Source organism: Jaculus jaculus, chromosome 15 (assembly GCF_020740685.1).
Source record: "Jaculus jaculus isolate mJacJac1 chromosome 15, mJacJac1.mat.Y.cur, whole genome shotgun sequence".
Lineage (NCBI taxonomy): Eukaryota > Metazoa > Chordata > Mammalia > Rodentia > Dipodidae > Jaculus > Jaculus jaculus.
In genome coordinates, this window is record NC_059116.1 from 8,432,427 (window position 1) to 8,493,374 (window position 60,948).

The window sequence follows — 60,948 nt, forward strand, 5'->3', positions numbered from 1 at the left end:
TTTTCATTGTTCATTCGTTCATTTATTTATTTATGTAATTTTTTATTGACAACTTCTATACATACAGACAATAAACCAAGATATTTCCCTCCCCTCCCCCACTCTCCCTTCACAACGCCAGCCTCCATCATATCCCCTCCCTCTCTCCATTAGTCTCTCTTTTATTTTGATGTCATCGCCTTTTCCTCCTATTATGAGGGTCTTGTGAAGGCAGTGCTAGGCATTGCGAGGTCATGGATATCGAGGTCAATTTCCAACTGGACAGTTGCAGTGTAAGGAGTCCTACCCTTCCTTTGGCTCTTACATTCTTTCCACCACCTCTTCCGCAATGGACCCTGAGCCTTGGAAGGGTGTGATAGAGACGTTTCAGTGCTGGACACTCCTCCGTCCCTTCTTCTCAGCACTATGTTGACTTTTGGGTCATCCCAGTGGTCATCGCCATCTGAAAAGAGAAGCTTCTCCAACCAGAAGTGAGAGTAGCATTAATATATGCATATGAACATTAAGTGTAGTGCTTACAGGGCAGTTTGGTGAGAATAATATATGTATTTAGCCAGACAAGAGCAGGCTTTATACCCCTAAGGCTCATGACCTCCCCTGCCATAGGCTTTTGATTAGGTTTTCAGTACCAGGCATGTATTTCCTCCCATAGAGTGGGCCTCCAGTCCAATTAGATAACAGTTGGCTTCCCCCAGAGCAGACATCCACTATTGTATTATATCTATCTGTCAAAATTTGATGCTTCCAGGGTCCACTGTTTTCACCAGTGATGATTTTTGTCTCCCATAGGGCTGCATACAATGCAGCTTTTTCCAGCTTTCAGTTGGCTGGTCTACAGGGAGGAGGTTTTCTGCTCAGCACCAGCTTGATTTTTCAGTGGCCTTGCCGCCCAGGCATGCGAAGTCTTCAGCAATAGGGTCTTACCATCGGTTACTCCTGGGAAACCAAGGGCCTTGTCAGTAGCCTGTAATGTTTTAGAGGCAACAGGGACCGCATCCCCTCCCCACCCAGCTAGCAACTCACTGGTAGGTATCCCACCCCTAGCAGTGAAAATTTTCTAGTAGCAATCTATGTCTTCTGGATGTGCCATTATCCAAAGAAGTAGGCTTTCATATGTCGTATTCAGAATATTTTGCATTTGGGTTGACCGTCCCCCGCCTCTTACTCAGTCTGGCCTCACAAAGGCCATTGTACTCCCTGTAACCTGTTCTTCCACTTCCATATATACAAGACCATCCCCTGAAGTCCTTCCTCTTCCTCCCTCTCTTATAGTCTCTTTACAGCTTACTGGCCTCTGCTACCAATTTTTTTTTTTGGTTCTAGCTCACATACAAGTCTAAACATTTGTATCTAGGATCCACATATGAGGCACAACATGAGACGTTTGGCTTTCTGGGCCTGGGTTACTTCACTTAGTATAATCCTTTCCAGATCCATCCGTTTCCCAGCAAATTTCATTTTTCTTTGCTGCTGAATAGAACTCCATTGTGTAAATGTACCACATCTTTGTTATCCACTCATCTGTTGAGGGACAGCTAGGCTGGTTCCATTTCCTAGCTACTGTGAATAGAGCATCAGTAAACATGATTGAGCAAGCATCTCTAAGGTAGTGAGAAGAGTCAGTAGGATATATGCATAGGAGTGCTGTAGCTGGATCATATGGTGAATGTGCTTTTAGCTGTCTCAAGAACCTCCACACTGATTTCCACAATGGCTGTACCAGATTACATTCCCATGAACAGTGTAGAAGGGGTCCCTCTTTTTTGCATCCTCGCCAACATTTATTGTCATTTGTTTTCTTGATGGCAGTTCTGACAGGAGTAAAAATCACTTTCTTTTTACTTTTGCAGAACATCTATAACATTTATAGATTACTTTCTGCCCACAACCCACATTCATTTAGGTTTATAACTACACTAGAATATATTCATGTAGTGAAGCTATCAGCTCTGCTGAAGTTTACACAATCCTTTTTTTTTCTTCACTTTTCTCTTCTCTTCTCTCTCTCCCCCATTCCTTCCCCTCTCCTTCCCTCCTTCCCTCCCTTCCTTTCTTTCTTCCCTCTTTCCCTTTCTTCTTTCCTTCTTCCTTTCTTTTCTTTCTTTCTCTCTGTTCATCCTTTGGGTAATTTTCCAAGAAGGGCTTAAAAACACAAAGTCTTCTCAATTCCTGACTGAGTGTTCTTTATGGAGTTGATTTTTGAAAGAATACATATTGGGATGTGAAATACTGGTTTAGACAATGCAGTATTTTTTTTTTAAAGCATTGTCCCCCAGATTTATCTGTTGCTGAATTCTAAAGTCACTTTCTTGTTCTTAAACTTTATTTCATTGGTTTTTCATTTTATAAGCTCCTTTTTTAATCTGCTCTCTCTGTCTCAGTTAGTACATGTATCTGCAGGCACCTTGTGATTTAGTCTCATTGGTGGATGGTTTCCATATTTCTATAATTTTTAAATTTAGATAAATATAATTACATATATTTATGCTCCTGTGGTTATTCTTGTGTCTATTTCACAACTATGATTGGGAGCATTCTTCATGATCACGATTCCTTTCCAGATGATGTTGAGTCCTCAAGGTAGTGTTACAGCTTTGCCCCCTGAAGGTTGATTTTCTGGGCAGTGTTCTTAGCTGAGTTTTGGTCTCACTGCCTTCTTCTTACAGTAGACTTGCATAAAGTATAGGCAAAATTTCCTGTGCCTCTGAAACTGAAAGTTTCAGACTGAAATGACTGACAAGTTCATGAAAGAAATTGGGGGCAGTATTCTGCGTTCCTTGGTTTAAGAGCGCCCTCTTCTGTTCGTATAGTAAGGTGTAATGTAAAGAAACGCTTCGGGGCTGGTTCCTTCAGAGATTCCGTGATGAAAAAAAGTGAGGCTGGGAGATGGCTCAGCAGTTAAAGGCACTGGCTTGATGAGAAAAAATGTACCTTTTATGTTCTATTCCCTCATATACACTAGCACTTAATCTGGATCTCATACAGAGTATATGCTCAAAAATTTCTTGAATAAATGCATGAGAAAAACCCTCAAACTTGATTTATATGAACATCAAAACTATTAACTGTTTATGAGTAAGTCTAAAAAATGACATATAGGGAAATAATAAAATATAAACACATCACTGGGCAAGGTGGTGTATGACTATCATCTAGTTACTCAGAAAGCTGTGGTAGGCATATTGCAAGTTCGAGGCTATACTGAACTAAAAAACCAAACCAAACAAAACCCCCAAAATTTCAAATATAAAGCTCAAACCGTTCCACAAAATAAACACCACTCACCTGTCAGCCAGGAAAAGAAGCAGAACATTGCCCTTGCTCCAAAGTCTCCACTCTGTGTCCTTTTCAATTTTTACTCTCTTCCTCTGCCTCAAAATACAACTATATGCCAACTTGTACCAGCCTGGTTTAGTTTTGCTTACATGGGAATTTGACATGAATACAATAATACATTGCATTTCTTTTACATTTAGCTTCTGTTGCAGTCAGGTTCGCATTGCTGGTAGAAATCAACCAACCAAGAGCAGCTTATGGGAAAAGAGGCTTACTTTGGCCTACAGGCTTGAGGGAAGCTCCATGATGGCAGGGGAAAATGATGGCATGAGCAGAGGGTGGACATCACCCCCTGGCCAACATAAGGTGGACATCAGCAACAGGAGAGTGTGCCAAACACTTGCATGGGGAAACTGGCTATAACACCCATAAGCCTGCCCCCAACTATACACTGCTTCTAGGAGGTGTTAATTCCCAGATTTCCATCAGCTTGGGGACCTAACATTCAGAACACCTAAGTTTATGGGGGCCACCTGAGTTTATCCTGTGCAGATTTAGTTCACACATTGTCATGGCTGCATAGCATTTCATTATCTTAGCCACAGCACATATTATATTATACTGTTGATGTGCCCTTGGCCTTTTTAATATTTAGGTATTATGACTATTATGATATAAGTCTTCATGCCCTCTAAGTGCCCATACACACTTTTATGTTGAGTGCACACTCGAGGTGGAATTTCCATTTCTGGTTGCATATATATGTTAATAATTGTTTAAATGGGCTGGAGAGATGGCTCAGCAGTTAAGGTGCTTGCCTGCAAAGCCTAGGAATGCATGTTCCAATCTCTAGGTCCCGTGCAGCCAGGCACAGTGACACAAGCATGCAGTGTCACACATGCACACAGGGGGCGCATGCGCTTGGAGTTTGTTAACAGCAGCCCAAAGGCCCTGGCATACCCACTCTCTCTCTCAAAATAAATAAATAAGTGTTTGAATTTAGTTAGTATAACTTGATAATCTTTAACATTACCGAGGAGACTTCTGCACAGTTGATTTAGTTCTGCAGTACATTTATAATGGAAACTCGTATGTTTGTGAAGGAGCAATCTAGATTTACTTTTGCCGCATGTAGATATCTGATAGGTTCTGTGTCGTTTATTGGGATGGTCACTCTTTCCTCACTGCTCTGTAGAAACACTTAAAACCTACTTATGCCCTATCTATGTTCTGGTCCATTTTTGCCCAAACCAGACTAATTTAATTATTTAATAATGTCTTACTATCTGATGGAATAGCTCGAACGTTCTCTTGACTCTTCACAAAGCTACAACTGACTCCTTTCTATTTCCCATAAATTTGTTATGAGATGTCTAGTTTGTTTTTAAGTGAAACCTGGGATTTTGACTGAGATTGCAGATTAATTTTGAGAAAGCTGATATGTTTACAATATTGAATTTTCCAAACCATAAATAAAATACACACTTCTCAGTTTGCATAATTTCTCTGAGATATTTCTAGTATTTTTCTTTCAGAGGATAGTACAGCTTTTGTATATAATGGGCACAGTTTTTATTCTCCATTACTGTTTGTGTAAATAATATGTCTTGACCAATCAAACAATGTACCAGGATCATATTTCTGTTAATTTTTGTATTCAATATATAGACTTTAAATTATTTGAAGAAAAATAATACAGTAATTAATATTTTCTCATGACCACAATTACATACATGATTGAAATTATGCACATATAATCTTATAGTCTAGAAATTCTTGAAGTCATATATCATTTTAATTTCCTATGTTTTTATTGTAAAGGGAAACCTTTTCTCTTTCTCTCTGTTTCTGCCTACCTACAAAATCTAATCAAGGATGTGTAAGGTGATCTACGCCTTATGCAGTATGAAAAAAAAGACAACTTTCCTATTCAAAATATTCGTTTTAGAGAGTCCCAATCCAAATTCAAAGAGAATTTTTCATAGGACTTGATAAATTAACTAAAATTTTACATGACATAAAATATATGCAAGAATGGCCAAAGGATTTTATTCACATAAAACTATTAGATATTTGGATTAGACAGTAAAACGTGTGTGTTTAAGGTCTGATGCCTTAGCAAGCCCAAAGACAATAGCTTTTAAAAATATTTATTTATTTTTATTTATGAGTGTGTGTGTGAGAGAGAGGGAGGCAGAGAGAGAAAGAGAGAGAGAGAGAGAGAGAGAGAGAGAGAGAGAGAGACAGAGTGAGAGAGAGAGAGAGAAGTGGTATGCCAGGGCCTCCAGCTGCTGCAGATGAACTCCAGACACATGTACCACCTTGTGCATGTGGCTTACATGAGTCCTGGGGAATTGAACCTGTGTCCTTTGGCTTTGCAGGCAAGTGTCTTAACCACTAAGGCATCTCTCCAGCCCCAAAGACAATATTTTTTGCTGTGGTGGTCATGGGAGGGAGGAGATGCTGCTCTGAGAAAGGAAGGCAAAGGAATGGTGAAAACTTTAACCAGTTATGTGTAGTTTCAGCCAGGGAATGACTTCTGAGGTTGGTGCCACCTTGATCTGCTTAGGAATCCACAGATATTCCTCTTGGGTGGGTCTTTGTGGTTGCTTCCAGGAAGGATTAACTGAGGGAGGAAGGCCTTCCTCCAGAGTGGGCGGCCTTCACGGTGGTGGGCTGTGGGTAAGGAAGCTCTGAGAGGAAACTGTTCCTTTTCCCCACATGGCTGCCCGTGCTGCTGGTAGAGCCCTTCACTTGTACACGTCTGTCCTGTTCAGCATCCTTCGTTGGCATGGGAACCAAGTTTTTAACGTGGGCCAAGGGTCAATAGCTCTCCAGGAATCTGCCAGGCCTTCTGTGCGGGATTGGGACTGCGGAGGCCTCCAGCCACGGGACTGAGCGCTGCTGGGTTCCTTAATGCTCAAGCCTGCAGACTACGGTAAAGCAATGCAAGAAATTCCCACCAACTCATTCTATCAGTTCCTTTGCTCTAGAGAACCCTGGCTGATACACGTGGGGTGAGATATAGAGCCGAAATTGAATCCCAAAGTTAGGCGTGTCTGATACAAGGGGGTTTTTAGACCTGTATTTCACTGAGTCATACCTGGGGTAGGTGGCTTCCAGGCAGGTGGATCTCATGTAACTGAGAGTTACTGATCTCAGCAAAAGGCAGCTGTGAGCTACGGACCCGAATAGCACGTGGTGGCAGGTGTGCAGGCCAGAAGAGGAATATGTTGGAGACACTAGCCACATCCACCATGGACTACAGGCTTCAAGATGAAAACGTTATAAGCAAGTATCAGTAACAGACATGCAGAAATTGTAGCCACCCTGGGCGTGGTGGTGAAAGCTTACAATCCCTGCGTTTGAGAAGTTGAGGAATGAAGATAAAGAGTTCAGGATCATCTTTGGCTTTCTAGTGAGTTGGAGGCCACCCTCGGAGATGCGAGGCCTTATCTCAAGAACAAACACCAAATCAAGACAAAGACCGAACAAGAAAATCAACAAGAAAACGAAGAAGTCTAGCCATGAATTATGGGAGAGGACAGAGACTCCATCAGTGCTCAGTTTCAGGATTTGTCAATTTCCTCACTCTTAAGCATAGTAACCATTTTTTTCCTAAAAAAAAAATAGTTACTAATCAACTCATTTTTCTTAGCTGGCCCACCAGAAAAACAAACAAACAAAAACCCCAAGAAGAATAAAGTAGAAAAGGGAGGGGATCCATGATCTGGGTTGTGAGAACGCTGGAAATCTAGAATGGGAAGGTGCAGTCACACGGAGGTCCTTCAGCATCCCCTGGTCTCCAGTAGGAGCAGTTGCTGGTGGTGACCATTGCCATGGCCACGTGGATGAACGGCAGATGGAGACAGAGACGCAGAAGGTCAGGGATGTGAGGGAGGCTGTCAGGACGGGCGAAGCGGACTACAGAGTGGTGGAAGCTGGTAGAAAGACAGCGAAGGGCACGTGCAGGGCACAGCTTGTTTGGGAAAGGGTAGGACAGCTAGATGGTGCAAGTCTCCCACAGGGGCACATTGGAGGTGACTGGAGGAAGCATGGCTTAAGTGGGGTGGAGAATAGGAATGTGCCATGCCTCCTGACCTCAGCCCATGAGTGCCTGTTCCCAGAGTTGACCCTGTCTCTGGGCAATGTCTGATCCTCAGGGCAGAGCCAGGCTTCTCTGTGCCAGTGGCAGAGGAATGATTGAACTACAAATCCAGGGAATATGGCAATAGCTGCTCAATGGGACAGACAGTCTCAAGACCACAAGATTAGAGGGCATTAAAACATGGAACATTAGTGTAGACTCAAGGATTTTATGCCATTTGCAAAAATCTAACATTTCCATTTCATTGGCACCCAAGGTTACATCTCCTTGGCAGTGTGTGAAACCTTTCTCAACCTTACTCTGTTTGTATACTTTCCAGTGAACATTCAAGAGTAAAGGTCATTAAATACTTTGAATTTGCTTAAAAAGGCACAATATATTCTTTTAAATGAGAAGCAAATAGTGAGTTATAGATACAGGTCCATACAGGAGCCACACCAGTGTTCAGATTGACAGGAGACAAGATTCTCTTCCTGAAAACAGTTGCTTAGCAACCATGACAAATCTTCACACCCTTCCTTGAAGACCGAAGCTGAGACTAATCCCAGCTTCTTTCGATGAGCTAGCAGAACCAGTAGGAATGCTCCAGAGTTGGCAGGAAAAACTGGACTTTGGAGGTACAATTTCCAATCAGGCCTTTCCCCACCTTGTAGTACTGTTTTCCTGAGACCAGCAAGGCTGTTGGGTGTTAAGTACTAGCATTTAGCAGTGTCTGGTACATAGTAAACTCAATAATTATTTATTTTTTAAAAAGTTATTTTTGTTTATTTTCATTTATTTATTTGAGAGTGACAGACAGAGAGAGAAAGAGGCAGATAGAGAGAGAGAGAGAGAGAATGGGAGCGCCAGGGCCTCCAGCCACTGCATACAAACTCCAGACGCGTGCGCCCCCTTCTGTATCTGGCTAACGTGGATCCTGGGAAATCGAGCCTTGAACTGGGGTGCTTAGGCTTCACAGGCAAGCACTTAACTGCTAAGCCCTCTCTTCAGCCCAATATTTACTGAATGAATAACAATGAGAGATGTCTCTGTGTGTGTGTATGCAAGTACATGCATGTGGGTGTGTGCATGTGGAGGACCAAGGGTGACTGGATGTCTTCCTCAGTCACTGTTCATCTGATTTTTTTTTTTTGAATCAGATCTCTCATTGAACTCACATTTCGCTGATTCAGCTATACCAAGTGGCCAGCAAGCTCTGTGCGCCGCTTGTCTCCCCATTCCCAGTGCTGGGGTTGCAGGGATGCATTCTGCACCAGGGCTTTTATGTGGGCACTGAGGGTCTGAATCCAGGTCATTCCACATGCACAGAAAGCATGTCGCCAACTAGGTCTTTCCCTAGCAACGTGAGAGACTTCTTAATGGTAGAAATGCTTGAGAATCAGGGCTAGAGACATGGCTGAATGGTTGAGGTGCTTGCCTGCAAAGCCAAAGGACCCAGGTTCAATTCCTCAGTACCCACATACACCAGATGCACAAAGTGGCACATGCATCTGTTGTTTGTTTGTAGTGGCTGAAGGCCCTGGTGTGCCCATTCTCTCTCTCTCTCCCTCTCTCTCTCTCTCTCTCTCAAATAAATAAATAAACAGTTAAAAAATAAAAAAAAATACTTGAGAATAAGAGTAGTTTGTGTGTGTGTGTGTGTGTGTGTGTGTGTGTGTGTGTGTGTGTGTACATGTGCATGTATGAAACTGCCTGCTCAGACTCGTCTGTTTTCTTGTTTATGTCTAACTCGGCAATACTCTTTATATTTTCCCCTTTACATTTGGCACTGTAAAATAATGCAACTGGTAAATAGACTTTATTACAGAGAATGGCTTGTCAGGGCCCAGCATGTTCATCTGTGCTGAGGGAAGGATGCACTTAACTGACGTCTCCATTGGGCTAAATGAAGCGGGAGTTCCCAACCTTGGCTGCACGTCTAAGCGCTCAGGGTGACAGATATTTGGAAGCTTAGTTCTCACTTCTGGAGCTTAGTTCTCACTTCTGGAGATGGTGACTCTAAGGTAGGGCTTGCACAGATTATTTTAGGGTTTTCATTTGTTCCAGAGGTACAAAACCTTTCCCCTCAGAGCATCCCTGGTATGATCGGGGTTGAAGGCCTGTCATGGCTTGTACCCTCTGCTCCAGGGGCCGTCATTCATTCGACTTGCTGCGGTCATCTTTCCCACAGCCTTGCTCTGAGCTGCTGCTCGATCTCTTGTTTAGTTCTCTGGTTAATTTGCATGTCCTCATGCTTCCTTTCAAAAAGTGTCTTTCTAAGAGATTTTGGAGAAGTTAGAATTTAAGCTCACACCCTTTCTGTCAAAAGATCCTACTAGGTGAGTTATGGTAAAAAATGCTGCTGCTTAAAAAAATGTGGGTGCTGACACCCCTAGGTGTTTCAGTGACTTACACGGCCATAAGGAAAATATAAAAGTTAGGATCTTACCTGCTCTTTTAAACCCTACATGCTATTTTTATTAGGGGAGTTATCATTGAGAAACCAAAGGTTGTTTCACTGGAAACACAAAGTGTAATGACTAGGGAGAGGCAGAGAGCAAGCGAGCTATAAATTAAGGACCTCAGCTTCTTCCTTTGCACAGGCGTCCCAGCTCCTTGCCCAGCCTCTCCTGCCTCTTGAGGAGCCCAGGTAAGCTCTTCCTCCGCTTCCACATAGACTCCTGTAGTTTGAGAGTATCACTGCCTGTGGGTTTGAAATAAACCCATTTTATTGTGCATAGAGATTTCTTGAGATGGTTTTATTTAATTCAGTGCCCACATGTCCATGACAATGTGGCTTGTTCAATCTTGTAGGACAGTAAATTAATTCATATATATTTTTTCTGAACAAACTTGCAAGGAATGCCTGAAGGAAACTGTGGTTGAAATTGAAGGTCTAACAGCAGGTAAAGGATGCCTTAGCCGGGTCGAGTCCTCAAAATATAAAGGCTGTCAGAAACCCCCTTCTGCATTTATCTTATTCTTATTTTAGGATTATATTCTTTAAAAACCTTTATTAAATAACTGTAAAATAGCTGGTGATGAAGAAAATAAAACATCCTAATGCTTTACTTATTTCTAGTCAATATTAGTTGCACTTTTAAAATCAGTTTTGTGAGATAAAAGTAGTATTGTTTCCAGAACTAAGCTGAAACAATGCAAAATAATTATAAAAATAAACCCCTCCCACCTCACCTAATAATCCATGACTGGAGAATTTTCATTTCCTTTTAGGAAAAAAAAAAAAGAACTGAACCAAAACATTGAGCCCAGAGTCAAGTGTTCATGAGACTCGGGATTTTGGGGAATTAAGAGAATTTATCTCTTCTGACACTATGGACCACATGCAGATCTGTTGAGAAGAGGAAAGAACAGGTAAGAACCCAGCTGTTGGCATTAACATTGCTCATCTGGGCGGAGGCAGAGGCGGGTGGGGATTCCAGAGCCCCAGTCCTGCCTTGCCACAGGCTGATGAGCTGGAGAGGTTACAAGTTGCCAGGTTGAGGGCTGGGTCTGCTTGGGGAAGCTTCTCACAAGGGAGGCAGTGGGAGGGAGGGAGGGAGTCAGGCAGAGAACTAATGAGAATATAAGGTCATTAAGGCATCAACCCTGTTTCTCGGGGAAATGAGAACAGGAGAGCACAGCCAGACTCCGCTGACTCATGTCTCCTATCGCCGGACAGGGAGACGCACACAGCAGGCACCTGCCACGGAGACAGTCAAAACCATCGCTATTTTGGGGAGTAAGGCCGGAAGAGGTCCGTGCCGTAAAGCAGACCAGTTCACAGACTCCCCGTGGTTGTTACTGCTTTTCTAGATCTCTCTGAAACCACCATGGACTCGCTCAGAACAGCCACCACTCAATTTGGGTTTGATCTTTTCAAAGAGCTGCAGACATCAAAGGATGGCAATGTCTTCTTTTCCCCCCTGGGCATCTCGACTGCCATTGGCATGCTCCTGTTGGGGTCCCAAGGGGCCACTGCCTCCGAATTACAGAAGGTGTGTGGGGCTTTCTTTGCTATCTACGAGCAGGCTTGTGTCTGGGGCTCCGTCTTCTCACATTACAGGAAAAATATGCTCCCCTTGACTTGTGAGCTAGGAAACCAAGGTTATGAAGACATGGAGAAATTTCGGGGTATGGGGGGAAGTCTTAGCTCACCGGATACCATCATTCCATCTGTTCCTTTGTGCTTAGACTCCTTTCAGTGGGGGATGAGTGAGTGGCCTTGTCCAAAGTCATGACTCTTATGATTAAAGACAGAGCATGGGAGAGGCAAAAATCCTACTGGAAGCAGTGGTGTAATTTCTACTGTGTAAATGATACATCAAAGAGGAAGACCAAATGAATATGTGACCAGGCTCCTCTGAACAAATCGGTGGGCATTCAGCACCTTGTCAGGATTTTGTAAGGAGATAAGGCTACCTGTATGCCGCTGAAATTTCTTTGACAAATAGGAACTTTTCTCTGACCAATTCTCTCTTCTGACCATTGAAACAATGTTTTCGTTCTACCAGATATTTCACTCTGAGCAAGAGACAGAAAGCTCCAGCATAAAGGCTCACGAAAAAGAGGTGTGGCATGTTTTTACAACCTTTCCAGTAGTTTTCTTTTGTTAAGGTGTGGAATCATTGGGAAAAAGGACTAGGAAAGACACGAAAGAGGTAACACAAAACATTTCTTAGGAAATAATAATCACTGCTGTCAAATAATTTTTCTAGGTGTATTGGTCCACTTTCTGCTGCTATAATAAGATACCAGAGGCTGGGAACTTTATAAAGAAAAAAAAACACTGGCTTGTTTAGCTCATAGGTTTGGAGGTTGAAAGTCCTAGATTGGGTGGTTTCCTTTGCTTCTAGCGAGACCCTCTGAGGTTCCTTATGTAGTTCATTAGGGGAAAGAGTTCTTGCCACATGCAGAAGGAGCCAAGCTTGTCTTGGTTTATCAAATGAGGCTCCCAACAAAAACTAATTCACTCCGAGAGGCTAGCATTCATCTCTTCTGAGAGCAGTGCCTCTGGTGACCCAATGCCCATACCCATTACCCGACTAGGTCTCCTGAAATTTTCACCACCTCTTTTTTTTTTAATATATTTTTAAAAATTATTTATTTATTTATTTGAGAGCGACAGACACAGAGAGAAAGATAGATAGAGGGAGAGAGAGAGAATGGGCGCGCCAGGGCTTCCAGCCTCTGCAAACGAACTCCAGACGCGTGTGCCCCCTTGTGCATCTGGCTAACGTGGGACCTGGGGAACCAAGCCTTGAACCGGGGTCCTTAGGCTTCACAGGCAAGCGCTTAACTGCTAAGCCATCTCTCCAGCCCTCCACCACCTCTTAAAGCCACCATATTGGAAACTAAACCTTTAGAATGTGAACTCCTGGGGGAAAAGCCCCCTTCCAACCACAGTGCTAGGGTTGCATATTAGCCATAAGCTCAATATTAAGAGATTATGACATTAATGACCGGTAGAGCCAGTGTGAAAGCCGATAATACAGTGACCAGTCCTGAGAGTGAACGGATGGGGCTTGGGAGTCAAAGAGATTTGGGCTCACATTCTGGCTCAGTGACTTAAGTTAGGAGCTACGAGTCACTCAGCACTCAGCAGGCGCTTACAGGACACATAGGTGACTCACCCAGTGTTGGTGGTAGCTGTAGGGAACATCCCTAAATTCCATCCACATTTCCCCTATCATCTGCTAATATTTCCGAGATAAAATGTTACGATCACTGGTCTCCTGGCATCTCTTCCACCTTTAGTACTGGAGCGTTACTCCCTCATTTGATCTTTCCAAACACAAGAAAGGGGTCAAGCCCATTAGTGCAGGGTGAGCATAAGTGGACAGTCAGATCTTCCAGGAAGGGCTCAATTGCTCTGACAGTAATTGTAACCTAGTTCCATACCCTCGTAAAATCATACCTCCAACCACCCAGAAATGTGAGCTGCTCATTTCATAATCCCAAAAGGTAAGGCTGTCAGGGTGCCTCAGTTAGACTTCCTTCCAGGGTTTGCTCAGCGGACCAGGGTCAGGGAGCTGCTCCCAATTGCATTCGATTGAGGAGGTCCAGTTGTATCCAGAGTGCTTTCACCCCTAAGAATGGCAGGAAGCCTTTGAGGAACACTTTGTGCCTTCGACAGAGCCACCTGACCTTGGAAAGAGGTCCTCCTGGGAGAACGTCTTCATGACTGGGTGGAAATTGAGTTCCGTTTTGGGTGGGCACCACTTGTATCTTCCTGCGAGGCAGTTTCATTTCTCCCCTGGGACTTTTTGGGAGCTGAAGAAGCACAATGAGGAGAATTGCCATCTAAGGAGAGGACACAAGGACCTATTTTTGAAGCGGTGGAGTCCAATCTCCTCATTACTAGATAAAGGATCAGATGAGAAAAGTGATTTGCATAGAGGCAGGCTTGACATGCACCAGTTGTCTGTCACGTGAATCTAGAGTATTCTGAACCTGGCTTTAAAAAACTGAAGAGGTGATCAAAATACTTTTTGTATCTACATCAAAATTGTCAAAAACAGAGGAGGGACTAGCTAGAAAGAAAGGACTCAGTGGAGGGGGCATATGAGAGAGGGAAAAGGGAAGGTGGTGGGAGGGGCCTATGATCCTGATTATTATATATATGCATGGGTGTTGTCAATAAAACGTTTTTAAACATTAAAGATAAAACCTCAAGCTATAGGTAGGAATACCGCTCCTCCTCTTCTGAGAGTGGAGGGTCTTCTGACTGAATTATTGTTCTTACAGGTTTCTTATTGCATGGAAAATAGCATCTTTTTGGCCATTATTGTTTGCAAATTGATTATTTTGTGTTCAATATTGTTTAAAAGATTCAACTGTTTTATGTGGCATGTATAGTAGTTATTGATTGATTTTTAGAGATGTTTATGCATTTATTTTGCTAATGGAGCCTCCGTCTCTCTATCCCTCTCTCCCTTCCTTCCTCTCTCCCTTCCTTTTCTTTCTTCCTCCTTCCCTCCCTTCCTCCTTCCCTCCTTCTCTTTTCTTTCTTCCTCCCTCCCTTCTATTCTTATCTGATTTTAAGTATATATTCTTCAACCAGCATTTCTCCTTCCTTCTTTTCTATCTTCCCTACCTCTGGTAAACAGCATCCTATTCTCTATTTCTGTGAGATCAACAATTTTAGATTCCAGTGAGTGAGGTTGTATGACATTTGATTTTCTTTTCTTGGCTTATTTCGTGAAATACAAAATTCTTCATGTTCTGACATAAATGGCTAGGTTTCATCTTTTTATAGCTGAATAGTGTTCTACTGTGTGTTTACCAAATTTTCTTTCTGTGTATGCATTTATGTATATAAGCATCTGTGCACATATGTATGGATCACATTTGTGGTTTACAATATATTTGCATGGACCAGCCTTAGCCTCTAATGCAAATCTGAAAGGCAGGGTGTGCAAATGTTCAGTTTTATTAAAGATTACCTACCAAATTGTTTGATGAAGAGATTGTACCAATATTTATTGTTCTCAACATTGTTTACCTGTCCATTTTATACAGCTTTACAGGCAGAGTGGGTCTTACCATCCCATTGGCCTAGTAATCCCTGGTTGTCTGTAAATGAATGGATTACACCCATGTTTTCTGTCGATTGCTGATCATGTCACTTTTCTGTGAAATTGAAGTGAGTTTTAGTAATAGAATTTCTAATGGTAAATCTTTTATTTGTGGGGTAATTTAACTTGGCCTTAACTGTTAAGCCATCTTTCCAGCCCAATTCATTTCCTTTTATATCACATGTTCATTAATGTATATTAGTGAATAGATTTTTTAAAAAATATTTTATTTTTATTTATTTATTTATTTGTTTATTTGACAGAGAAAGAGAGAGAGAGAGGGAGAGAACAGGTGTGCCAGGACCTCCAGCCACTGCAAATGAACTCCAGATGTTTGTGTCCCTTTGTGCTTCTGGCTAACGTGGGTTCTGGGGAATCGAACCTGGGTATGTTGGCTTTGCAGGCAAATGCCTTAACTGCTAAGCCATCCTTCTAGCCCCACAGATTTTTTTATGTGTAAAATATTCCCTACCTGATTTAAAAGTGATTTATGCACAACTGTTATATTACTGTAGGAGAACATGTCCTCTCTACATTTACTTCTAAAAGAAAGCTTTAAATAGTTATATGATTTCATACTACTTCCCATTGTTTCAACTTGTAAGACTTCACCTCTTCTTTACAGGCCATTTTGGTGCTGGTAAATTCCTTCAGCTTTTATTTCACTGGGAAAGTCATAATTTCTTCTTTGTTTTTGAAGAATCATTTTACTGGATATGGTATCCTTGATTGATTTGGCACATTGAACATCTCATCCCAACCCCTATCTAGAGTTTTGTTGAGAAATCCTTTCCTAATCTAACAGGCTCTTCCTCCAGATACTCTCCAGACTCTCTTTTTGTGACTTTGGACAGTTTGATTATGATTGTGGAAGTTGAGTTCTTTGTAGCTTATAAACTTGTATGACCATTCAATTATCGTATTTTTTTTTTAAATTTTTTGGTTTATTTATTTGAGTGCGACAGACAGAGAGAGAAAGGGGCAGAGAGACATAGAGAGAGAGAATGGGTGCGCCAGGGCCTCCAACCACTGCAAACGAACTCCAGACGTGTGCGCCCCCTTGTGCATCTGGCTAACGTGGGTCCTGGGGAACTGAGCCTCGAACCAGGGGCCTTAGGCTTCACAGGCAAGCGCTTAACTGCTAAGCCGTCTCCTCAGGCAATTATTGTATTTTTAGTCACTACTTCTTCAAACCGACTTTCTGTAACTTTCTCTGTTTTCCACTTGATGCTTATGTGATGTATATGTTATTCCATTTAATCATGTGCTGTTAAGTCCCTCAGGCTCACTTTATATTTCATTACTTATTTTTTTGTTTCCTTTTTGCTCCTCTGTCTTGGTGATTTTTTAAAAAATATTTATTTTATTTTATTTATTTTTTTATTTGAGAGTGACAGAGAGAGAGAGAGAGAGAGAGAGGGAAAGAGGCAGATAGATAGATAGATAGAGAGAGAATGGGCACACCAGGGCTTTCAGCCTCTGCAAACGCACCCCAGATGTGTGCGCCCCCTTGTGCATCTGGCTAACGTGGGTCCTGGGGAATTGAGCCTCGAACCAGGGTCCTTAGGCTTCACAGGCGAGCGCTTAACTGCTAAGCCTGTCTTGGTGATTTTAAATGCCCTGTTTTTTAGTTCATAGACTCTTTCTTCTAAGCCTGGTAAAGTGTGCTATTACATTTCTTTATCTTTCTATTGAAACTTGTGGTGTACATGTGTGTATATGTTCACATGTGTAAGTGTGTTGAAAGTGTTTTGATTTACTTGTGAGTATTCACGTTCATGGGTTTGGGTATGTGTGTGTGTGTGTGTGTGTGTGTGTGTGTGTGTGCATGAATTTATGTGTGTTTGGTAAATGTGTGTGCACATGTGTGATGTTTTGAATGTAAAATGTGCCCCATAGCCTGCATTTGTGATTAAGCCTCTCATTTTAAGCCCAAGCTGGTGGAGACTCTGAAAGGTGGAGTTTTGTGGAGAAGGTGTCTTACTGGGGCAGGCCTTAAGATTATGTTTGTAGTCTGGCCCCGGCTTGCCAGGGCTGCCAAGATCCCTCTCTCCAAATCCTCTTTTTCTTAGGGAGAGAGAGAAAGAGAGAGAGAGAGAGAGAGAATTGCCAGGGCCTCAGCCCCTGTAATTGAACTCCGGATGCTTGTACCACCTGGTGGGCATGTATGACGTTGCGCTTGACTCACCTTTGTGTGTCTGGTTTATGTGGGATCTGGCGAGTTGAACATGGGTCCTTAGGCTTCACAGGCAAGTGCCTTAACCTGCAGACCATCTCTCCAGCCCTCCAGATCCTTTGTGCTGTGGGGATGTGAAGCCTGGCTGTCTGCTGCTGTCATGCTTTTCCTACCACGATGAAACTTCCCTTCAAAACGATGAGCTGAAAATAAACCGTCTCCTTCCTTATGCTGGCTCCAATTACATGTTTATCCCGCACCCCCCCTCCCCAGTAATAAGCTGGGAAGTGCAACAGAAAATTAGTACCAAAAAGTGGAATTGTTGCTGTGACAAATCTGACCTTGTACTCTTTCTTCTTTTAGAACTGGCTTGTGGGAAGAATATGGAAGGATGTGGGAACTTTGGACTAGAGAAGCCTTACAATTGGATAGGAATAGCTTAATGTACCATTCTGGTGAGAGTTTGAAAGACCAGCATGCATCATGTTATAGTTTCAGGTGGACATGACAGCTTTGCGTCTGTCTATTGGGGTGCTGACCTTGAGGATTTTGTAAGCAGTTAGGCAAGTTCCAAATGATTCTGGCAGATGCCAGAGGGATTGGGCAAGGGAAGAATTCAAAAGCAACAAAAGGGCCATGAAGAGGGTACAGTCTGAACAATGATTACTCAGGCAATATGGAGCTGAAGTAATTAGAATAAAACACAAACTTTAGCAAAATCTTAAGGGCATAGCATTATTCTGAAGAATTTTCAATTTTCTTTTTTCTTTTTTTGCTGAGTTTAGGGTAGCTAAAAGCCACTATCATATTTAGGCCAGGAAGCAATGATCACTGCCAATCAGGAACATGCAAATCAAAGTTGTGAGGTCACACTTCACTTCCATTGTAACAACTACTATTAAAAAGTGAAATAATAAACGTTGATGAAGATATGGAGAACTTGTAACCCCTATACATTGCTATTTAGAACAAAAAAAATCTGCAACCTTTTGTAAAATGGGCTATTAATGATTTAGATATTCTTGGTCTCTAATCAAGAAAACTGAAATCATACCCAGAAGAAATGTGAATATAAATTATTCACGATAGCCTGATAGTGGAATCAAAATACCCATCAACTGGGTGAATAACAAGGGGAAATAAAATGTGGCATATCATAAAATATTTGGCAATAAAATGTAGTGAGAGACTGAGCTTTTGAAAACAATGCTTATTGAATATTCGTTTCTAGTACCTGTAGCTGATTGTTAAGCCAAGCTAAACACTACAGGTAACCCCTCTTCTCTTTTAGCATGTTTTCAAGGGTTGACATTCTCCACATATAGTTTTCCCTACACGTGGCATCTGATAATGCTAACATCTAAATTCTCTGTGGCTCTATTGTGACTGTTTCCTCTTTTTTCCCCTGATTTTTGATTTGAGACTTATTTATTCATGATTTATAACTTTTGAATATGAGTTCACATTTGGCTGACCATCTGAGAGTGTGTAGTGAAGCCTATGATATAATTACCTTTATAATAATTACTTTTATAATAAAGATGGCTTCTTCTGAAAATAAGGTCTTGAAAATTATCAACCCAGTGCCACTTTAAGTTACTTTCTTAGCTGAAGGTTCCCTAGACCACAGATGTAATAGAAGTTAAAATCCCAAACCTATTTTCAGGGTAACTTAGTCACTCCTGGCTCACTGGAAAAATAGTCTTACACTCATCCTATATTCTGCAAAGGCTATAATATGTGGATCTGATCAAGCACATTCCCAATCATGCTGAGCAGCCAGAATGGCTGCCACCCATTAGAGGCTCATTACAGCAAGGAGGTAGCCAAAGGTCAGTTCAGCCCATAGATTTCAAGAGTGAAGTTTACATTTTCAATTTGAACGTTATCAAATGGTTCTTCATTATTCACAAAAGTCATATATTTTGCAGATACTCTAGGCATTGGGAAAACATTGAAGAAGAGAGGACAAAATAAATAAAATAAAAAAAATTCCACATAGGCTTAATATTCTGGAGGAAAACAGATTTCTGTTCTCATGTAGAATCAGGGATATTCACTCCCAAACTAAAATGTCCTGGGACAGCTGACATTCCCATAGCTTCATTCCTGAGTCCTCAGTCCTCAGTCAGGCAATCCTATGGAAAATATCCATAAGGTCTTGATTTTTTTCCCTTAAGAAAAATGATACATTTCATTTCAGTCCAATGTGTAGCTTTGATAAATAGTTACTTATTTCATTGAGAATCTTTTTATAATGTTCTAAACTTGACTTTTGTGGTGTGGAACATAAATAACACAAACTGAGCACTTTAAATATATCATGGTGCACAGTCAGTGTTGATTAAATACATCACGGTGTACAGTCGGCGTCGATTAACTATATCACAGTGTACAGTCGGTGTTGATTAAATACATCACGGTGTATAGTCGGCGTTGATTAAATACTTCATGGTGTACAGTCGGTGCTGATTAAATACATCACAGTGTACAGTCGGCATTGATTAACTATATCACAGTGTACAGTCGGTGTTGATTAAATACATCAAGGTGTACAGTCGGTGTTGATTAGATATATCACAGTGCACAGTCAGTGTTGAGTCCATTCATCTTGTACTTTAAATATACCATGGTGCACAGCCAGTGTTGATTAAATATATCATGGTGTACAGTCGGTGGTGTAAGTATATTACAGTGCACAGTGGGTGTTGAGTCCATTCATCTCATATAGCTATCACCTGTGTGTGTCTCCAGCATTTTCACATCTCACCTGGTTCCTCTGAAACACTGACTCCTCATTCTGCCACCTTGAACCTGGGAAATTCCTCTTCTCCTTTCTCTTTATGAGTTTGTTACTGAAATGGCTCAGTCAAGTATAATCATACAATAACAAGGCCTGTGATGGGTTTATGTACCCTAACATAATGATATAAGATTGCTGTTGATGCATATGTCAGAACACCCTTTTGTTTTGGTTTTCGAGGTAAGGTGTCACTCTAGCCAAGGCTGACCTGGAATTCACTATGTAGTCTCAGGGTGGCCTCAAACTCATGGCGATCCTCCTACCTGTGATTAAAGGCATGCACCATCACACCCGGTTTCACCCTTCCTTTTTAAGGTTGAGTAATCTTTCATTCTACGAATGTGCCACAATTTTTTTAAAAAAATTCAGTGATTCTTGGATGGACAGGAGATTCATTTTTCATATCAATTATTTAGAACAGAAATTTAGTGGGAAATAATAATTTGAGGAATTATCTGCATTCTCATATGCTTAGAGTCTATGGGCAGGTTAAAACAAATGTATGGAATATTTAAGGAGCACTTGAGACCGTATGTGTAACTGAATTGGAAAAGAAATATGGGTGGCATTGGGCTTACAGAGAATGCTTCTCTGTGGAGCTGGGGTGGCTTGGGGCTTGCATAATGGTGATTTGTGTAAAACCAGCTGACCTTACACAGCCAGGGCTGACAAAACACCTACAGCCTCAAGGTTGGCCAATTGAGAGGAAAAACCCAGTGGCCATATGCTTTTACAGAAAATCTAGGCTTGCTTTTGCTAAGATAACCCATTGAGTTTTTGTCTTGGATTTGAAGGTTGAGAAGACAGAAGAGATACATCACCAATTCCAAAAGTTTTTGACTAAAATAAGTCAGCTCCCTAATGATTATGAACTGAATATAGCCAACAGGCTGTTTGGAGAAAAAACATATCTCTTCCTTCAAGTAAGTTTTACTGTGTTTACCACATCTGTGAGTGGTGGTAGCAATTAGCCAAGACCCCAGCCCCCCCCCCGCCCCCGTAGGACTCCTGAGTTTTGGGGACATGCTGCCTAAGTTGTCTATCTGACTTTACCTTTGTCCCTACCACTAGTGATCTTTTTGGCTGGCTCTTTAAATACACAGTAACTTTTCTTTTTTAAACAAGATTTTATTATTTATTTATTTATTTGAGAGACAGAGAGGGAGAGAAAGAAAAAATAGGTATGCCAGGGTGTCCAGCTATTGCAACTACTTCCAGACATATGCACTACCTTGTGCATGTGGCTTTACATGGGTACTGGGGTATTGAACTGGGGTCCTTAGGCTTTGCAGGCAAGAGCCTTAACCTCTGAGCCATCTCTCTAGCCACTGCAATAGCTTAAATCTGGGAAGTCTATGCCTGAGTTTTTGCTTTAGTTCTATTGCACCTGTATCAAAATATGTAGGTAGGTGTTGAAAATCATTTTTCCCATACCTAATGATTCTGGTTTAACATTAGTTTGTCCTAAAGAACAAATAATTTGCTTAGAGATGTTTGCAATTGATAAATCAACCTTTCAATCTCTTTCTATTTCTTTTTCATTTCTTCTAAAGAAATACTTAGATTATGTTGAAAAATATTACCATGCATCTCTGGAACCTGTTGATTTTTTAAATGCAGCAGATGAAAGTCGAAAGAAGATTAATTCCTGGGTTGAAAGCCAAACAAATGGTAGAGTATGGGAGGGTTATTTATCATAAAAATTGTGTGTGTGTGTGTGTGCGTGTGTGTGTGTGTGTGTGTGTGTGCGCGTGCGTGCGTGCGTGCGTGCGCACATCTGTGTTGAGGCCAAAAGACAGCCTTGGGTGTCATTCTTCAAGTGCCACCTGCCATTTTTGAGGCAGCGTCCCTTGATGGCCTTGAGTTTGTCAGTTGGGCTGGACTGGCTGGCCAGCAAGTCCCCGGGGTCTCCCTGTCTCTGCCACCCCAATGCAAGGAGTACAGCGGTTTGACAATAGAGCTGGCTTTTTCTTTCTTTCTTTTTTAAAAAATAATTTATTTTTACTTATTTATTTGACAGAGAAAAAGAGGGAGAGAGAGAGAGAGAGAGAGAGAGAGAGAGAGAGAGAGAGAGAGAGAGAGAATGGGCGTGCCAGAGCCTCTAGCTACTGCAAATGAAGTCCACATGCATGCGGCACCTTGTGCACCTGGCTAACGTGGGTCCTAGGGAATCAAACCTGCGTCCTTTGGCTTTGCAGGCAAATGCCTTAAATGCTAAGCCATCCCTTTAGCCCTCGAGCTGGTTTTTTGTTTTTTCACACATACATGGCTTCTCATGCTTACACAACAAGCAGTTAACTGACTGAGTGAGCCATCTCCCCTGTCCATAAAAACCATTAGACCTCTTGATCAGCTGTGGTGAATGGAGCTGGGCTTGACCCCGCCCACATACCCACTGAGCACACATTAGGAGGGGCCTTGAGGTGGGTTTGTGGGGTTATTAAATCAGGGAGGGGATAATGGGTGAGAGACGGGACTACAGCAGGTGGGATGGTCATAATAAACATGGACAAAACCAGGAAAGTGACCACAAGAAGCCAGTGCGGAAACAGTGGAGAACTACTTACACATGCTGCTGGGACACACTCTCTTTAGAGTTTTGGAAGTCCATGTCCACCTGTTGCTTATTCTTTCCTTTATTTCAGGAACGTTCTTTCTGAGTCTGAGGCCCCTGGTACAAATGACACACAGGCACTTTTGATGATCTTTGTTAATGAGAACCATGAAGTGTTGCATTAGGGACATTTTGCTGTTTAGAGCTGGCCTCTTTCCCACTGGGGCATTTTGGAGAGATGATTCCCTTTTCAGTCCCATCCGCAGATGATCTCCTCCCCTTCTTCTTCCCTTCACTTCTCTTGTACGAGCTGAGCATTCAGGAACCACTCGAGCAGGCGTGGTGGCGCTTGCCTTCAATCCCAAGTGGGAGGACCACAGTGAGCTTGAGGCGACTCTGAGACCTCAAAGTGAATTCCGGGTCAGCCTGGGCTAGAGTGAGACCCTACCATGAAAACCCAAAACAAACAAACGAACAAAACTACCAGAGAGGAGTGTTAACATGGAATCACTCTTTGGGGAGCCATAGGCAATATTTAGTATCTCCTAGCCCAGTTATCAGGACATCTACGTTGTTACAGAAGGCACTGTTTTCTGTGTGCTTTATCTAAAGGAGGAAACAAAAAGAAAATAAGAGTCTATCAGGTTGTCTGAATAATGTTTTTATTTTCAGCTTTAGTGTGAGATAAGATGAACCAAGAATTGAAAATGCAAATTTATTTCCAAAATAAGTCATTGTTCTATCACAGGTGAGAACTATATTGAGTGGTTAAGAATAATGGGTAGTGATTTGAGGCTTCACAACTACTAAATCTCTTATTCCTTTGAACAACGCTATGAGGCAGGTTATGTTTCTATTTTATTGAAGTGGAAACATAGGCACAGAACTAGAATACCTTGCCCATGATGCCTCAGCTGATAAGAGGTAGAATGGGATGGTAGCAGAGGCAATCTGACTCTAGAACCAGTATATTTAACTGCCACTGGATGATCCACTGTGATGATGTAATTAGCCACGTGACAGCCCCAGTGAAGACCTCTCCACTGAGTCAGTGAGCCTGTGGCCAACGGGTCCTTTCAGGTGCTGCACTGGCTGAAGCTTTCATGGTCAGCCAAGTCCATCTAGGCATTTCTGCCACACACTTCATTTGTAATTTGCAAGGTGGGTCAATGTTTCCTTTGTTTCTTTTGTTTTCAGAAAAAATCAAGGACCTCTTTCCAGTTGGCTCCTTTAATGGCTCCACCAAGCTGGTGCTGATTAACACAGTTTATTTCAAAGGGCAGTGGGACAGGGAGTTCCAGAAAGAAAACACGAGGGAGGAAGAGTTCTGGCTGAATAAGGTATGACCTTTCGTGCATGTGTATTTATGCATGGCATGCACCACTGACGGGCATTTGAGACCCCAGTGACTGATCCTTAGCGTGATTTTAGGCTGCATTGGTTATTTCGAAGGGGCACTTGGTAGCCACATGCTTACTTTAATTTATTTATTTATATTATTTATTAAGTAGAAAGTTGTATAGATAACATCGTATGTTAGTCCCATCATTTCCCTCCTACCTGGCCCCATTCTGCTGAGGGTCCTCCTCAGTGAAATTGCTGGTATTCCTCCTAAGTTTGTGGGTTAAGCAATGTGAGAGCATCAGTCAGTCATTATAAGGTGGTCGTGGTGGTGGAGGTGCGGTGCCCCTGATAATTCTCTTCCACTCTGTGGCTCTGCAAAAGTCCCTGCTTTTGGTCTTACGTCACTGACACTGGGTGCCTAGTTGATCAGTTGGTCATATATCACTTACGCCCAGCAGCCTGTTGATCTTTTGCAGAGCACAAGCAAACCCGTGCAGATGATGGCCCAGTGCCACTCCTTTGACTTCAAGCTCCTGGAGGACCTACAGGCCAAAATTGTGGGGATCCCCTATAGCAACAATGACCTCAGCATGTTCGTGCTTCTGCCCAATGACATAGATGGTCTGGACAAGGTAGACCGGCATCTCCCTAGTCTCGTTGTCATTTCCTAAGGCTGTGTCACAGCACTGGTTCCCTGCGAGGCTGGAGGCAGGGCTTCCAGGTCGAAGCTGATGTCTGGTTGTGTCACTGGAGAGTATTTCTCACTCCATGTGGCAGCTATGGATTGATGTCTGCGAGGAGAACTAACGATGTAAGGCCTCTTGGGAATAAGCACAGTGCAAATATTTTTGAATGAGCTAAAATTTAAATATTTAAGACCATATGGAAATTCTAATATTTCTCAGAGATCATTGACATTTATCTATGGACTTCTTTTCTGGAAAAAAAAAAATCACGTGTGCATATATAGAGCAATGCTTTTGCCAACAATTCAGTAAGCCTTTAAGTTCTAATTAATTAATTAATTCATTCATTTTTCTTTACTAATTATGTTCATGCTCAGTGTGTAAACAGCCATGTGGGTACCATCACTAGCCTCATCCCTGTCCTCCCTTCCTCCAAGCCTCTAAGTATTGATTTTTTTCTAGCCTGAATCTTGATTTAGATCAGTGCACTTTGTAGTCAAAAACACTAATGCGAGCAATATTTTGTGTTCTAAAAACCAGGACGGCTTTGTTCCAAATTCCTGTTTCAGTTGCAGTCTAGTCACGAACCTTTGTAGCGTCCTTAGACTTCTGCTCGCCACCAACCCGCCGCGTCCCACGCTGCTTGACACGTAATGCCAGTGCTTAGGGGAAGGCGGCCTCGGTGTGGAGATGGCACAGGAAACGCTCGGAAAACCTGACCCTGCTGTGAAACTGTGAGAGCAGCACTCAAAGTTTGAAAATATTTTGCTTCAACATGCAAATACGCATTAGAGCGTTAAGAACATGCATAGCTTGATGAAAGAAAAACCCTCAGGTGTGAGCATCAGTGCAAAGAAGTAATTCAGAAGAGAAAAACTGCCTTGATCAAGTAAATGGAGATACATGAAGGTGTCTAATTTCAAATTCAAACATTACTTTGTATCACTTGTCATAATGGCTGGAACTTAAAAAATTATTTGTTTTATTTCACTTTGACATTTTTTGTTCTTGGAGGTAGGGTCTTGCTCTAGCCCAGGCTGACCTGGAATTCACTATGTAGTCTCAGGGTGGCCTCGAACTTATGGTGATCCTCCTATCTCTGCCTCCCGAGTGCTGGGATTAAGGGCGTGCGCCACCGCGCCTGGCCATTTTGACATTTTTATACAGGTGTACAAAGTATTTTGATTTTAAACTCCTTCATTACTCTCTTTTGTCCTTCCCATTCTCCTGCTCTTACGTTCTTTGTGTCCCCTCTTCTAAGAGGTTCTCTGAACCTTGGAATGGTGTAAGATGTCCTGCCTGCAGCTGACACATGGCTGCTTATTGCCCGCAGTTTTCTCAGCTCTGCACTGACCACTGCCCATATTGGAAGAAAGTTATATGATCAAGCCTTTAAGTGGAACTAATCTATGGGAACATGGAAGGCAGCTCAACATGCTGTCAATTTAGCATAACCACAGCAGAAGGTTTTCCCCCAAGGGCCTGTGTCCCTGGCCATAGGCTCTTTAGCCAGGTTTACACATCAGTCATGGAATTCCTCCTGTGGAGCAGACCTCAGATCCAATCTGAAAGCAGTTGGTGACTCTCAAACACTGGTCCCGTCACCACACTCAGGAGTAGGGCTTGTGTGGAAGGGGCTGTGGAATCGAGCCCACAAGTGGGGAGGACTGTTGATGGCTTTTGTTCCCATCAGTTTATCCAGCATTTTCTTTTTAACACTTTGTTTATTATTTATTTATTTGAGAGTGACAAACACAGAGAGAAAGAGACAGATAGAGAGAGAGAGAATGTGCGCGCCAGGGCCTCCAGCCACTGCAAACGAACTCCAGACACATGTGCCCCCTTGTGCATCTGGCTAATGTGGGTCCTGGGTAATTGAGCCTCGAACCGGGGTCCTTAGGCTTCACAGGCAAGCGCTTAACCACTAAGCCATCTCTCCAGCCCTAAATTTTCTTTTTAAAATTATTGTTACTTAAGTACAAAGCCAAAGAAAGGCACCCACGTGGCTAGAGATCCCATGTGGAAGGCCTGGAAAAACGGTAGAAAGAAAAGAGAGATAGAAAGTTCAAAGAGCTCCTGCCATGGTGGGAGCTGGAGGGGATGAAGAGCCCACGTGGAGATTAAGGGCTGGGGGGGTGGCCCTCCTCTAGGCCCAACCCAGCTGAGAGAAGAACCCACTCACAGCTGGAAGTTTCCAAGTTGTCAGGGAGCCTGCCCTTCCCCTGCAAATGTATTCATAACCTTATAGTGGTGGACTGTCTTCTGGCTCAGGTGAACCAGAGGGACAGCTGGTTCCTTAGGGCTAGGGCCTGTCTCAGGAAGAGGTGAGCCCTGGCACAAAGTTTCTGGGGACTGAGCTTGATCAGCCACAATGTTTAAATCTTCTGAAAGGCATCCCTCTCAGGAGGGGTCCTGGTTTTCTGTGGCAAAACAGGTCTAGGGAATTAGTCAAGAGATAAGAAGTCAGATGATCTTTGATTTCTAGCAAGTGTATACTTTTTTACTTCCAGGGGTCCAGGGTCACTGTAATTGTACCCCGTTTTGGTTTTGCCCCCCACCCCATGAGAAGATACTCTAATGTTGTTAGAGAGCAGGGGTGATGACGTCAGATCCTGAACTACTTCCGGTTGAACACTGGTGTAGGAATACAGCAGTTAGAGAGTCTTTCCCAGAGAGAACTGTTCTTAAGGATCCTGAAAGTGATGGGAGTACAGGAAGATAGTCTTGGAGGGAAACGTTGGGGAGAAAGAGTAAAAGTAAGGAGTTAATGAGAAGTGAGCACCAAAACTGGTCACCTTTACGGTGGTCCTTCTTGTGGATTTGTAGGTCTTGAGGAATGTTGGAGGGAACCCAGGTAGATGGGGTTAAATTGTCTTGGGACCATCTGAACATAAGGTGGCTTAGATTTTCCTCCAGAAGTGTTCATTGAATGGCACAGTAAAGTTTGACATGGCCCGAATCTGATTCTGTATTGCTGGTAAAACACACGAAATATTAGCAGAGTTATCAGGAATACATACTCAACACGTAACCTTGATAATGGTGAACATACCATATTTTGTATAAGAGTCTCACAGAGTGTCCCTTTTCAAATTTGTCCTGGGGGCAGCCAGGGCCAAAGGTTGGTACCATAGAGCCATTGGGTGCCATTAAAGGCTGTACAAATATATTTTTGGCCACAGGACATATTTACTGATGTCCTTGCACAAGTTACAAGAGATTCACCATTGTTCCCAGTATAAGGAAGTCTTTTTGACATTTGTGGATTTGTTTTTTCAATATTATAGATTTAGGACTATTAGAGATGGGGACCTGTTTTAAGGCCTTGTTTGTTTTCCCTCCTGGAAAGCTCTTGTTGTGTTACTTAGTAGGCCATCATATATTTGAGGTATCTCTTTATCTTTGGTGATACATTTTTTTTCTTAGTTACGCAGCACTTTCTGGCACAAAGAAAGCTAGTTCCCAGGGAGAAAGCTTCCAGCTCTGTTCCACCTGAGTTTTTCTATGTCCTGTAACCAAAATGTGTGATTTCTTCAGCAATGGTGACTTGCCAGCTAGTTCTTGCGGGAAGCTAGGAGCAATGATAATGCCTGAAGCTTACTAGGTAGCATTAAGGTGGATAAATACATGAATATTGGCTAACATTTATCCACTTGACAGTAACACTGTTTGGTAGTTCAAATTTAGGAGCTGTTTAGGAGAGATATTTAAGTACTAAGGAGAGATACGAACCAGAGTGAAAAAGCTAACTATATGAAATGGATACGTAATTACAACCATGTAAATAAGTACACGCATTACATATGTAAATAAACACATATTAACATATGTAAATACAAAAATTAGAGAAGGGGCAAAAATACTAGAAGAAATGACTTAGTTTTAATTGTACAAATACATTTAATGCTATATAGAGATAATTAAGGAAAAGTTGTAGCTATAGAAACATGACAACTGTCTTTTACACAGAGAACAGTCCATTGACATGCAAGCATTGTATTTTTCATTAAAATTAATAATTTTAGACTGACACAAACCAAGGTTCCAATTTAAAATTTTTATTGATATTGACTATCATGCAAAGTTTCTTGCCTGTTTGTATATTATATTTTTAATACTTTATTTATGTATTTATTTGCAGGGAGAGAGAAGCGGGAGGGAATAGGCACTCCAGGGCCTCTAGCCACTGCAAACGAAATCCAAATGCATGTGCTGCTTTGTGCATCTGGCTTATATGGGTACTAGGGATCGCAAGTGCCTTAACTGCTAAGCTATTATTCCAGCCCTTTCTCCCCTTTTAAAATTTTGTTTCCTTGCTTTTTTTCGAGGTAGGGTTTTGCTCTAGTGCAGGCTGATCTGGAATTCATTATGAAGTCTCAGGGTGGCCTTGAACTCATGGCAATCCTCCTGCCTCTGCCTCCTGAGTGCTGGGATTAAAAATGTGCTCCACCATGCATGCCCAGGTTCTCCAGCTCTTTATAAAAATATATTTTATTTGTAAGCAGAGAGATAGAGGAGATGGGTAGAGAATGGGTGCATCAGGGCCTCTTGCAAAACACGTCTAGGCATATGTGCCTCTTTGGGCATCTGGCTTTAAGTGGGTACTGGGGAATTGAACCCTGGCCATCAGGCTTTGTAACACCTTTCCTGTTTTTTTCTTTTAAGATTTTATTATTTATTTATTTGTGTGTGTGTGTGTGTGTGTGTGTGTGTGTGAGAGAGAGAGAGAGAGAGAGAGAGAGAGAGAGAGAGAGAGAGAGACAGACAGACAGACAGACAGACAGAGAGGGAACTCCAGATGCATGTGCCACCTTGTGCATCTGGCTTAGGTGGGACCTGGAGAATCGAACCTGGGTCCTTAGGTTTCACAGGCAAGTGCCTTAAGCGCTAACCCATCTCTCCGGCCCCCTGTTTGTTTGTTTGTTTGTTTATTTATTTATTTATTTTTCAACCATAGATTATTGACCAACTATCTCCAGAGAAGCTGATAGAATGGACTCGTCCCGAGCACATGGAGGAACGGAAGGTGGATCTGCGCTTGCCCCGCTTCCAGGTGGAGGAGAGCTATGACCTTGAGCCGGTGCTGAAGGTCATGGGCCTGCGCCACGCCTTCGAGCCCGGCGCCGACTTCTCGGGGCTGTGCGCGCGCTCGGGGCTGCACGCGCAGACGTTCCTGCACCGGGCCTTCCTGGCGGTGACCGAGGACGGCGCCCAGGCGACGGCTGGCACCGGCATCGGCCACACGGTGTCATCAGCCGCAGGCTGTGAACGCGTGCACTGCCACCACCCTTTCCTGTTCTTCATCAGACACAGGGCGTCCAGCAACGTGCTCTTTTTCGGCAGGTTCTCTTCTCCCTGATCGCCAGGGCCGGGGCGGGGTGGCTTCCCTCGGAAAGCAAGCAGCAAGCGCCGTGGAAATCACCGTGCGCTGAAGGGCCGTTTCTTTTTGCGTGCGCTCCAAGCTCGGACGGAATCCACGGTGTCGTCGTGCGTTTCCATCGCTTTCCTTGGAAGTGAAGGGCCGGTCGGCGGAGGCGCAGGCGGTGCCCTCGCTCTCCCGTGAGAGTCCGTCGGTGTCCTGAACCCTTTCACGTATGGTGGGAAGACGGTGCCGTCTTTGTCAAAGCCCATGGACTCTCTGTGGGACCTCGGTGTCCCTCTAGTTAGGATGTTTCTGGCATATTGCAACACGTAGTAATTAATAAGTAATAAATAAATAAAGCAGTAATTTTGGAGTTTGCAGAGGCTAGAGGACCTGGCATGTCCACTCTCTCCCTCCCTCCCTCCTTCCTTTCCTTCCTCCCTTTCTCTTCCTCTGTCTCTCTGTCCCTTGCTGAAATAAATAAACAAAATAATATTTTTAAAAATTTAAACTTTTTTTTTTTTTTTTTTTGGTTTTTCAAGGTAGAGTCTCAGGGTAGCCCAGGTTGACTTGGAATTCACTAAGTAGCCTCAGGGTGTCTTCTAACTCACAGCCATCCTCCTACCTCTGCCTCCCCAGTGCTGGGATTCAAGATGTGTGCCACCACACCCAGTTAAACTTTTTACTGACAATTTTTACACATGTCCTAGTGCTTTTGGATCATAATCTTCAATTACTTTCCTTTGTCCCTCCCCTCTTGTTAAGAGTTTTAAAAAAATATATATATCTATATTTCAAATGCTCTTGCTTCTTTTTATCAAGCTGATCATGTGATTTTTGCCTTTATTAATAGGTGCATTGGATATTAAATAAACCACACATTCCTGGCATGAGTAACAAGTCGTAATGGCATATAATCTTTTCTTATATTACTAGGTTCGGTTTACTAGTATTAGTGGTTTTGCACGCATACTTGCGAGGCACAACTGTCCCACTTTCATAAGGTCCTGAGTAATTGGGACCAGATACCTTCTCAGGCTTAGGATGAGAAGGAAAAACCAGCCCTGCTGCTTCCACCATCCGGATGGCCACCTCTTCCTAGCCTATTAAAAAAGGCAGGGAGGGAAAGAGATGGGTGATTCATCTGAGTTATTAGCAGTTGACCTTTAGAAAGCATAGTGACTAAAAAGGCAGTAAGGATGGGCCAGCAAGTGAACAGATATAATACGGGTATTCCTAGTCATGGTAGCCTCCTTGGGCTATGATCAGTGCTCCCTCACAAGCTATAGACATGGGGTCTCTTCACACAGCCTTAATTGAGTGTTCAGTGTCTCTCTTCTTGGGTTTACAAGTGTCATCAATAGATAGGATCATCTCAGTGTCAAAAAAGGGGACCCTGGGCTGGAGAGATGGCTCAGCGGTTAAGTGTTTGTCTGTGAAGCCTAAGGACACTGGTTCAAGGATCAATTCCCCAGGACCCACGTTAGCCAGATGCACAATGGGGTGTACGCATTTGGAGTTCGTCTGCAGTGGCTGGAGGCCCCGGTGCACCCATTCTCCCTCTCTCTCTCTCTGTCTCTTTCTCTCTTTGTTGCTCTCAAATAAATAAATAATATAAAAGGGGGATCCTGACCAAAAGCCAAATGCCATAGGTGAGCACAACCATGTAACAAGAGCCAAAGGAGGTTCTGGTTAAGCCTTATCTAGGCGACAGGTGGTGTCAATCTAGATGGCTTATCACACCACCAAAAGCTCTCAATTTGTCACATGGCCCATGTCTAGTCAGTTGCTATATTCAGTCATTGGACACTGCTTCAAAGGTGGGAATGGGGCCTGGGAGTTCATGTAAAGATGAAGGGAATGAATCACTTTTTGCTTGGATGTTCTTGGATAGAATAAATAAGTAATGTGGTATTGGCCAAAGTCATCATGCAAGAAGCTTTCCTTTACACAGTGGAAAAAGATGAAACTGATGATAAGAAACAGGGCCAATAAATGAATCTCTCTCTTTTTCTTTTTCTCTTCCCCTTCTGTTTTTCTTTCTTCTTCAACATGAGCCTTATCTACTCTGTTTTAGTTTTATCAGCCATAATTTCCTCTAGACTGTTTAGCTAGTTTAAGCTGGAACTCTGAAAACTTCTTAAAAGTAGACAGGCTGGGACAAATGCTTCTAGAAGGTGGCTGAAGTCCTCGTTGCTTGAGGCACTCATTGAGAAGATGAAACGATACTTGTTTGAGAAATTCGCAATGCCAGTGGCATAACTAACACTTTTAGAGAAAGAAAGCTTATCTTCCAGTCTTTCCTAATTGAAAACAATCTAGTACTACAGGGGTCGTAAAAGGGGAAAGTCAAAGCTTTTCACTTTAAGTATTTGCAATTTAAGTATAACAGTTTCAAATAAATCTCCTACTTCCTGCTCCCATTTGAGATGGCGAATGAATTGGACAATCCACATTGGTTGAAAGTAGTTCTGTCTGTAGAGACTTCAACTCCGTTGAGTCAACTACCTTGATAAGAGTGGGCAAGGGGGTGGGAATTTCCTTCTGGCTCGAGCTTTCAGCTTGCCTCGGATCCGAACTTTCTCTAATGTAAACCTCATAATTCATAATTTAAAAACAAAGCAAAAACATCTAATTTATTGTATCCAAGTTACATACTACATTAATTTGCCAAATATTCTAAAAACAGTGTTTAAGCCATTTTAGTTCTAGAACTTCCTTGCCCCTCTCTCAGGACATAAAAAATGTGATCTTATATTAACCTTATAACCTCCTGTGAATTTTGCCTCATTAAACATTGTGCCTCATTTTATTAAAAAAAAACCCCAAAACAACAAAAAAACAAACAAAAAAAAGGAATGTATTTCTAAACTAACCCAGGCCCAGAATGAGCTCTGAGCTCTAGGTCTAGGGTCAAAAAAGATCCACGGGGCCTGAGAACCAAGTGTTCCTTTCTGCAAGTCAGTTTAGAGCAATGACATCTTGGTGTCTGTGGCAATGAATCTCATTTAGAGAAGTATTTAGGTCAAATGTAAGTGGCTGCCTATGTGGCATTCTTTAGAAGTTATCTGCATCTGAGGAAAGGGCAAAGCGGCTGAAGGAATGGGTTGTTGTGGAATAGGTGGCTTGTGACCAAGGGACAGGATGGAGAAATGCTGCCAAATAAGGGTTTCCGAATTCCATTACAGATGTCTGTTTCCCAGTTCCACCACCTACAAACTGTAACTCTGAGCAAGTCATATAATCTAGCCTATCACAATTTTGACATCTATAAAATGCATATTAGTCAACAAAGCAATAGCTTTATTTTGAAGATTAAGCACAATTGTTTATACAAGGGCCCGAGAAAATGCCTACAGCATAACAACTGCCCAGTAATTGTTAACTGATAATTTTCTCATCCCCGCTCCTTAAAATTGCCATCATCTCCTTTGCTATATTATTTTTTATAGTATTTTTGATATGTTGGTTCTTATTAATTTGACTACCATCAGGGAAGAAATGACAAATTTAACTCAGATTTTTTTAAACATAAATATTTTATATAGAATTATTTTTAACTTACAGAAAAATTGTGAAGACAGTATAGCACATTGCCTGATATACCTACCTACTGTCCTCTAATCGTTACGGTACATCAATCCTACTGCTGAAAGAAATTTGCCTGGAGTGGAATTCCCTTAATAGTTCAGGTGATAGCGAGGGCTGTGTGGCAGACTCTAGGAGGGAAAGAGGAGTCTCAGCCCTGCAAGTGCAGGAAAATGCATTTTACCAAAACCAGGTAAGCGTGGAAATGCATTCTTGCCCAGTCCTCCAGGGAAGACTGATGTCCTGGTTCCCGCTGTGCATGAAGTCGGGATCCCACATCTCACCTTAGAGCTATGGGCAGTAAGTCCTCCAGGGAAGACTGATGTCCTGGTTCCCGCTGTGCATGAAGTCGGGATCCCACATCTCACCTTAGAGCTGTGGGCAGTAAGTGTGTGGCCGTTCGTCATGCAGTAACAGGAAATGCCGTAGCGACGGGGAAGGTCCAGGCCCACTCATGGATTGGTGTTTGTTTCAGTTGCGCTCCTTCTCTTGTCACGTGAAGTACATGGCATGGCCTTGCTTTCTTCAGACCCTGAGATCTGAGTTACTTTTTTATGATCTTGGAAGATTTGAGGGTCACTGGAAAGATTAGCACCTTGGGAGGGATTGGGTGTATTTTCTCTGGGTGAATGGGGGTTGTGGCTTTTTGGACAGGCCATCACACAGTAAAGTGCCCTTTTCACATCACATGAGGGTCCTTGATCTACGTGGTGACTTCGATTCCTTCATGATGGCGCCTTGCCGGGATTTTTTTTCTTCCCATGTTGTGGATTCCTTGAACACAACTCACTATGCTCACGCATCCTTCCTAAGGGAGGGGTTAAGTTGTATCTTTCGGAAGGAATGAATTTTCTTACACTGTCTGAGATTTTTGTCATCCAGAAAATTCAGAAGAGAACTCAGCCATCTCTCTAGCCCCTTATTTTATTTTTGACTCATATTTCCCCCTACATTTAAAATAAAATTTAAAAGACACCTTATGCATTGGGATGTTGTAGTCCCTCCATAGAGGATAGTTGATCCTCTCAGCACAAGTTGATGAGAAGATGTTATGGCTGATGCATCACAGCACCAAGGAGATATATAATGGGGTTTTTATTCACATAATGTTATTCGCATCTTTCTGGTAAGAGCAGGGAATGTCAGACAATCAGTAGATTCAACTGGCTTTGCCTTTTATTGTGGTTAGGCGTTGGGACTACATTGAGGGTTTCTGTTATGGATGGAGTTTGATTGGTTTGAACTCTCAATGGCTGCCAAGTGAGGGAGCTCCAGGGCTTTCTAATGAGCCACACAGAACACAGAAGAAAAGAGATAGGGCGGGGTTTCGCTCTGTCAGTAGTGAGCCATCGAAATGTAATGGAGTCAGATTCTTTTGCACTGGGTCTTACTTTGTAGCGAAGTGTGACAATTTATGACTTTTAAACAGCATGCCAACAATTTGCTGACATCACTGTTTGTGGCAAAATTGCCATACTTCCGTTTATTTCTTGCTTGTTCCAACTGTTTATGCTCCCATTTCTTCTTTTCTTAGCATGTATCTGATTGATTTTAATATATATTTTCACCTCCACCATTTATGGTTGATATAGGGTTTCAAATATGCATATTTAACTTATCACAGGCTGTCTTTAGTAATATCATACACTTTGATGCTTAATGTGCCAGTCTTACAGCAAGAAACTTCTTTTGGGGATTGAAAGCTCTCAATATTTTTTAATTTATCTTTGTTATACAGGGTTAGATGAGGCCATTTTCATGTACGTACATAATGCACTTTGAGTATATTCCCTCCCTCCCATACCCAGCCATCCTGCCCTGTGTTCCTCTTCTACTGGTCCCCTTTGTTCTCCAGATAGTTTTGTTTTTCCTCACAACAACATTGCCCTTCATCTCCACCTTGCCCTCACCCCTGTCTTTTATGCTTGGGTATTCATGGATTTTATTTATTTATTTATTTTTTTTGTGGTACATCAAAAAAATTCTTCACAGTACTTAACTGTTATGTTTGTCAATTATATTTCAAAACTGAGCAAAATGGGGCTGGAGGGGTGGCTCTGTGGTTAAGAGCAGCGCCGTGCAAGTCCCACGGCCCGAGCAGTCCCACAAGGCTGCTCAGGTTTGGTCCAGGGTCCTCAGGCCCCACGTAAGCAGCTGGACAAGACTGCACGAATCTCTAAGCCCCATCCCATGGGGAGCAGAGGCCTGAGGAGCCCAAGACCTCATGAACAAATAGCAAGCTCCAAGATTCGTGAGAGGATCCAGCTCAAAAAAGAAAGGGTGGATGAGTGATGGAGCTGGACACCTGACTTTGCGCCCAAGCCACTGCAGGTGAGTACACCCTGACACCAATGAACGCATGGTGTGCTGCATGGGCACATACGTGTGCACACCACACACACACACACACACACACATACACCACAGCACACGTGCAAGAAAATGAGCAAATGACCTTTGTGTTCACCCACAAATTGACCATGTTGGTTATTCCTCATTGTTTGGCAGAGATTTCATTTTCGACTTAGTTATCAGCTTTTTCCTATTGTCTGAACAAATCTGGGGGGAAATTCCATCAGCTCTGATTAGAAGTATGGGGTAACCTGACCTCTTAAGGCTTATATGATAGACCCTTGGGAACTATGTCACTGGAAACTTCTTACGCTACTTGTAAGTCTGGGCTTCAGAGCCAGCACATGAAATAGAAAGCAAGTATGATCTCTAAACTAAGGTCAGTAGGGAGTCAGCGACTGTACGTGGCTACATTCATTAAAGTGAGTTAAAACTGCAAATTTACTTCCTAAAGCCGTTGTGTTTTCGTGCATAAAAAGGCGCATGCTGACTGGTTTCGCACCATGTCCAGTGACTCCATGGCTTTATGCCTGTGGCAAGGTAGACGCATCACGGTGAGGGTGATGGTACCGGGAGAAAGCCGCTTACCTAATGATCACCGGGAAGCAGAGCAGGAGCACATGACGCCCCATTCGAAGCTGTGTCCCTGTCCTTACTTCCTCCAACCAGGCAGCGTCTCCTGGTTTCCACCGCCTCCCAACGCCGACACCGCATTAGGAATCTGTCAGTGGGCTATGACCCACTGGTGAGGACAAGGGCTGCACAGTCTAACGGCCTTCCTTAGCCCCACATCCGAATGCTGCATTGAGGACCAAGCCTTCAACACATGAGCCCTTTTGGGGGATACTTCATATTGATGTGGGAATCTGGGGTGTCCTTGAGAGTGAGGGAGCCTTTCAGGCTTTAACCCAGGAGTTAGGGTGCTAGACTACCATGGTCACAAAAAAAAAAAAAAAACTTCCATTGAGTCAGTGGTCTCCAGGCTCTTGTCTTATGAATTCAAAGAAATGAAACCCACAGACCATACAGGGTGATGTTTGGAAAGACTTTTATAGAGGTTACAGATACAACTTAAGAGAAGGAAGGAAGGCAGAGCTCTTGCCTGACAGGAGGCAGGAGAAGTTTCCAGAAAATAAAAAGCCCATACAGAGACCCAGCTTGGGAGACTTACATGGGACTTGTTAGTCCAATTCCAATGCCAGATTTCTAGAGACAGGGCTCATGCTTTAATCCTCCGGGAAAGAGAACTACCCTTATTATCTCTTTCAGTGCAGGGAAGGTCCCTATGAAGGAAGAGGGTCAGGAAGGGACTTGGGTTTAAGAGAGAACTCTAGGGAGGGCACTGTGAAACAGATGAGGAAAAGCCCGATCTATTTGGCATTTCTGATTTCCAGCAAAGTGGAATGGCCTAGATTATCCTCCTACAGGCTCAAAAAACAAAACAAAACAAAACAAAAAAAAACACTCTTTTACTTTCTGGGGTTGTGTTACCCCTAAATTGTCTCAAGATCTAAACCGTAATACTATCGGTCAGTTCCCAAGTGAATCCTTCACTCAATCTTTCTCTTACGTGGCAGGCAAACATGCTTTCTCAGCTCTGATGGTCTTTGGTATCCCCTCCCCACCTGTTTTTTATTTTCTTTTTTGATGGGTCATAGAGCAAGGTGATGTTTGGACTAGAAGAATGTAGTATAATCCCTTCCTTTGGGGGGGGGTACTATATTCCTGCCTTATAGGATTAATGACTAACCTGTCATCCTCATATTACACAGGTTCAGAGAAATCTTATCCTGGGTGAACTCTGGAGTCTGAAGCAGATCTAGAAGGAGTTTAACTAACTGATTACTTGTTATTCCAACATTTCAATCTTCTTGGTCAGTATATCAATCTCACTACCTGGTAGTAAGATGTGCCCAGCCCAGTTGTGGGCTGGCTCTTTCTTCGATGGTGATACAAGATGCTTTAGAAACTGGTCTCAATTTTATAGAGCCAATTAAATATTTTTTTTGTTATTGTTACTTTGATAAGTACTCAAATCCCACAGATCTAGTTTGATTGCATTCAGTGCAAAACTCTGAACCACGTGTTCCAAGGGGTAGAATCTGGAGTTGGGACAATTCTTGCCCTTGAAATATGTCCAGTTGTGTGAGAAACAGACAGGTGAGGAGATGGCAGTCATGAGATGTTACCAACCTGAAAGAGACTTGCATGTAGTTCAGTTAGAGGCCAGGGTGAGAGCACACAGCTTTGGAGGGCGAGAACACACTTCCCGGAGCGGGGCTTCGTTCTGCTCAAACCCCTGCGTGTGGGACCTTTGCTGACTTACATTGAGCTGAATTGTAATCTAATGCTGAGTCACGCTGGAACCTTCCTGCTGGGCAGGTATGTTCATAGACCAATGGCAGCTTGAAAACTTGCTCAGTAGGCTGGAAGAGGAAAATGAATGCTGGATGCTAATGACAAGTGTAAGCCATTTCTTTGCTTTGGTAGCCCTCCTCACTCACCCCACGACAGACAGCTGTTGGGAGAGATACAGACCTATTAGCAGTTTTAACATTTCTCCCTTTATCTCAAAAGCTTCTTTATGGGAGCTTTTCTTATGAAAGAGATATCAATATGATAACCCATTTGGGACTTGGTATATTACATAGCAACCTCCTTCTGATGAAATATTAGAAAGAGAGACACTGGGCTTATTCATGAATTTTAAGCTGGACTGACAACTCATTTGTAACCAGCCATCTTTCTGGAGAAGACTATTTCATTGAACAATGTCTCTAACATCACATCAATTTTTTAGATACTTTGGGGAATTTGCATTTTGGAGAGTGATATTTTCTTAGTTGATGTTGAAGTCAATAGTCCTCTAGAGATGGGCTAAGTACAACCACTGCTTGTGTCACAGCAAAACTGAAGTGGAATGACGTGTGTGTGTGTGTGTGTGTGTGTGTGTGTGTGTGATTCAAAGGTGACCTTTTGTTTCTCCACACCTGCTTTACTGGTGCAGTACTAATCTCCAGCAATAGATACATCTCATTAAACTTACATGTTGCAGACAGCTTCATATTGCTGGGATGAACACCCAAACCAGGCACAGTGTATGGGAGGAAGGGATTTGTTACAAGCTGACAGATCCAGGGCCGTTCCGTCAGTTGTGGAAGGAGCCGGCTCCCATTCACAAATCCAAGCAGGGAGAGAAACCACCACCAGCCGGCAACACCAAAGGGCAGCCAGCACTAACCTGGCGGCAAGCAGCTCCCCTAGAGCTCCAACCTCTCTGTGCCCCTTTGCGCTGGGTTCAGATCCACACCCAAGCACACATTTGCCCTGGACCCCAGGATCTGCCTCTGCGACACTGCCTTCAGTCAGGTGGCTGGAGACCCAAGTTACATGCTTAGTAAAACACCCGGGTCTGTGGGAGGCATACATTCCCATTGAAACCACCACACCATACATGTGGTCTTCATGCACTCTCTGCTCCTCTACTCTGTTTAGACCATGTTAAGTTTCCTGCCACCGCTGCGTGCAGGACCAGCAACTCTCACTTCTTCATGTCCTCTCTCTCTGGACAGGACAAGTCCACACTCTGTTTCAAGTATAAACTCCTTTGATGTCTAGCTTTTAGAAACATTGCCCAGAAATGCTCGCTTTACGTTCCCCAATTAGTTACCTCTTGCCTACAATCTGCTCTATTTTAATGTACTTTTTATTATTAGAGAGAGAAGAGAGAGAGAGAATGGGCATGCCAGGGCATTCAGCCACTGCAAATGAACTCCAGACACATGCACCACCTTGTGCATCTGGCTTACATGGGCCCTGGGGAATTGAACCTGGGTCCTTTGGCTTTGTAGGAAAGCGCCTTAACCACTAAGCCATTTCTCCAGCCCAGATTATCTGTTTCCTGTTTTTGTTTTTTAAAATGTATTCTTGCCTGCAATCTGGATGGTAGATAGATATGCCCTACCTGAGATAGACTCACTCCTTAACTAGCTGCTGCTATTTGAACCTCCACCTGTAACATTGGAAATGAACAGATGTGCTTTTCCTAAGAAAAAGAGAAGCACCCTTGGGCTGTGTGATTCTCCGCCTGCGAGGCAGCTCCAAGATCATCTCGTGTGAGAGCTCTCGTGGGCGGCTCCATCAGGGACGGTGTGTGTTCGCCTGCGCTGAGGTTGGGAAAGGACAAAGAGAAAAGACAATTTGTTCTCTCACGTGGACCTATCCTCTCTCTACCCGTGAGCTCACACTATGAAAGCCTTTTATTAGAATGACATTGAGAGGGTATTATGTGATCTGTGAAAGGGCAGAATCACTTTTATCAATGTTGTGTTCTAATTTTTAAAGACACTTGATACTTTAATGATGATGAGAATAAAAACAATCATAATATTATAACTTGATTCACTGAAATAGCTACAGGTGATTTGTCTTTTCAAAATCAAATCAAATCAAATGACAAAAGTACAACAAAATCCTTTCTTTTTATTGATTTAACAGAAAGAGGGGAAAGAGAGAGAGAGAGAGAGAGAGAGAGAGAGAGAGAGAGAGAGAGAGAGACAGAGAGACACAGAGAGACAGAGAGACAGAGAGACAATGGGCATGCCAGGACCTCCAGCCACTGCAAACAAACTCCAGATACGTGCGTGCCCCCCTTGTGCATCTGGCTAATGTGGGTTCTGGGGAATCAAACCTGGGTCCTTTGGCTTTGCAGGCAAATGTCTTAACTTCTAAGCCATCCCTTCAGTCCCCAAATCCTTTCTTTTAAAAATATTTTATTTATTTTTTATTTATGAGAGAGAGATGAAGGCAGATGGAGAGAGAGAGAGAGAGAGAGAGAATGGGCATGCCAGGCTGGAGCCACCGCAAATGAACTTCAGACTCATGTGCCACCTAGTGCATGTGGCTTTACGTGGGTACTGGGGAATTGAACCTGGGTCCTTAGGCTTTTCAGTCAAGCACCTTAACCACTAAGCCATCTCTCCAGCCCCCATGAAATTTTTTCAGTGCATCACCAGTTATGACTCTGGCCACTTAGCAGTGACCCTTCTTACAACCAAGCATTCATGTAAGGTCTTGTTCTCTTTCTAAACAAATTTCCCACTGCCACTTTATGTGTTCCCAGACTGTGGGAGCTAGAAGTCTTGGTGCTATGGTCAGTGAACTGGACTTTGCTGCTTCGAAGTTCCCAGGGCACCATTTCTTAGATGTGTAGCAAGTACTCTAAGAATTTGTATTTAGGGGCTGGAGAGATGGCTTGGTGGTTAAGGCGTTTGCCTGCAAAGCCAAAGGACCCGGGTTTGATTCCCCAGGACCCACGTTAGCCAGATGCACAAGGGGATGCACACATTTGGAGTTTGTTTGCAGTGGCTGGAGGCCCTGGTGTGCCCATTCTCTCTCTCTCTCTTCCTCCCTCTTTCTCTGTCAAATAAATAAAAATAAAATGTTTTAAAAAAAGAATGAGAATTTGGACACAAATAAGAGCAAATCTTTGTAGAAAGTATGAGTAAGATGTAACTACAGAATATCCTGCTTTAAAAAAATCATGCCTTATTCTAGCAGCAGTATTTGTTACCCTCTATGTTCCTGGAAAGTTACATATTACAGAAAATATGATATTACTCTGTAGGCCAGTCCTAGAGTTTTAAGTAAGCTTGATAAATTGGACTTAGAATGGACTGTCTTTTGGATATGTGAATTTTGTTCATATTTTGATGGTGGGACATATTGACATCTTTTAAGTTACCAAACATGGAAAGGTTTACACACAAAGTCTCTCTGCCACAGATGTCACAGGAGTCACTCAGTCACCCTCCCCTGAGACACAGTGCTTATTACGCTACAGACAAGCCAGGCAGAAAGAAACTAGCAGGAGGAAAAGGACAGATTCCAGGCTGGCTTTGAAGAAACTTGGCCTATTTCCAACTTGGGGCAAGATGTTGGATGCATTGAGGACTTTTTTATTTTTATGTAGGGTCATGGTCTAGCTCAGGCTGACCTGGAATTCACTATGTAGACTCAGGCTGGCCTTAAACTCATAGTGATCCTCCTACCTGTGCCTCCCGAGTGCTGGGATTAAAGACATGTGCCACCACGCCCGGCTGTTTTGAGGGCTTTTTTGGGACACAAGGTGCCACAGTGAGAAGGTAGGTGGGAGCTGTCTGCGCCTGGCGGTGTCTCCTCTCCGGGGCTGGTGCGTAAGTTCTCTTTGAGGCCACAGAGCAGGTCTCGTACAACATACGATTCTTGCCCCTGTTCTTTGTAATCAAAGTTTAACCGAGCTATTACCTCCTTGACAACCAGGGCCCATATTTTGTTTTCAGACAAATCCATGACTTTTCTGAAGGTTAGTTAATGTGAGCTGAGGAGAGGAGGAATTTCAATTTATAATTTACAACAGTATGCAAAAAGCCTCGCTTGACTCAGAGATCGGGGAAAAGACCGGAGACGAAGGAAGCAGGTTTCTCCTGCTCGGTGACCTTCCTGTCAAAGCAGATCCCAAGAGAATCCAGACACCTTTCTGGTAACCATTGCAAATCCACATCTCTACTTACTTAACCGAGAGGGGTGAAGTTTCTTGGATACTCATTTCTCCAGAGGAGGCTCCTTGTGTACTCACATGGACCACTTATTATCACGTCAAGTCACATCACGCCACATCACATCACGTCACGACACGTCATGTCACCTCACTTCCTATGAACTGACCAATGCTTTATGTGCCTGACAGGACCTGAGTGTTACAAAGAGCTGTGCCATTAGTTTTCTTTCAAAGCCCTTTGGATTCATTCCCATTCAACTCAATTTTGGATTTGAAATTTTGATAGTTATATTTTAATATGGTGAAGAATCTATTTCTTACTATTTTTTATTTTATTAAGAGTTCTCACAACACACCTGTATTAAGTTTACTTAAAGATTTTTTTTTTTGATTAAATTAATCATTTAATTAGTTATGGGGGGAAATTGAACACAGGCCATCAGGCTTTACAAGCAGGTACCTTTAATCACTGAGCAATCTTCCCAGATGATTTTATTGTCTCACCCTAGCCCAGGCTGACCTGGAATTCACTATGATTTATTTTTATTTATTTATGGGAGAGAGAGAGAGAGAGAGAGAGAGAGAGAGAGAGAGAGAGAGAGAGGGAGAAAGAGAGAGAGAATGGGCACGCCAGGACCTCTAGCCACTGAAAATGAACTTCAGATGCATGCATCACTTTGTGCATCTGGCTTATGTGCATCTGGCTTATGTGGGATCTAGAGAATTGAACCTGGGTCATTAGGCTTCACAGGCATGTGCCTTAACTGCTTAGCCATCTCTTCAGCCCCTGTATTAAGTTTTGTCACATGATTTCCCATGTCCTGTAGCTTTGCTGATGTTATACTATTCTATGGTGATAGAATTAGGAGGGTGGAAGAATTTAAAAGTTTCATGGTGCCAGGTGGCATCTCCAGATGTGGGTGTTGCATATGTGATGTGTAGCTAGTGTGGTAAACAAACTGCACTTTTAGTTTTTTTTTTAATGTTAATTTCTTTGATTTTAAATGGCCATACACATTTAGATGAGGACCACTGATTGGACAGTGAGGTTCTCTGCAGATTTCTTCCCACGATCTGCTTATATGATGAATTATGTGAATATGTTTAAAATGAGTTTATCTTGGGCAATCAAACATTCCATATTGTTATATGTTAATATTTTGTTGGGCTGGAGGCTTAGTTGAGAGAGAGAGAGAGAGAGAGAGAGAAAGAGAGAGAGAGAGAGAGCTTATTCAGCATGTGGGAAGTCCTGAGTTTAATCCCCAACACTGCAATAAATTTACAAACAAGAAAAATAAGCACATAAAACTTTTAAAGTATTAAAAATAATAAAACAAATATTTACAGGAAGAATTGTATTTTCTAACCACTCTAAACTCAGCATGGCTGAACTCAATTTGAGTTTTACTTTTTTATAGGAATAATATATTTGTAATATATGTTATGAGTGATTGGGTCTCTATAGCAGTATGTTGTAAGGGAAAAATGCTAAAGCCACAGATAATTTGAATAAGTCATTGTTTTATTGATAATTGATAAATGAGAATCTCAAAGTTTAGAAGGATATGAAGGGCCTCAGGTGTCTCCCCCAAAGTCACAGAAATATGGGTGCCTAGGTTAATTAGTTAGAAGAGAAAGTATAATTTTGCTTGGCTCATTTACAACAAATTAGAAACAGAATCATATGTCAAATTTAGAAAATAAGTATTAAATTTCCTTTCATCCTTATCATTGAGTATTTCCCCCAGGGGATTATTTTTGTAAGCACAAACATAGGTCTAAGTGGGTAAATAAAAAGAGAGGAGTAGACATTCTCCTTCAGCCACTGAATTCGTGGTGAGGTCTGCAGAGCCGGAAAGGATAATGACACAAGGGAGCCTGCTGGCTTCCAGCCTTTAGTTTACTGGAGCAGCCCTGTGAGCTCCCACCAGAGCGGGGCAAAGCGGCGGGCTTTAAGGGGAAAAGAATCTTCCAAAGAATAGAATGTTGTTGGTCTCATTCTCCTTGATGAAGAAGAGGAAGGGGTGATCGCAGGAGAAATATTCAACTATTGGCGCGGATGTCAAAGAAATTTCCACGCCTGTGGCAGCCGCAGCTTCTGTCCCCTCTTCTGTCACCTCCACAAAGGATTTGTGCCTGACTCTAGACACCACGAGATCATGCCCCCCACTTATGCCAGAGAAGTCGGCTTTCTGTGGATTGAATGCATCCACTATCCCCATGTGTCCCAACACGGTCTTGAGGTCATAGTTTTCTTCCACTTTGAACCTGGGGATGGATAAGTGCACCTCTCTCTCACCCATGGCCTGTGGCTTTATCCACTCTATTAATTTCTCAGCAGTGAGCTTATCTTCAAGCTACAAAAATAGAAAAAGAAAAAGAGAAACTGCTATGGTTAGCTATAGACTTCAAACACACTTAGCAATGAATTGAACATTTGGGAAATATTTAGTAATAAATCTAAATAAATTTTATGCTAATTAGCACAAGTGACAGTCTTTAATGTGCAATTATATTAATTTTATCATATATGTATTGCATATATATGTATATGTGTATATATATAAAACAAGAATCAATTACTTTGTAGAAAATGAACTATATACTATAAGTTCTTCTGCCAGCCTTGTATTATTTATTTAGTTAGTTTTTGTGAGGTAGGACCTTACTTTTGCAAGCTCATTTGGAACTCACTGTGTAGTCTGCCTGGCCTCAAACTCATGCTGATCCTCCTACTTCAGCCTTTAAAAAAACAATAAACAATATTTTATTTTTATTTATTTATTTGAGAGACAGAAAGAGGCAGAGAGGGACAGAGAGGGAGAGAATGGGCACACCAGGGCCTCCAGCCACTGCAAATGAACTCCAGATGCATGCACCACCTTGTGCATCTGGCTTACGTGGGTCCTGGGGAATCGAACCTGGGTCCTTTGGCTTTGCAGGCAAGTCCCTTAACTGCTAAGCCATCTCTCCAGCCCCTACCTCAGCCTTTTGAGTGCTGATATTACAAGTGTGAGTCACTACATCTGGCAATTGGTTATTTTTAATATAAGTTTCTTCTATACATGATGCATTACACATTGAAGTTTTCATTTATGCTTTATTTTTACCTGTGTGCTTGTAGTATGTATGGCATTGTGTGTGTGTGTGTGTGTGTGTGTGTGTGTGTGCAGATATGTGCCCTGTGCGTGGGTAAAGGCCAAAGGAGAATATTGAGTGTCCTGTTCTGTCACCCATCTGTATGCTTCCTTGAGACACAGTCTCTCACTGAACCCCAGGCTGTTGTTTTTGATCAGACTGACTGGCTTAGGGATCCCCAGTGATTCTTCAGTCTCTGTTCCTCACAAGACTAGAGTTACCAGTGGGCGTGACAACACCTAGCTCTTTATGTGGGTGCTGGGGAATTGAACTTACGGTGAATCCGTCCCCCTCAGGCCCCTATGCATGCGTGGCAAGTGCTCTAACCTGCCGAATCATCTCCTTAGCCCTTTTCATTTTGTTTTTATTAACATATTTGTAAACCTTCCCCCACTGATCTATCTTCCTGTCAATCAAGTTTAAATTATTGCTTATGAGTACTATCAAAATGATAGTTATTGCTTATGACCCTACTTAATAACAAGCCTTTTGGTATGCACCAGGAAATGCTAAAGTATGTGTAAATCAAAGCTGAAACATTTAATCTTATTTTGATTTTTTTGAGATTGCTGTGTGTAATTATTTTCATTATTGTCTTATTTAAACTCGGTACCTTATCAAGATATCAGGCAAGGGAAGGAGGAGTTTGGGGTGTAAGTTTTACCTGCTGCAGACCATCAACTTCATTTGGCAGAAGGACAAACATGCTCAGACGTTCGCCTTTGTATGGCATTTCCAAGATCGTGGCTTGCACGTCTTCTAAGAAGGCAAGTTTGAAGTAGTTTGTCTGTTTCATCATCTGCACAGGTTTGCTTGTGTCCTGCAATGTATTAATTCATCAAACAAACAACAAGAGAGACATAAAATATTACTCCTGAGATACCAAACATAACCTTTTTCAAAGAGACAATCCAAACGAATTATAGTGATAAGAAGTTGTAAGGATATGTGGAAGAAGAGGGACTCTTGGGATTTACCTGGGAGGAGGTTTTGGTATGGGAAGTGAGCCAAAAATATGATATATGGCATCAGACAAAGTTTGTACTGAGCAACCTCCCAGGCTGAGCTCCAAAGGGAGGCGGTGCGCGGCGGAAAGGGAAGCTTGTCTTTTATTAGGAAAAGTACATCTGCCCACTGTCAAGCTGAAGGTAAAAGGTTCAGGTAGCAGGTAAGTAAGTAAGGAATTTATAAGAAAGTATATCTGGGGATTGTTTGTCAAGGCTCATCACTGAAAGAGTTTAAACATGAAAGTGGGGAGAAGAGCTATGAGTCGCTCATACCGCATGTGGTTTTAGCATAATGATATCTGTTGACAAGGTGGCTGACATGTCATCTTCAAAAGAAAATAGAATGGCAGGAAATGCATGAAGACAACATATATAAGGGTAATGAAGTGTATCTGGTGCTGGGGATTAGCCCCATGCCAGTAAAGCCGGGGTGGAGTGGGCTGAAAACTAAACTTTGAACCACCCAAAGAATAGATGAACAAACCCATCATGGTTTATACTTAACTACAACTACATTACACATGTAAATAAGCTATAGGCAATACCTTGTTCAGCCAAAATTTCTCTTCTTTAGTGTGCTTTTTCTCAAATTTCTCATTCCACAACCCTTTAAAATAGACTGCATTCACTAGAACCAGTACAGTTTGTCTGTCCAGAGTCCTCATAGGAAATAGGTCCTTGATTTTTTCTGCAAGGGAAAGAAAACATTATCTGCATTAAATTACAAGTGGTTTTTCTGGAAGATGCTTTGTAAGATTTAACCACAAATTCCTCATCACTTGTTAGCTATGAGGGAGACATCACTTCTTGCTGTGGGAAAGGTGCCCAGGACTGATCACAGCTAATTCAAAACAAGTGCTGACAAACTTTATTTCCTCTATTAATGTATCGCTTTCCTTTCTTTTTCAAATGACTTCCTCTCTGTATTTTTGTTTTTACAATATTGGGCTCATCTCTCAGAAGAGATAAAGTCCAATTATTCTTTTTAAAAAAATATTTTATTATTTATTTGTTTGAGAAAGAAAGAGAGAGAAGGAAAGAGAAAGAAAGAGGCAGATAGAGAGAGAATGGGTACACCAGAGCCTCTAGCCACTGCAAACGAATTCCAGACACGTGCTACCATGTGTATCTGGCTTTTACGTGGGTACTAGGGAAACAAACCTAGGTCCTTAGGCTTTGCTGGCAAGCACTTTAACGGCTAAGCCATCTCTCCAGCCTGGCCTAATTATTCTTGATCACAAGTGTTACTCTATAATATGAAGCACCTATCTTCTGTGGTTGGGCACTATTTGCTGTGGGGGTCTTCCTAGTCAATCTCATGCTGGATTGCAGTAGGCCTGGTCTGTAAGAAGAGATGGGAGGCAGGATTGGTGTCTATACAGTGAGGCTTTGTCAAGGTCTCTGAAATGGATAGAGAAGATAGTGAGATCATCCCTCAGTTGAGGTATGCATGGGAAGCTGGTCCTGAACCTGTAACTCAGTGGGCAAGAAGTATTCTTGATAGGAGGATCACTTATTTTCCTAAATGATAAAAGAGCAATGGGTGTTTTCTAACGTTTACTCTTAACAAATCATAATCCGGAGCTGGGTATGATTTCAATGGAACTATATGATCTCAACAAGTGCTGGAGTAGAGACTTGGGGCCCATAGCTATACAGTCCACCTGGGGCTATTTTCAAACAAACAATTTTCCTGCCATGTTTCTACTAATTTACTTCCTGTAATTACTTTCCTCATTCCCCCTGGCTCAGTCCGTATTCATCGAGACATTCACGTGCAGAGCTTTCTCTACCGTCTCTCCAAACCCACCCCACGCCGCGCCCCTGTGCTTCAGCCCGTCAGACACGGGCTCACCCACAGGGCGCTCAGGAACGTTGCTGTCCCTTGAGCCCCTCCCACACTCTACCGTCCGTTTGGCTTTCCACCCAGGAATTAATCTTCTTTCGACTTTCTTCTGCAGCATTTACAAAATCCAGTCTTTCCACATTCGTTCGGTAAAATTTCTGTGTGTCTTCCAAATATTTCTTTGAGATACAAAGGAAGCCAAAAGAAATTGAGAGTAATATATGCTTTGCCAAATGTAATTATCTATTATTATAGTTAGCTGAATGAGGACCCTGACCACTCCTATTCTCTCATGAGCATGCGTAGTATTTTTGGTGTTTGTTTGAGGTAGGTCTCATTGTAGCCTCTGCTGACCTGGGATTCCTTGAACTTAGAGCAACCTTATATCTCTGCCGCCCAAGGGCTGGGATCAAAGGTGCTCATCAACACACCTGGCCTATGCACCGTTTTTATTCGGATGCTAGGTACACAGTGTGAGAGGGGAGAGCAGGCAGGCACCAGGGGATGGTTGAAGATCAAAACTATTCTGCAAAATGCAGGTGGAGGACAGTAGGACCCACAAGTTTCGTAGTAAGTGGCTCTGATGGAGGTGAGTTCCTCCTGAGAAGTCTCGCCAATAAATTCAACTCTTTCATTTCTCATTTGATTGCACCTTCCATCTTGGAAATGTTAGATTATCTGGTACTTTCCAAACATTCTCTAGGAAGTCATCCAAGATTCCCTTTTCCAGAAGTCTCCCGTTAGCAATACATTTCCTGCCAAATCCAGCTCTTCTTGACAGAGTCAATGTAATTCATTAATAGCATCTCATGACTCACTGCTCATGAAATCCCCTGAGCCCACACTGCATTCATACTTCACTAGCCCTGGGACACTTCACGGGGGACCTACAGTTGAATGAAGGTGTAGCTGTTCCCCAGGGAAATGCTGCCCATCCGAGCCAGTCTTGCTTGCCCACTCAATTTCCCTCATAAGGCCATTTAGACAGGTAAGATCCAGTGTGCAAACTGAAGGTTTGGAGAACCATGCGAAATTTACCTGGAGAAGTTGAAATTTCTTTTCTGCATAGATCCTATTGGCAATCTTCAGGTCATAGGCATCACTGGATTTGTTTAATTTAGTGAGCAGCTTTTGAAACTGGTGATGCACATTTTCAACCTTTAACACCAAAAAGAATGCTCAGTAAATTTCTATGAATGTCAATAGTGAATCCACAAGGTCAATATGTAAACATTGTTAATCTCAAAGATGGCTTTTTGCTTATTCTCTGATATGTGATCTAATTTGCCTCAAATATCACTATCTTCCACTCAGTCTCTCCTAGAAAATTCCTTTTTTCTGCCCTAACATTCTCAATTGAAGTAAAGATGCAATGCCCTTTAGTGTATCCTCTCATTGGTTTGAATTACTTAGGCTTGACTTTTCAGATATACACTAAGTTCTGCAGGGTACAAATCATATTCCATTTCTAACCGACATCAAAGACATGGTTAGGTCAAAATTTGAAGTTGGAATTTTTTTTTTTTTTTTTTTTTTTTTTTTGTGTTTCAAGGTAGAGTCTCACTCTAGCTCAGGCCAACCTGCAATTCACTATGTAGTCTCAGGGTGGCCTCGAACTCACAGCAATCCTCCTACCTCAGCCTCCCAAATGCTGGGATTAAAGGTGTGTGCCACCAGGCCTGGCTGAAGCTAGAAAATTTAAATATATTGTGATACAAAGCTTTGTTATGGCCCTTAGTGATATTGCCTGAGACACAATGACTGACTTACGGCTTTTCCTTCACAGAGGGCATTCTCTGCCTGTAAGAATAGATGTGGTTGGTATTCAACCAAGGACTGCACGCCAGTCGTATAATGAATCCAGATGTAAAGAAGGCCCAGAGAATTCAATAAGCTCTCTAAGAAGAGGTAAATGAACAGAGCTAAGTTTTGAATTGACGTCTCTCAGAATCTGAAAACTTGTATTTTACAGCTATTGTTTTGCACCGTCGCACTCTGTATCCATGTAGATGTGCCAGCAATCATGTCCCAAGTATACATGAACTTATGCTTACTTTTCTTGCTTCAGTCGTTGGCTATTGCTATTATTTTATTATAATAATAGCTAGCATTTATTTTGTCTTCCTGTTTATAGCATTGTTGTACATATTTTCACAGACTGAATCAAACTCCTTTCTATTCCACATTATAGGGATAGGGCCACGGGAACACAGGGAAAGTGTGTTTGCTCACATTTCCTGTAAGTTAATGTTCCTCTGTAAGGTCAGTTTCCATCTATAAGGAGCAGAACTGGAGCTGAAGCTATCCTAAAACAGCTTTCCACCCAAGTTTTCACAAATATTTATTTACTTGGGAGTGGTGGAGAGTAGGCATGAGTCAGGGCCTCCTGACACTGCTAAGGAACTCCGGACACATGCACCACTTTGTGCATCTGGCTTTACGTGGATTCTGGGGAAACCAGGCTTTGAAAGCAAGTGCCTTTAAGAGCAGAGCCATCTAGCCCCTCAATCCTTATTTTAAAGCTTAATACTGACCTGTGACTAAAACAAAACTGCAAAAGTAATGACTATGAAAATGAACTGTGGAAATACTGAATGTGTCTTAATCTGTTTTGTCTGGGATTTCCCCTAAAATTGCCCTTTCTCAGTTTATGTGACATATGCAGTTTAAACTGTGGCCATCTCTTCTAGGAGAAACGTGCTCTGGACTCACCTGAGAAGCTGCAGCTTTTCCTTTTGTCTTTGCTGGGTCTTTGCTGACGTGAAGGGCCTGGAAGAGACAGCACAAGGGGCATGAGAACGCCCCTCAAAGGATCTGTCTCCACGTAGAGACACCTCGAAAATTTATGAATAGACAACCTTTAATCCCAGCCCTTGGGAGGCAGAGGTAGGAGGATGGCTGTGAATTCAAGATTACCCTGAGACTACATAGTGAATCCCATGTCACCATGGGCTAGAGTGAAACGTTATCTCAGGAAAAAAAAAATAGACCTCCCATACGACCCAGCTATATCATTCCTCAACATATACCCTAAAGATTCCACACTCTTCTACAGAGATTCTCATGCCTTCATGTTTAATGAGGCTCTATTTACAACCTGTGAGCATTATAATCAGCATAGATGCCCATCAACTGACAAATTGATAATGAAAATGTGGTACTGTATACACAATGGAATTCGATTCCACAGTATGGAACATGAAATTATGAAATTGTCAGGAAAACTGATGGACCTTGAATCAATTAATAATTATATTAAGACTCATATTAAGTGAAATGACTGAAACTCAGAAAGACCAAAATTGCATGTTCTCTCTGGCATGTGGCTCTTAGTTCTCTCTCTCTGTTCATGCGTGTACACACACACATACACACACACACACACATATGTGGACAAAAATCTTTCAAGATAGAACTGTTACTAAAAGCTGATAGCAACTATATAGAACAAAACAGAAGGACTGAAGACCTGGCGGCAGGGTGTGTGTGGGGGTGAAATTGAGACAGAGAGGGAGCTGGGAACACAGGGGTGGATGGGAATAAAGAAAACCAAGTTGGATTTGTAAAGGTCAGAATGAATGATACCTAAATCTCTGTGGGCCAGCTCAAAATCTCCATATGTCAGCAACAATAATAAATCTGTCCAAATCAGAATAGAGGAGAAAGAGGGAAAACCTTAAAGCAAATACAAACACAAATAACAAAGAAATAGAAAAAAAAAATCTCCCAAATGACAGGAAATGAGTTTGCGCTATGTAAAGACACAGCAAAGTCACTCTGTGATCAGTCACATGGAAGAGTGGTAATCCATTCCTTGTGCAGGGAGCATCTGATTATGCGCCCCTGGACTTTAGCTCAGTGAGCCCCTTGCATCAGTAGCCATCCGTTTTAAGCTCACTGCCTGCTGGTTGCTGGGCAGTTGGAGCAGGTGATCCTGGCATTCTCACTTGCAGGGAACACACAGGGAGTGCTTTTGAGTGTGTGTGTTTTCCCACGGCTCTGAGCTCACACAGTCGTGGGGATGCCTTCATGGGGTACTGCTCTTCCCATGAGGCCTCCAGATCCGTAGCCAGCTGGCAGTGTGGTGGAGAACCCAGTACCCAACTGGTCAGTGAGGCGATGCTGGCACCTACCTCCTCAATTTGTTGCGCGGTGTCTCCCGCCGCCCCGGGCAAGAGCATGGCTAATGCTGACATGATGCTGACTGGGGAATAGAAAACGTTGCTCTCTGGTTTTCTGAGATGCTTGAACAGGTCAATTGTGAACTTGATGTTTGCTTCACCTAGTGAGTCCATAGCGACGTTGGTATGATCTGGAACTCCTAGAGAAGCATCAAACTTATTTTAGAATACCTGACTGCACAGAACATCACCCTGTAATTAAACTGGCTGATGGGAAATGGCATACATTGGCTTACGAGAGTCTGGCTAGTGAAATTTTCATTCATATTTTTTTTCTTGCCTTCTACAATGCACATGCATTGACTTCCTAACCAGAAGATTCATGAGGACATTATTCATAAAAGACTGATCCACAAGTAATAGAACATCATTATATTTTCTTCCTCATTTGTTGGTCTAGGTTTGTATAGGAAGACTTTATTACTAATGTCAAAATTAAGATTCCTCTGGGTAGCATGCAGCCTGATACGTAGACTCACCTCCCATACTCACTTTCAAGGTGCTTTAGCTACCAGACGCTCTCCCCACATGCCTGAAAGGGACCAACTGCTTATTGAGAAATAAATTTGCTTAGCTAAATTACAAACTAGATGAAGGAGGTATTTTAGCTTTTCCTTGACAGAACAGGTAAAATACAATCAGTCTGAGTAGGGTATACACATGATAGAAAACATATTGTTGTTATTTGTCAAAAGTCGTTCATGCTTATCAGCTGAGGTAGCTACAAGGACTTACCTGTGTTCCTGTGTGAGGGAGAAATGGACAGCGAACCTGGGAGTCGTGCAGTGGGTGAGGAGACCTGGGATATATACCTCTCCTCTTGTCACCTTACCTCATCATTTGTTGGCATTTCAAGTCTATCAACTTTAGATTTCATAACCAGGCTATTTTTTTATGAGCATGCAAATTTATGAGAACACAGGATTATCATCCATCCTTCTACTGTTCTTTCTTTTTTTTTTCTGCAAGAGAAATGATAGATTCATAGTCACTGACACATTGGAAATGCATGTCGGTGTTTTTCTGACACCAATGGCAATAACTTCCTCGTACTCCCTTCCGCTCTGTCCTTACATACAACATCTCCCGAATTATCTCGATTAAAAAGTTGCTTTCATTTTTATGATGTTAAATTGCCTTTAAGGCACACTTCAGATACTAAGCAACTAAATAGTTCTGAAAAATTTCCTTCATCCTACCAATTTCTCTAGTAATCATTCTACATAAAGAGGAAAATAGTTCTAACTCTAGTTCAAAAGATACTAAAATGTGCCAGCAAACTCTATATAACAGGGTCCTCTTACCTTTCTACAATGCTCTGTCTTGACAGTTGCTCTCCCTGCTACTTCCCATAACCTCTGAAGCAATCCCAGATCTTTCTGTTGCTTACAGTAACGTGAGAGTGTTACTCATGTAGACACACTGGTATACTAGTAATGAGAAGAGACACTGAAGCAAACAGGGGTCATTTTGAGTGGTAGGCTCATGTTTCATATAAAAAGAAAACAGAAAAATAAGTTATCTGAGCTGTCAGGATCATCATATTTCTCTTTCACATTACCATTTCATATACTAGCTTCAGTTTCATGAGCATCAGGGCAAAAGGCTGTATGAAATAATATGAAAACCTTGGGGGGTACCATAAGGTCATTCAAATGAACTCTCCATGATTATTTGATGTAGCTATTCATAGATCTAAACTTACCCTCCTTAGAGCAATTTCTTTACTTATCCCACAGGTTCTGGTATGTTGTTTCAATTTTAATTTGATTCTAGGAATTTTTAAATTTCCTTCTTTATTTCTTTGGCAACCTACTGATTGTTCAAATGAGAGTTGTTTGATCTCCATGGTTGCATGTTGTCTATAGTTTATCTTGCTATTGAGCTATAGTTTTATCCTGTTGTGCTACAATAAATGATATTATTTCAATATACTTGTATTTATTAAGACCATCAAGGAAATTAGCCTATATTTCTTTTCTTTCCTTCTTTCCTCTTTTCTTTCTTTTCTTTTATAGTCACATAATTGTATTAATAAATGCAGGAAAATCTTTTAAAATTTCAAACTCATTCATGATAAAAACCTGAAGAATGAGGCTGGAGAAATGTGTTAGCAGTTAAGGCACTTGCCTGCAAAGACAAAGGACCCAGGCTTGATTCCCCAGGATCCACCTAAGCCAGATGCACAAGGGGCACATGCATCTGGAGTTCATCTGCAGTGGTTAGAGGCTTTGGCATGCCCATTCTCTTTCTATCTGTCTCTCTGCTTGCAAATAAATCGATTTAAAATCCCCGAAGAATGAAGGAACAGAACAATAACTCCTCAAAGTAATAAAGTGATATATTAAAGAACTGTAGCCGACATTATACTGAATGGCCAAAAAATGAAAGTATTTCCTCTAAACTTGTGAATGAGGAAATGTCCACTATTACTGTTCTTATTCAAAAAAGCTCTTGAAATCTTAGGCTGGACAAGGAGACAAGAGAAGCAAACAGAAAGAGAAAGGAAGAGGTAAAATTATCCCCATATGCAAAAGATATGATCTTATACTTAAAACCTTAAAGACTCCACTGGAAAACTCATATGTGATAAGCATGTTCAGCAAAAGTAGTATGATGCCAAATCATCAGACCAAAACCAATGGCTATTCTGTATGTTAACAAATCACCTAAGAAATATATCCATCACAATAGTATCTCCCAGATCTTTCAAGATAAACCTAACCAAAAAATGTGAAAGACATCCCTCATAAAGGAAACTATAAAACCACGAAGAAAGAAATTGAGCACAATATTAGAAGGCAGGAATACATCCCATGATCATGCACTGGTGTAATCAACATTATGACATGGCCATGTTACTAAAAGCCCAGTATAGTTTCAATGCAGTCACAATCAAATGGTCAATGGCAATATTCACAGTCCTAGAAAAATTTAGAGGGAATCACAGAAGCCCTCATAGCTAAAGCAAGCTTGAGCAAAAAGCAGTGATGCTGGGGACCTCACTGTACCAAACTTCATATTACATTACCAATTCGTTATAAGACCCCACATGCTCCAGGCTCCAAAACAGTCACCTAGACCAGAGTAGAGGGCCCAGAAACAAGTCATCGACGCTTCAGCCATCTGAACTTTGATGAAGGCACCAAAGACATTCACTGTGGAGATGACCATCTCGCTAGCAACTGGAGCTAGGAAAACTGGATTCCTACATATTCAAAACTGAAACTTGACTCCTACCCGGCTAGTCAAAAATCACCTCGCGCCAGGTTGGGTGCTGCAAACCTGAAGCCCCAGCACTTGGGGAGTAGAGGTGGATCAGAAGTTCAGGGCTACCTGGGCTACCTAGTATGTTTGAGGCCAGCTCTGACTCAATGTAAAATGCATAGAAGACCTTCATATAAGAGCTGAAAGTTTGAAACTACCAGATTAAAATCTACAGGAGTCACTTGAAGATATAGGTATAGACAATGGTTTTCTGAATAGGTGAAGGGTTCCGATGGCTCAGAAATAGCAAAACAAACTGGCAAATGGAGGATTGTATGAGCTCAACATTCTTCTGCTAGAATATTTGTCAGTAAGAATAAGGAGACTCTTGGGCTGGAGAGATGGCTTAGTGGTTAAGTGCTTGCCTGTGAAGCCTAAGGCCCCAAGTTCCAGGCTTGATTCCCCAGGACCCATGTTAGCCAGATGCACAATGGGGCACAGGTATCTGGAGTTCATTTCCAGTGGCTGGAAGCCCTGGCATGCCCATTCTCTCCCTCTCTCTCTTTCTCTCTGTCTCTCTCAGTTAAATAAATAAAAATAAACAAAAAAATTAAAAAATACGAATAAGGAGACTCTAAAAAAAATGGGAGGAAGTCTTTGCCAGCTATTAATCTGATAGAAAGTTAGTATCCAGAATATATAAAGAAGTCAAATGATCTAATTCATACTAGGTAAATGAAATGAGTAGATAGTTCTCAAAAGAGTACAAATGACAAATATATATGTCCCAGATCCTCAGCCATCAGGAAAATATAACTCAAACTCCACTGAGATTCAATCTCACTCTAGTCTGAATGGCCATCGTCAAGAACCCAAACAAACAACCAATGCTGGGGAAGCTTCAGAAAAGAAGGAACTTATGCATTATGGGAGACAGTGCAACTTAAAACTGAACATAGAATGATCCAGAAATACTACACATGGCAATTTACCTGAAGGAATGAAGAAGACCACAGCAGAGATCTTTGCATATTTGTGTTTGCATATCTATGCACAATGGATTACTATTCAGCTAATCACACGATAAAAATGTGATTTATATATACCTTGTACATACATACATACTATAGATTACTATTCAGCAATTAAGAAGAAATAAATTGTCATTTTCAGGAACATAAATGGAGCTGAAACTCATTATGCAAAGTGAAATATATTAGATTCAGAAATCATAAGAGGGAGAGAGAGAGGGAGAGAGAGAGAGAGAGAGAGAGAGAGAGAGAGAGAGAGAGAGAGAGAGAGGGAGAGGGAGAGGGAGAAGGAGAGAGAGGATATACAAAGGGGGACTACTAGGAAATAGAAGGAGAGAAACAGGAAGGAAGATAACTATTGTACATGTACGTGAAAATCTTATAATGAAAGTTAATATTTTGTACAATTACTATCACTAATAATATAAAAGTAAAATTAAGGAAATGGCAAAAAGTAAAAAATGACAGAAAGAGATAGGGCTATCTTTGAATGCCATTGTAAAGTCACTTTCTCTGGGGCCTTTTTTTTGCATATGGATGGTTTTCCTGTTGATAGACTAGTGACTTGGTTTTTATTGAGCTGGAATATATATTTTTTTAAATTTTTTTTGTTCATTTTTTATTTATTTATTTGAGAGCGACAGATACAGGGAGAAAGACAGATAGAGGGAGAGAGATAGAATGGGCGCGCCAGGGCCTCCAGCCACTGCAAACGAACTCCAGACGTGTGCACCCCCTTGTGCATCTGGCTAACGTGGGACCTGGGGAACTGAGCCTTGAACCGAGGTCCTTAGGCTTCACAGGCAAGCGCTTAACTGCTAAGCCATCTCTCCAGCTCTGGAATATATATTTATGCCTTACAATAATTCGTTAGCATAGGTACGTTAGTTATTCCCTATTTCACATATGAAGAAACAGAGTGCAGCTGACATAGCTAGTGAATCACACAGACACCATTTGAAGGGACATGGTCTGGCTCACAGTCTTGAAGGTCTAGTGCCCTACACCACATCAAGCAGCTTTCTGGTTTACAAATGATGTATTTCCTCCTGTTAAAGTGATAAGGTCCTTTCTTCAACACTCTCCAGAGAGTTTTCTAGCCCCCAAACCTGAAGTCAGGAATGAATCAACTAGTATGTATGCCCCAGACCTCTCCTGTGAGGGAGGTTGGGGAGAAGGCTGAGCCTGCGGGCATCTGGAGACAACTGAGAATGTGCCATATGGGAAGATGAGTGTGAATGGAAACACGGTGATGTCCTCTGAGAGTGGAATCCACAGAGACAATCAAATCCTGCCCAACATTATTAATCAGCTCTGCATCATCGAAAGGAAATACTAGTAAGTCTACTTGTGAAACAAAGGAAGGTTTACGATTCCTCTAGGTCTGAAAGAGTGGTGCGAAATAGTGGGACAGGCGTCACAGTAAACTGCTCACAGCCTGAGCCAGGAAAGAGAAAAGATGAAGAGGCTGGGGTCCACAATGCCATTTGACAGCCTGCAGCCAAATGATCTGAAGACTTCCCCAGAGGTTCCCGTGGTACAGGCCTAAGCATCTCTCAATGCAACCAGAGTAGTCAAGCTTTTGCGTAAGGCCTACTGGGGTATATTCACTATCCAAGCTGTAACGTCAACCTTCCTTTTTCCAGAGTGCTTTCTCAATGTGAGGCGTATGGGAATATGAGAAAATTTAAAAGGGAAAAGTGGCAAGAAAAAGAAATGGTGGTTGGTGCTGTGGAGATGGTATGTGGATACAATCCTTATGACCCAAGCTTGAGGACTGGGCTTCATGTGAACCATGTGGGCAGGGTGGCCCACTGGAATCTCTGCCCAGGAGCGACAGACAGGAGACCTCCTGGGCAAGCTGGCTATCTAGAGCGACAGGCATCCCTGATGAGGAATTTCCCACATGAAGAATGCTGATTCCTCAGTGTTGTCTCCATGCAGAGCTACAACCAGGTAAAGGTGAACTTTCTTCCGTGTAGAGCACACCGCATTTACCTGAACCTCAGAGCCAAGGAGTCTAGGACAGAAAGAAGTTTAGTCAGGCAATGGAGTCACTGACTGGGATAAACTGAGACTAACTGAGGCTTCAAGGGGGGCCAATCTACAGAGGAGAACGTCAGCTTGCACTAAATTTTTTCTGAGATAATGAGGCTCAACACAAAGAGATTAGGTGTGGAGGAAAAAAAAAAAAACAATTTAGAATGTCCAAGGCTGTACTTAAGTTTAGGTTTAGTTTGGATTATTTCAATGAGAAAACATTCCATGATTTTCTTCTGATCTTGAAGAGGGTATTTTTGTAGGCACAACCAGGATTGTGACATCCTGATGTGTCCAGCCATAAAAACTCAGACTTTTGTTTTTGCATATGGATTCTTGCCAGTTCACATCTGTTACATGTCATAAATTGATGCTAATATCATTGGTCACAGAAATCCAGAAATCAAGAAGAAATTCTATGGGAAGCTGCACTTTTGGAAATCACCCTGCCATCACTAATACTAGGCGGGTAGGTGGTTTAGGAAATACTACCTAGTTTATTCCAGAATCTTTTTGGCAAAGAACATGGGGTATTCCCAGCATCGTTAGCTTGCAAATCAGACAGAAGTTTTATGGTTACTTCCTTCTTGCTAAGAACATACTTGTGCATGTCTCAAAGGAAGTAGACGGTGGAAAAGGTGGGCTTTTTGGTGAGGTGGCAGTCTTTGAGTCACCCATGTCCCTGCAAGGAGGCCCAATAAACTGATGGTTGCACCAACCTGGCCTTGGGTGGAATTGTTTCTGGGATCTGCCATTGGTGTTTATCTTGGGTGAGTGGATGTTTACTCATGTTTCCTCAGAAAGGCACATAAAAGCTGGTCTTCTCTTTCATCCCCACTCCCTTTTCCAGACATCATTCCTGCCCTGTCCTTGGGTTTCTGCTTGAATTTTATGACCTCAGTGTGGCACATACCCACTGGCCACTTCCTCCTTGACTTTTACTATGCTCTAAGTCATCAGTCCTTTTTTTTTTTTTTTTTTTTATCCTCCTGTGGCTTTTCTTCTCAGCCTGATTCCACTATTCTGAGTGATTTCACAGCTTTTATTGGCATCTCATTCTTTTATTTTATTTAATCTTCTTTCTTATTGACTTTCCTCTTCTGTGAATTGTCTTTTTTTTCCCCCCTCTTTTGTTGTGAGAAGTCTGGTGTTTCCCTGTGTATTTCAGTATTCTATGTCCATAAATCAATTGGACCTACCACACTATTTAGAGAACGCTTTATCTAACAATTACAGGATACTATACTTTTTTTCAAGTGACCATAAACTATACTTTAGGATAGACCATACAATAGGGCACAAAAACCTAATAACTGAAAAAAGTGAAATCATTTTATGGAAGTTTTTTAAAAAATTAAAATAGTTTATTTATTTACTTATTATGTGAAGCAGAGAGGAGAAAGAGAGAGAGGGAGAAGAAAGATAGAGATTGAGTTGTGTATTGGCATGCCAGAGCATCTTGTTGCTGCATATAAACTCCAGATGTATGTGCCACTTTGTGGTACTGGGAATTGAACCTTGGTTGGCAGGCTTTGCAAGTAAGCACCTTAGACACCTGAGCCATTTCACTGGCCCTCAAGTACATTTTTGACTACAGTGGACTAAAACTAAAAAACTAAAATAGAAATAAATCTTGAAATTTATGGTTATGTGGGAAATCAAACATCAACATATATAATTCCAAAGCCTTACTAAACAAAGTAGTATGGATTAGTATCAGATCAATGTAACAGGATAGAAAACCAAGGGGACGGGCTATGGGTGTTACAGCCAGTTTCCTCTTCCCAGTGTTTGGCATACTCTCCTGTTGCTATGGTCCACCAGATGCTGGCCAGAGGGTGATGTCCACCCTCTGCTTATGCCATCATTTTCCTCTGCCATTGTGGAACTTCCCCTCAACTCTGTAAGCCAAAATAAACCTCTTTTTTTCCACAAGCTGCTCTTGGTTGGGTGATTTCTACCAGCAATGCGAACCTGACTGCAACAGCTAGCAAATGCATGCAGTGGAGAAATGACCCTTATAACTGGCATGGGATAAAATTGGACACCATTATGTAGGAGGAAACTAGACTAAACTTTCTCAGCATTATACAAAACAACTCCAAAAGGATGAAAAGATCTAAATATAAAGCTCAAAACTTTGAAACTGCTAGAA

General features: G+C 42.1%; 2 protein-coding genes across 4 annotated transcripts; one reads left to right on the forward strand and one right to left on the reverse strand.

Annotated features, from left to right (window-relative positions):
• The first annotated feature begins 9,956 nt into the window (after positions 1-9,956).
• Positions 9,957-30,020, forward strand: Serpinb13 (serpin family B member 13). 2 transcript variants are annotated; one of them, XM_045135299.1, is made up of 9 exons: positions 9,957-10,013; positions 10,598-10,738; positions 11,046-11,361; positions 11,878-11,934; positions 20,714-20,842; positions 21,473-21,590; positions 23,671-23,813; positions 24,294-24,449; positions 29,461-30,020. In XM_045135299.1, exons 3-9 carry the CDS (start codon positions 11,197-11,199, stop codon positions 29,860-29,862), a joined length of 1,170 nt encoding a protein of 389 aa, XP_044991234.1. In that variant the 5' UTR covers positions 9,957-10,013; positions 10,598-10,738; positions 11,046-11,196; the 3' UTR covers positions 29,863-30,020. The 2 variants fall into 2 exon arrangements, with proteins under 2 accessions (XP_044991234.1, XP_044991235.1); XM_045135300.1 differs by having other exon boundaries at positions 11,180-11,361.
• Positions 30,021-44,295: 14,275 nt separating this feature from the next.
• On the reverse strand, positions 44,296-52,629 carry LOC101606462 (serpin B4). Of its 2 annotated transcripts, XM_045135256.1 has the most exons (7): positions 52,468-52,629; positions 51,047-51,103; positions 49,373-49,492; positions 48,396-48,513; positions 47,034-47,176; positions 46,146-46,301; positions 44,296-44,700 (listed from the first exon to the last, which is right to left on the reverse strand). In XM_045135256.1, exons 1-7 carry the CDS (start codon positions 52,627-52,629, stop codon positions 44,296-44,298), a joined length of 1,161 nt encoding a protein of 386 aa, XP_044991191.1. The 2 variants fall into 2 exon arrangements, with proteins under 2 accessions (XP_044991191.1, XP_004654855.2); XM_004654798.2 differs by lacking the exon at positions 51,047-51,103 and having other exon boundaries at positions 52,405-52,629.
• Between the last annotated feature and the right edge of the window lie 8,319 nt (positions 52,630-60,948).

What these genes read in the sequence shown, in the direction of transcription:
- Serpinb13 (XM_045135299.1), top strand. Translation starts at nt 11,197, where the DNA reads ATGGACTCGCTCAGAACAGCCACCACTCAATTTGGGTTTGATCTTTTC. An exon ending in CTGCCTCCGAATTACAGAAG is followed by an intron (nt 11,362 to 11,877) that starts GTGTGTGGGGCT and finishes TCGTTCTACCAG; the next exon opens with ATATTTCACTCTGAGCAAGA. An exon ending in AAACATATCTCTTCCTTCAA is followed by an intron (nt 20,843 to 21,472) that starts GTAAGTTTTACT and finishes TTTCTTCTAAAG; the next exon opens with AAATACTTAGATTATGTTGA.
- LOC101606462 (XM_004654798.2), bottom strand. Translation starts at nt 52,629, where the DNA reads ATGGACTCACTAGGTGAAGCAAACATCAAGTTCACAATTGACCTGTTC. An exon ending in AGAAATTTTGGCTGAACAAG is followed by an intron (nt 46,302 to 47,033) that starts GTATTGCCTATA and finishes AATACATTGCAG; the next exon opens with GACACAAGCAAACCTGTGCA. An exon ending in AAGTTGATGGTCTGCAGCAG is followed by an intron (nt 44,701 to 46,145) that starts GTAAAACTTACA and finishes CTATTTTTGTAG; the next exon opens with CTTGAAGATAAGCTCACTGC.